The sequence below is a fragment of the Biomphalaria glabrata genome, chromosome 14 (genome assembly GCF_947242115.1).
Source record: "Biomphalaria glabrata chromosome 14, xgBioGlab47.1, whole genome shotgun sequence".
Lineage (NCBI taxonomy): Eukaryota > Metazoa > Mollusca > Gastropoda > Planorbidae > Biomphalaria > Biomphalaria glabrata.
This window is the reverse complement of record NC_074724.1, coordinates 16576002-16648090: the sequence shown is the minus strand read 5'-3', so window position 1 is coordinate 16648090 and position 72089 is coordinate 16576002. Positions and strand designations below refer to the sequence as shown.

General features: G+C 33.8%; 1 protein-coding gene across 5 annotated transcripts; it reads left to right on the top strand.

The window, feature by feature from the left end:
* The first annotated feature begins 24070 nt into the window (after positions 1–24070).
* On the top strand, positions 24071–68299 carry LOC129922767 (uncharacterized). Of its 5 annotated transcripts, none has more exons than XM_056009847.1 (8): positions 24082–24323; positions 27196–27413; positions 33073–33277; positions 40078–40184; positions 44375–44627; positions 55653–55793; positions 58305–58321; positions 68088–68299. In XM_056009847.1, exons 1-8 carry the CDS (start codon positions 24275–24277, stop codon positions 68094–68096), a joined length of 999 nt encoding a protein of 332 aa, XP_055865822.1. In that variant the 5' UTR covers positions 24082–24274; the 3' UTR covers positions 68097–68299. The 5 variants fall into 5 exon arrangements, with proteins under 5 accessions (XP_055865823.1, XP_055865824.1, XP_055865822.1 ...); XM_056009850.1 differs by having other exon boundaries at positions 24082–24327; XM_056009848.1 differs by lacking the exon at positions 55653–55793 and having other exon boundaries at positions 24071–24323.
* The last annotated feature ends 3790 nt before the right edge of the window (positions 68300–72089 follow it).

Sequence of the window (72089 nt, the reverse complement as noted above, 5' to 3'; positions counted from 1 at the left end):
GAAAACTTGAAAAATCCATTGCAACTGGAGAGCTCTCTGACAGTCACAGAGCAGAAAGGGAAGCACTAGCACTAGCTGCTACCATGCTAGCAAATCATCCACGTTCCCCACACAGTCAGTTTGTCTTTCTAACCGATGCGAAAACAACCCTCAAAACTCTGATTCCTCTTATATTAAAAACCTCAGAACAGCACTTACAAAGCTCAACATTAACAGCAAAAAAACTGTTATTTAATGGATACCAGCTCATATACAATTAGAAAGAAATGAGAAGGCTGACACACTCGCCAAGAGTGGGAGAACTAACTCACAAATAAACTCTGCAATCTATCCAGAAGAATTGAAGAAATTAAGTGTAAATAAAATAAATGAGAAATGGACGAGCTCTCATCCAAATCACAAGAAAGATGACGCTTACTATAAGCTATCCCGACAAGACCAACGTCTAATCTTTCGACTCAGGACAGGACACTATAGAATGCGACAACACATGTACCGGAAGCTCAAAATTGGAATCAGTGAAATCTGCCCGTGTGGAGTATCACCTGAGAATGCCGACCACGTCCTCCAAAACAGCTCTCTTTACCAGAAGGCCAGTATAAGACATTGCCCCGAAATCACCCCAATAGAAAGAAAACTATATGGAGAGCTTCTTGATTTGGAAACCACTGTGCAGTTCATCCCATGTATTAGTCTGGTCATCTGAACACTCCAACATAACAGTTAGAACGAAGAAGAATGAAAAAAAATGCGTACAATGTCAATTGTACACGTTTAAAAAAAATTCATATTTTCCATTGACTGAGGGACCTTGTTATATCGTCATACGACACCTATTGAGAATATGACCCACAGGTTGAGAAACCCTGCTTTAGAGTGCATTAATATGTAAGTAACAAAGAGAATACAGATATTAAATAAATATGACTTTACAATAGTGGTTGTATAAAGAAGGTTTCTGAAACGTATAAGCATACACAACTTTGCTTTAGTCCGGTTTTTAAATCAGTTGTCCTTGATGGGTAGTTGGCCTTCCTCAGCCGTAATGCCTATGTTTCATTTGTTAGAACAAGTCAGATAAAAGCCAGAACTTTGTTTATAGCCGGAACGTTGTCGCCCACACAGTAGTTCCACCCTCTCTACGCAGCTGATATTACCAAAGAATATACAGGTTCTGCCCGGATGTATCACTGTGTGCCATTATATGCCTAAGATTCACTGTTCAATATAAATATATAACAAGGTCTAATTAATCAATGTCATCAGTTCACTTTACCTAGTAGCGGGTATAGCTAAAAGTAGTCTACGAGTTGTATCGTCAACAACAGTCCCCTTAGCGACTTTATCGTTAATGACTAGTTTCCAAGTGACCTATAGCTAGATTTAGGTATTTTAGAACAACAGATCAGCGTTAAACGTGTGATGGAACGTTCGTACAGTGGCATATTGGCCCCTACTTGTATTTGCTAGGTTATTAAGTATAACCTCTAGGTATACAATTACAATAATGTATGCAACACAAGACTTAAAAGTCACAGGTAAACATATATACAAAGTTTATTTACATAAAGAGTAAAATAAATGTGTAACTAAATGGCCATCAACACACGGGCCTTCTCAACACAAAATAAGCAAAAGCTACACATTCAAAAATAGTATAGCAAACCGCCCAAGTGTAACTAAATATAACAACACTGGTCAACTGTCACCTTTCGCCAAAAATACAAAATGTTTATTATGAATTATAAGTTTCAAAGAAACCCTTTAGCCTACAAGCTTCATAGAATCCCACCTATAGACATCCGTTCGGTAAAGCCCTTCTGATGATTTAATACAGGTTGAATCACTCTGAGACAAAACAATAAAAACAAGGTTACAAAGACAGTTTGTGTAGAAACACAAACTCTAAATCGGCCCCCGAAGTGGTCCACCCAGGCAGGCTTCAATATTTTCAGAAAGAGCCTCCAAATGAAATTATGTCAAAGGCAAATGAGAGATAAGAATGTAGAAAGAAGGTTGACAGATCTTGTGTAGTGCCCCAACGGAGCAGCAGATCAAATGATAGGTGCAAGTGAATGCAAAGTTAGATGTGAACCTGGCCTAACTAGTTCCCCTATTCTTACACAGTATAGTTTGGTGTTAACTACACAGAGCAGCCTATTGGCATGGCAAAAGCATTTGAAACTTTTTTTTCTTACACACCTGTCTCTTAGCTTAACATTGTCTATCGTTAGAACAAAAAAATGTGTTTTAAAAAAAATGAAAATAACAACATGTGAAACAAGCAAAATATATTTTTAAAACCCTTTAAAAAAAACTTTATCTAATGGGAAAGAATAATATCCTTAAGACTATATATACCAATAATGTACACATTGTTTCCTTTGTTTAATATAAAATTAATATAACAATATTATATAATATTTTAATATAAAAAATAATTACGATAAAATAATTAATTAAAAATAATTAATTGACTAATTTAGTAGTTGTGTCTATTATTCATGCTTTGTTATGTACACTAAATTATTGTTTATAGTAGGATGGATAAATTGTTTTAACAATGATCAGAGGGGACGATGCCCAAAAAGTTAGCCATAGCTGTACATTCTAAAGTATTCGTTTCCTTTGTTGCTAATTTTGAAAAATGAATTACCAGTAATTAAATGACTAATTGGTTACTTTTAAAACTGGATTCATGACTTCTCTATATTTATGAATTGTGCGAAGTTTTAGTTTGTTCAGTTTGATCCAAGAATGAATGAGGGATAAATAAATAAATGCTGGTTTAATAATAGACTAAAGAAGCTTTGTAAACAGAAGGAAAACCTATATAGAAAATTTAAAGAAACTAATGCAGAAAGAGTTTACAAAAAGTATATAAAAATTAAACACTTAACCCAAAAAGTAAGCAGACAGCTGCAGAGTGAATACATAAACAATGTAATATCTAAAGATAACAACAAAAATCTATGGTCATACATTAAGTCTAAGAAAATGGAAACAACAGGCGTAGCGCCATTAAAAGATGAACATAACATAATACATAATGATAATGAAACTAAAGCAAACATTCTAAACAAATACTTCGCATCAGCATTCTCAGCCCCAGGAGACAAAGACATATTACTGAATTTGAACCAAGTAGACAACATAGAAGATATAGTAGTACAAGAAAATGGAATTCAAAAACTATTAGCCAACACTAAACCAAATAAAGCTTCTGGACCTGATGGTATTCCAGCTAGATTACTCAAAGAACTAAGTAATGAGCTAGCCCCAGTGTTCAAAATACTCTTTCAGGCTTCACTTAACCAGGGCAGAGTACCAAAGGACTGGAAAGAAGCTAATGTCACCCCCCTATTTAAAAAAGGAGAAAAATCTGACCCAGGAAACTACAGACCAGTATCACTTACCAGCATCACATGTAAAATCCTAGAACACATAATATGTAGCAACATCATAAACCACTTAGACAAACATAATGTCTTCACACCATACCAACATGGCTTTAGGAAATATAGATCATGTGAAACACAACTAATAGGACTAATTGATGATTTTTCAAAAGGTTTAGATAATAGTGAACAAATAGATGCTATCTTACTAGATTTTTCTAAGGCTTTTGACAAAGTTCACCACCATAGTTTGCTTAAAAAATTAAAATATTTCGGCATTAATGGTCCACTGCATCAGTGGATTAAAGACTTTCTGATAGGGAGAGAACAAACTGTAATAATAAATGGTTCTAAATCAACACCGATAACAGTAAACTCAGGTGTACCTCAAGGAACAGTCTTGGGTCCACTACTATTTTTAATTTACATAAATGATTTACCAAATTGCATTACTTCAGGAACAAAAGTCAGATTATTTGCAGACGATTGCATAATATATAGAACAATAAAAACAACACAAGACACAGATATTTTACAAAGAGAATTAGATGAATTACAGAAATGAGAATCAAATAGGAGCATGTCTTTCCATCCAGAAAAATGTCAGTTGTTAAGAGTAACAAAAAAACTAAAACAAATTAATTCCACTTATCTTATTCATGGCAAACCAGTAACACAGACTAAAAACGCAAAATACTTAGGTGTTATAATAAATGAAAAACTGTCATGGAATCCACATATTGATGAAACTACAAAAAAATCAAACAAAGCATTAGGATTTATTAAAAGAAATTTCTATAAATCAAATAAGAACATAAAACTAAAATGTTATTTAACCTTGGTTAGGCCAATAATAGAATATGCATCCTCTGTTTGGGACCCCTCAACTCAAGAAAACATTAAGAAACTAGAACAGACACAAAATAGAGCAGTGCGATTCATAACAAACGAATATTCACATTTGACTAGAGTAACACCTTTAGTAAAATCACTAAATTTAGAAAGCCTTCAGGACAGAAGGCTCAAAAGTAAAGTAGCAATAATACATAAAACACTGAACCATAATCTTCAAATACAAAAACAAAATTTAATAAAATACTCTGAAAGACACAAAGATAAAGGCACATTCCTCATCCCATATGATAGGACAAATTTGTACAAATACTCCTTCTTCCCTAGTGCTATTAGAGCATGGAAAGGGTTGCCTGAGCTAGCCAGGAAAACCAGTGACTTGGCAGAATTTAAGTCATTGGTTAATATGCATGACTAAATGCATGACGCGTAGGACGTAATCATCTTCTTTTTTGAAGTAACGTCTGTATTATATAAGATAAGATAAATAACATGCTCACAGTTTTCACCAGAAAGTCAGGCAGAGTGAGTTGATATAAGCTTATAAAAAGATAAAGAAATAGATAGGAGCATCTTTTGACACAAAGTTAAAAATATAAGTTTTAAAATAAACTTGAAAATATTTGCCTGTATTTCTGTAGTGTTGTATTTGATTCATTTCCGTACTTTAATTGTCCCCCAAAACAAAGTTTTTGTAATACTTAGTATTACTATTAATTATTAAGCTTATTTGCAGAGGTAAATACCGATGCATCGTGACCGTGGACTCAAATTAAGTAATTTTTATTTCGATAAATATCCAAGATTGCAAGGTTTCTTGGCTTCGGCAACACACCCACACTGAATGAATAAAGTCCTCGCTGTATTGAACACATTAAAAGAGATGAAAATATTAAAATAGGTTTAGAAGTACAGACACATAAAGAAGAAATTACAGATAATACAGAATAAATAGAAAAACGTCATAGATATGATATATTGAGTTCACCTGTTTAATTTTTACGCTGTAACCTTTATTTAAATAAAAAACAACAACAAAAAAAAGACTTGGTTACAAATCGAGTCCGTGTTAAAACACATACTCATGTGCGGCACCTGTAGGAGTCTGGAGATCCGCCTATTCGTAAATAATATTTATTTATTTTATTTTAGGGTCAAAGTAATAATGTTTCAAAGATTTATTTGCCGTTATAAAAAAAAATAATAATGTTTTTCTTTTCTGTTTTACATATTTTGGATGTTCCTTCTAAGTTAAAAAATGCACACTTCTTGCTGGAAGACGGAAAATGGTAGCGAGCAGGATATGAACCCGGGAAAATTGAGATAATCAGTTCCACACGCTGACCGCACGACCAGGCATTGCTCTTAAATTAATAAGAAACTGGTTACAAATTATAGCCTATTATTGATAAAGAGATATATTACACATTACGGCATGACATCTATCGGATATGTCCAATATGTCAGACGAGTGATTTTAGATAATCTTTTAGCATTGCTCGAGTGATTTTAGATAATCTTTTAGCATTGCTCGAGTGATTTTAGATAATCTTTTAGCATTGCTTTGTTTAAAAAAAAAAGAAGAAAAGAACATTTATATCGTGCATGAACTTTGATGTCTCAGCACATCTTGGGTGTTAATCTGGCTACAGTCACTCATTGTTAAATGTCTGCTATAGCTAAACTTGTGATTAAATAAATAGATAGCGCACTTTTTCTTTAGAGAGAACTCTATTCAAAATCTTTATTCCGGAATAGTTAGAAGAGACTATTATTGATGACCTGTTTGCTTTTACGCCTCTTGACATTTTAAAGTGCGATTTCATTCTCAAATTAAATTCATCCGCATGGGAGATAATCTTTGGTCTTTTGCCCTTCCCTTTCCGCCCATCTCTTCTGGATCTTTCTAAGCAACACCAAGTCTGAACAGACACACTATGTCATGTTCTCCATCTCGCTGACAGTCGAGTCTGGACTATATTATTCACTCTTACTTCTAGAGGAATATTTGGTGCCCCTCCCTTAGGTGTCTGCCAATTTAGCATTATCGATCACCATTGGTCAACCTATTTGACTATCTACTTGTCGACCTACTTGGCATTATCTGCCTCTTTGCCAGTCCACTTGTCAACCCATTTGACTACCTATTTGGCATTAATTGTCAGCCCACTTGGCGCTATCTGGCTTTGCGAGCCTTCTGGATATCATATACCTATTAGACGCTACGCTTCCTGAGACTTCATAACCTTGCTAGCTCAACCCAACTCACTCTGACCTATCCTGATAACAACGCTGCCCAGGGCAGATCAGCTCTGCCCACAGCACAGTTCGTGTCCACGGTAGTCGGCCCCCTACCCCTACTGTGCCCACAACCGACCACAAGACTTTAAATTGTGAATCCACAAGTACTTAGTCACTGGCAACACTCTACCGCTACATCCAGCTGCAAGACCTCCAGCACAGTCAGCTGCTACATCAATGGAACATTCAGATAAGTTCAGAGGCAAACATTCTTTTTATTCTTACATGTAAAATTTATGTAAATAAATATCCATTAATTCCTTTAAATGTTTGTATCTTTCTCCATTATTTGTTTAGTTGCATGCCTGCTTCCCAGATATCTCGACTGTCCCAGAGTGTTTCAAACTCAAAAATAATCACCCCCTAGACTATAGACACCCAACAAGCCACCAATACAATGTACGAGGGTCGCTAGAAACACAAACTCTGTAATCTTGTATTTTTGTTATAATTAAGTAAGTGCTTTTAAATCATTTTTTTTCATAATGCTTTAAATTGCTTTAAAATGTATAATGTAAGTTTTTTTTCAAATTAGTTTTTAATTTAAAGAAAAAAAGTGTGAACGACTTATTAACTCAACGTCTGCTGTAAAAACGAAAAAAAAAACAATTACTATTGGGCAGGTAAAGTTTCCAGACTTTGGGTCATAGGCGTTTCCAACGTTTGTGAGAAGTTTGTCAAAAATGATTCTCTCGCCAGTAGCAATCGGAAGCACCAGATTTAAAAGTGAAGAGAAGCCAACGGCCACTGTAGACAAGAGATAGATTTACTCATGTGTATTTAGTTCTTGTATTCGTGAACTTTCTTTTCAAACATGTGATATATTAGTATACCGGTAAGTAAAATGTATTTTTTGTTAGTCTTAGAAACAAACAAAAATCAATCAAACAAACAAAACAATATATTCTGTAAATGATTAGTAGTTTCTATTAGAGAACAGGTGAAACTAGGAAATATAGGTGTTTTTTTTTAAACTTATAATAACATTTTTGTTAGAAACATTTTAGAATAGTTTACGTTTACCTTATATATTCTGAATTCTATTATGTTTTTATTATTGCTGATGTGTAATTTACAAATGGTGTAGCCCTATACTTTTATTTAAAAAATGCGCTCTTATTTAATTTTGAAAATTTTGTTTTTCCAGAAAAAAAACCAGTAGCCATTGCATCAGTTGGGAATCGGCCTTGTAGGCGCCATTATCTAAATCGATCGCTGGAAATGCTTTTATCCAGGGAACATCCAAATTTCTGTCTCAAGGTTCCCAACCGTATCAACGAAATACCGAAAAGGGGATCGAACCGTCTACATGCACCCCGCGCCAACAATAGTGGTTCTGCATACTTTAAGCAGTCAAAGGCAACCATGGGTAATAAGCCTTTACAAGCGAACTCTGCAAGCTTCAAAATATTTTTTTTTCTCTTAACGTGACGGACATACCATACAAAATAAAAGCGGCCTTTAAGCTTTTGGATGATAATAAATGTTTAATAGACTATTTCCACCATTTTTACGCATAATGTATTTACTTTCTCAAACTGTCTACCTGATTGTGTGTTTCTAACACAAAGACATAATACCAACACTGTAGTGAAGAAATTCATTTTAAAATCTCTAATAAGTAATGCTCAGAATTGCTTTATCTCTTATTTCTATTATGCATATGTCAAAAACGTGTGTTTATATATAAATCTAAATATACATATATGTATGTCTCAATAAACAAGCAGCTGTGTCACAACTTTTCCAATTAAGATTTTAACAACACATTGGCGTAGAAACCTTGGCGAGGTGAGGTTCCGTACCCTGACCAGCGCGGGCATTTAAAAAAATTGTATTGTCTTTAGTTTGTTCGATAAGGAGTGGTGGTCTAAAAATCATGCACTTGACAATTTTAATGTGATTAATATGTTGGAATTACCTTCGAGGAATGGAATAATAAAGAACAGCAAACATGGTAAAACATAAACAAAAAGTGATACGTGGTTAACTTCACCAATGTGAGAGCAATCAAAGCTAGTCAACAATGTTAGAAAGCTCAGTAAAAAACAACAACATGTATACAAATCTTTCAAGTCAACTGGAGAATATCTAGAATAAAGTACATTGATAAAGTTTTAAATATTTTGAGGTTTGGATCTACACTCTAGTGTCTTCATTCAATACAAGAATTCACACAAATTAGAAACAACCATTCTTATCAATAAGGATTTCAAAATCTGTCTAAGCTGCTTCCTATTTCTTATTTACAAGTGTGACCTTGGTCAGCAAAAAGCAAAGTTGAGATTGATCAGCAAGTAAATGCAGCCTGCTTTGTATATTAAACTTCTTATGCATTTTTGCATCAAAAGCAGAAAAAAGTTTAGGAAACGAATTTTTTATGTGTGTGAAAAACGGAAGTTAGTTTATTGGGAGGTGCTATCCAGTGATATAATAGAAATGTAATTCCAAATGATAAAAATGTATAAACACCTAGCTATATTGTTTCAAAGTTCAAAAGTTAATTTACGAAAAAAAGTAAACTTTATTATCCACAAATAGATTTGTCTTCAAATCATTGCATAACACGAAACAAAACACTAGAACTCGAGACAACAACATGTACGTTGACACCAGATTTGATCAAAGATTGTGTGTGAAATGTTTCTATCAGAGTGTTTAAATTGTTGTTAGTGATTTAATTACCAGAAGAACAATATAAGTTTGTTTTTTTTTATTTTGTTTTAGCTATCGAAGTCTTATATTTCGTTTGCGATAGTAAACACGGAGGTTTTATTTATTTATTTTTGAAAATTAGTTTAGCTTTCCTATGAATATCTCAATCGAACAGAAAAAATCATTTGTTTGTTGTTGTTTTTTAAATATGAATAACAAGATATTCTTTTTACTTTTTGGAACTTGTATAAGCCATGTCGGAAGTAGTAGTGCATATAAGCACACCATTACTTATCGAATGCTTCCTAATGGCATGCGTCTTAATAAAGAAGTCTAAATACCAGTCCAACTCCTGGCCTTATGGCACATAATGAGTGCAGCGGAACTGTTTTTACTAACACCAGAAGGGGCAAAGGATAGTAACTGGAACCTAGACCAGTAAGCTTCAGACATGGACATGTGAAGTCTGAATTTAAACCTCTGCTGCCTTGCAGCTATACCCACTCATGGAAAGGCTTCGAGAGTCAACCTTTAAAAAAAAGGGTCCGGCGTCCCATAGGCAGTTTGCAGCTCTCAGTGCTGTATTCTCAAAGAGACTGCAACGCCGCTGACGTATCAGCACTTGCCTCTATTTGGAAACCATCAGCTGCGTGAAGAGGGGAAGAACTGTTGTGGATGTGTATAACTCAGCTGTTGGCTTTATGAGCGTGTAGTTTCTCAACCTTATATTGCATTCATAGACGCGGTCTTTCCACACTTTTTACTTGTTTTTTTTTTCTGTTAGCGCGATGAACTTAATATTTACTGTCAAGTATCAATTTAATAAAACAAGGGATACTTTCAAATAATCTATGCCAAGTACGGAATAACCCACTGCAGATGTCAGAATTTCCTTTGAAATAATCTGACACCTGTCATTCATGTAGCGCAGTGATTCCCAAAAGGGTCTATATAGACCTCCCGGGGTTATTTAGGACTTGAAATGGATCTATGGAATGGGAACAAATAAATTAGGGGTCTATGAAATGTAAATGGGATCTACGATAATAGTGGCTCTCATATAAGCACGTCTAAACTTTAAATTTCGTTTTCTGTTAACGATTTGTACCTCAGGTAATTCGTTGAATTTTAACACTGTTAGTTAATTATTATTATTTTTTTTTTTTTTTTTTTTTGCATTTTAAAATGTTAACATCTTATTTTAATAACCTTAATATTGTCTACATGAAAGTAAAATTTTACAAGGCCGAGTCTAAAAAAAAGTCAATACTGTCACATTTCTCACTTCTAGAAAACATCCTTTCAAATGACTATGAAAAGACCTGTACGTAGAAATAATAGCAAGCTTCTTATGTAAAGTACCACTTCTAATTCGACATTTTGTTTTCAGTTGTAGTAACGGGATGAACGAAGCTTCTCAGTGATGGCCCTGCAAATCAGAGCTCAAAGAGGATGCAAAAAGTATATTGTTATAACCATAGACTTATATATACTATATCTAGATTGGACAGAGATTTTTTAACACTACAAAAATGTGTAAATTTTTTTTAGAAAGTTGGATTAAGGCGTTGTTTTGTAAAGTAGTTAAAAGAAGTAAAATTATTTGTTTTTTTCAACCCTAACCTATGTAACATATAATTTAATTTTTAGATCTAGATCTAGTAATTGAACATCAAAAATAAGAGTACTCTCGTCTCATAATTATTATTTTGCTATATTTAGATACATAATCTAGAAAGATTTAGGTAATCAATCTATTTCAATGTACTTAAGATGATTTAAATCAACATGAATTATATCCATATATGATTTTTAAAACATTATTTCAATGGATGTGACAAGTCAAAAACTCGCTGTCAGAGTCACTCAAATTTATCACAGCATCAATTATTTTTTTTCAATATTTATTTATTTTATTTTAAATTATTTGTCCATCCTACCCCTAATCATTCACCCGCCACACCTTTTCCGCTCCAGGCTAGACTTAGTTGACCACCTTGGAGATAGCTAAGGCGCGTCCTTTCATTTATCTGCCCTTGATCGGGGAAAGGTAGACACACAATCTCTTTTGTCTTTCCGCCGGATGTCTGAAGGACGGTCGCAGTGGACACCACCTTGTGTGGGATGCAAGTCGCTCCCCCCCCTGTCCCACTTCTCTCTTTGATCTAGGAGACCACAAAGGACAAACACGCCCATTGACCTTCCAAATGTGCGACTCCCATCTCAAGTCTAATTCACCCACTTGTAAGATAATTCTTAGCCTAGGACATTTCCTGTGTCCGCCCACATTCTCCAGGCCTGTATATAAAGTAGATCCAAATCAAATCAGACCCTCTTATTTCTCGTTCTATCTGAGCAATCGAGTCTGGACTACTTCACACATTCTCCCTCCTAGAGGAATACCTGGTGGTAAGCCGAACTTAATCACAAGTTCCATCTTAATTACTCTGTGTATATTTCCATTGGATTTTATCATGTGTATTTTGCCTAGTTCATTTATACTTAATTAGTGCATTGTGTATTTCTCACTGGCCCTCCCTCAGGTGTCTGCCTATTGCATATTTATCTATTGGATCAATTGCCTATCTATTTATTGGATCAACGATCTATTTACCTGCCTATTTGTTTGATATCAAGAATCACCTACTATCTTTGCGCTTAGTGCTATTCAGCACTGCATTCGCCTACTGAGATCTACTCAACTCTACCACTTGGCGCTATCGGCATTGCCCGCCTATTCGACAGCCCACCTGTCAAGCTATTAGGTGCGACGTCCCTATAGATTCAGATCTGTGTGAGAAGTCATAGCTACGCCAACCCTCTGCAACTCACTGGACATATCCTGTCAACTACGCTGCCCACGGCAGATCAGCTCTGCCCGCAGTATCCTTGTGCCCACGGTAGCCGGCCACCCGCCCTACTGTGCCCACTACAGATATTAGACTTTGGGGATTGAGACTCCACAAGAACTATATCACCGGCGTCCCTCTATCCGCTAGAGCGCCACCTCCAGCTGCAGAACCTCAAGCCAGGACACAGCCAGCTGCGACATCCACAGGAATACCAGCTAAGTCAGAGGACAAAGTGACATACTCTCTTATTAAGTGCAAGAGTGATGATTAAAGCTAGTATTATTTAGAGATAGAAGCAAACCCTCCCCCTTTTTATTCTTATATGTATATTTATGTAAATAAATATTCTTCATTTTTAACTTTTATTTCTATCTTTCATTGCTTTGTCTCGTTGCGTGTCTGCTCCCGATTCATATGCTGATAGGTTGGTGTGTGATAGCCTTAAAAATAATCATCCCCTAGACATTAAACGCGCCAAACACACGTCACATTCCCCCACCTGTCACAATGGAAACAAACTGGAAATGGCTTTGTTTCATACATTTGCCTTAATATCGGAAAAATGAGTATGCATTATTTCTAAACTTTGAAAACTAAAGATTATTTCTTTTCTAAGACAGAAAAGATTGATTAAGTCGACTCCCCTTAGAGCCTGAAAAAAGAGTTTACGTACATAAAAATATATATATCTATAGGTCGGTGAATCGATCAATCGAGGATAAGAATTTATTTCCGGTTTCCAGTCTAGATATAATATATAAGTCTATGGTTATAACCCTGTCATGACCACGGTCATCCAAGTACTGCAAAAGGTGCGCACTGTTAGAGACTTGACTTAGAGTGAATGTTGACATTAAAGAAGATAAACGAAGTCCCGCCCATATCTAGAATAAACATCTGTTTAAAGATAAAATAAGAAAAGATAATTGTATTTATCCAATTAAATGGAAATTCAGTTTGACTACAATTGACAACCTCAGCGTAACTACTTTACAAAAAAACCTAATGTGCTATTCTTACTGACTTAGATCCTCCCGCGCCGTCTGGCGAATTTGTCGTCAAGCTGTTTCTACAAACATCTGTCACTGGTAATGTTTGAAGACTCTTCCCACTTGCTCTGAGTACCTCCATAAATATGTGATGCCAAGTTGTTGACAACACATCTCTTGTTATGCGTAATTCATTTTGTCGGAGATCATGTCCCGCAAACCTCATTCGGCGCTCTGTCACAGTCTTACTAAGGGTCGACTCCAGTTCGGCATAGGATTTCCTTGATTTAGACCCGATCTCTATAAATGACTCCTATAATCTGTCTTAGCCATCTTTGTTGAGCCACATTTAGTGTTTATCAATTTTGGCAAATGACTATTCACTGCACTCTATCAATGGAGCCACGCCACTGGTAGAAATGTGTAACCTCTCGTGAATACGCTCTTGCAATTAGCTGACTGTAGTTTGCTTTAGATTTTATATCGAAAATGGAAGTTTTATCGTCAAAATCATCTGTTAGGGGTTTTAGACTAAAAAATCTATGTTTTTTTTTTAAATTTAAAATTCGATTTAGCTACGGTCATAGAATTTGATAACTGTAGTTTGCTTTAGAATAATATTGAAGATATGTTTTCCACCTCAAAACGCTAAGCAGGGCGATTTTAAACTCTAAACCATCTAGTCCTTTTGACTACACTCATAGAATTTAGAGTGTAAAATTTGCTTTGTTTTTAATATTAAAGAGGTATTGTTAGCTTCAATTCATACCCCTCTAAAGGGGGGTTTAAACTCAAAACTGAGTCAAAACGCAATTAGCTACGCTCATAACATTTTGAGTGCATACTTTTTTTTTATATTCAAGATATTCAAAAGGTATTTTTAGCTTCAAACTTCGCTGAAAAGAAAAGGGGGGGGGGATTAAAACTCAAAACTGATTCGAAACACATTAAGCTACGCTCATAACATTTTGAGTGCGTAGTTTGCTTTTATAAATAATTTAGAGGTATTTTTTAACTTTAAATCCTACTGAAGGTTGGGGGGGGGGGGGGGGTAAACTAAAAACCCCTTTGACTACGCTCATAGAATTTTAATATAAAAGAAAGGGTTTATCGAAAATTTTGGACGGGCTTTAAAAAATCAAAATCTTCCTTAACTGTTCGTGGAATTTAGGGATTGTCGTTTGCATTTTTTTTTTTTTTTTGGTTTCGTTTAACTGCAAGAAAAAAACGATGATGTAGGGGGTTTTAAAATCAGAATTTCCAGGTAGGGGTTTTAAACTCAATACCCCTTGGTAGGGGGTTATAAACTCAAAACCCCCCAGATCCACGCACATGATCTACATAATAGCACCGCTGTAATATATATTGATGACGTAATTCGCATTTGTTTTATTTGTGTGTAATAGGTGATCTCCCCTTGACGCTTCGTCATAATTTTTTATGACGCCAATTTTCGTCTCAGATCGTTTGGTGCATTTCACGCCATGTTGCTAGACTGAAGCAGGCTTTATCTGGTTCAGATCTTGAATTTCCCCTTGTGTCCGATATTGGATAGTCTTATCGTTGGCCATGGTAGATATTCTTAGAGGTTTATCTTTACCTCTGCTTAGGGTGTGTTTTATTTCACATTATAAAGTTACTTTTAGTATGTATTCGATTGTATTCGTATGTTGCAATTAGATCTGTAGATTACAACAATCTGTTCTTTATCTTTCTATAGGGTCTCAGTTTTAGGTTACAAAACTGAGGTTTTCATCTAAGGTTTTCTGTCTGATTTTTCAAGTTTGATTTACGAGTCTGAGGCTTCAGATTCCTGATTGCTGATTGTTATATCCAGACCTGGTGGTGCTTTGTGAAGTTGTGAGCTTTGATGCTACTATGAACTTTTGATTATTGATCGTAGGTGAACAGTTTCTTGGCTAGAAGATATTTTGATTGTCATGAACATTTGTATAGTAATAATCCTGATGACAGAATTTTTATCTTGACGTGGAACATTGATAAGGTCAATATTTTCTTAAAAAATACTAATTAAGTATTGTATTGAGCCATATTATACTAGATCTATATGTACTTGTATTTGTTTTATCATCATCATTGGTCATATATTAGTTCATTGTATAAATATAATTAAATTAAATTCATAATTTTATTTAAATCATCATACACCTCGTTTATTAGTTTATGTACAACTGGGTGTGAATGGTGTGGCTGTCGGTCGGAACTTGGGCCTAAACACAAATTATGTTACAATTTTTTGTTAACATTTTTAATACCTAGAACATTAATATTCAGTAATTGAATAAAATCAAGTATTGACATAAAAGACTTTTTTTTTAAAATTTTGGCGTGGGTAGGGTCTAAAATATGAGATGAATGGAACTAGACCTACAATTTCTTTTTTAAAAACAACACATGATGAATAGTACACTTTTGATATATTCCAAAAATAACATTCATGTGACTTACAACACATTTTTCTAGAAAGATTTCTAACTAAAATAGTTGAAGCATTGAACGGCTTGCTATCAACTTAACAATGAAGTGACTACCTGGGGATAGCCTAATTTAACATCCTAGCTCTAGACTGCATATAGAACAACTGGTGATTAAATCTTGTAAAAATTCACTCTAAAAATTATAATTATTGTTTTTTAAGTCACTGAAAACGGAAATCTGAGAACTCATTTATGAGATGCGGTTAAAATCTTGGAGAAATTCGAGAGGGCACGTGGTGTCTGGCAGCATATGTGTCAAACCAAATCGAGACGCTCAGTGGTCAAACCTAGCAAGCATGGCGCAGTGTGACATGGTTCTACTGGGGCTTTCTTTGCCCGGTCAGACCTAGCAAGCATGGCGCAGTGTGACAGAGTTATATTGGGGCAAGCTTTGCCCGGTCAGACTTAGCAAGCATGGCGCAGTGTGACAGAGTTATATTGGGGCAAGCTTTGCCCGGTCAGACCTAGCAAGCATGGCGCAGTGTGACAGGGTTCTACTGGGGCAAGCTTTGCCCGGTCAGACTTAGCAAGCATGGCGCAGTGTGACAGAGTTATATTGGGGCAAGCTTTGCCCGGTCAGACTTAGCAAGCATGGCGCAGTGTGACAGGGTTCTACTGGGGCAAGCTTTGCCCAGTCAGACCTAGCAAGCATGGCGCAGTGTGACAGAGTTATATTGGGGCAAGCTTTGCCCAGTCAGACCTAGCAAGCATGGCGCAGTGTGACAGAGTTATATTGGGGCAAGCTTTGCCCAGTCAGACGTAGCAAGCATGGCGCAGTGTGACAGAGTTATATTGGGGCAAGCTTTGCCCAGTCAGACCTAGCAAGCATGGCGCAGTGTGACAGAGTTATATTGGGGCAAGCTTTGCCCAGTCAGACCTAGCAAGCATGGCGCAGTGTGACAGAGTTATATTGGGGCAAGCTTTGCCCGGTCAGACCTAGCAAGCATGGCGCAGTGTGACAGAGTTATATTGGGGCAAGCTTTGCCCAGTCAGACCTAGCAAGCATGGCGCAGTGTGACAGAGTTATATTGGGGCAAGCTTTGCCCGGTCAGACGTAGCAAGCATGGCGCAGTGTGACAGAGTTATATTGGGGCAGGCTTTGCCCGGTCATACTTAGCAAGCATGGCGCAGTGTGACAGAGTTACATTGGGGCAGGCTTTGCCCGGTTCTGCCCGAACTACGACTCCCCATGCCGTCACTGTGGAGAGAGTGTCGAAACAGTGTCGCATATGCTTGACGAGTTTTCCTGATTTCGAGAGTTAAACGGGGGACGTGTCTGGAAGGTCAGTCGATCTGTTTGGGAGCTATGAGGCCGGACAGCTCAAGTGCTAGAGCTACATTGCTCTGTTCCCTATAGGAATTCAAATGGAAGGTCTCAATATTCTTTTTTTGCATGAAATATTTTATAATATTTTAATTATTTTATTTTTTTTTTTGGAAATAACTGTAAGAATAAGTATAATAAAAAATAGAAAATTTGTTAACTCTCTTACTCATTCTAGTCTCAATCAAAACTGATATCGGATATTCTCTTTTTTCGGATGCGCTAAAAATATTTATTCCTTCTTACTTACCTTTAAAAAAATGAAATATGTTTTACGTGTGGTATTGACCTACATTTACAAAATTGTTTTACTTGAGACTTACAAATAAAGCCATATCTGTAATTACTACAGGATTAATTTCCTTAGAGGTTATCAAACAAGATAATTAATTACCAATAATGAATAGACTAGTTGGTTAAATTTATTATCGTGACCCTAATACATATTATTTTATCAGAATATTGATAACTTTTTTTTTCTATAGTTTTTTTAAGCCATGACCTACATCCTGTTTAACATTGTCTATTGTGATATCGCCTTTGATTGTTTTGGGCACAGATGTAAACCTTTGGATTGTACACATACAAAAGTAAGAACGTTGAATGCACACCATACTCAACGTGTACAAGTGATATAACATACCAAAACTAGTACAAAGAAATAAATAAACAAACAAAAAAGGCATGTTTTAAAAAAACAAAGCTTTTCGAAGGGGAAGAATTCCCCCTTTATAACTATATTTATCAACAATTTAAAAGTGTTTCCCCTGATTTACTGACAAAATTAATTGTCAATAATTAATTGACTAATTTTTTGAATCACCATTTTAGTTACAACAAATAATTACTTACATAATTTACTTGATAGGAAAATGCATACGCTGATACTTATATTAACAATTATCTAAGGGGAAGAAATCCTGCACATTTAGCTATATCTGTAATTACTAAAGGATTGATTTACCTTGTGGTTATCAGAGACAATAATTAGTTACCAATAATGAATTTTACTAATTAGTTAATATTATTTATTGATTCCTGTTTTGCCTACGCCAATGAATATTTGTGTGAAATCTCTACTTAAGATCGGAGAATGGGTGTGGGAGAAATAATGTGTAGAGTGAGTCAATAAAAAGATTTGTATGAAAAAGCTAAAACTGTTGTACTACTATTTTTTAATTCAGTATCCAAGTTTCGGTTATAAAGTATTAAATGCCTCTGATTATTTTGTTTTGTTTGAATTTCTTACTTTTCTTCAGAATTGAACATGTTTTTCTTGACATTTGAAGATAGATACTGCAGCAGTTACATTTACCAAAAAAAAATGATTTCGCGCCCGAGTCTGGAAACGGTCATTATTGGAGACAATAAAGTTATATGGACAAATAACAAAACGCTCGTTGGGAGGGGGGGAATGGTTAAGGACCGAGTCTTTGCTCTTGCGAGGATTGGAAAGTACCTCAACAATCGTGACACTATAAGCACTCCGTTCTTCAATAGGAAGTTGAATGGTAGACACCTGCAGGCTAATAGCGAACTTAAAATACCTAGTTGAAGGAAGCTTTCATGTGACCGGAAATCCAAGTATTCGACTCAACTCTTAGAATATGTAAAAACAACATGAATTTCAGGTCTTCTTCTCAACTCTTAGGATGTGTACAAACAAGGTGAATATCAAGTGTTCTAATCAACTCTTAGGATGTGTACAAACAAGGTGAATATCAAGTGTTCTAATCAACTCTTAGGATGTGTACAAACAAGGTGAATATCAAGTCTTCTAATCAACTCTTAGGATGTGTACAAACAAGGTGAATATCAAGTGTTCTAATCAACTCTTAGGATGTGTACAAACAAGGTGAATATCAAGTGTTCTAATCAACTCTTAGGATGTGTACAAACAAGGTGAATATCAAGTCTTCTAATCAACTCTTAGGATGTGTACAAACAAGGTGAATATCAAGTGTTCTAATCAACTCTTAGGATGTGTACAAACAAGGTGAATATCAAGTGTTCTAATCAACTCTTAGGATGTGTACAAACAAGGTGAATATCAAGTTTTCTAATAAACTCTTAGGATGTGTACAAACAAGGTGAATATCAAGTCTTCTAATCAACTCTTAGGATGTGTACAAACAAGGTGAATATCAAGTTTTCTAATAAACTCTTAGGATGTGTACAAACAAATGAAAATCACAATGAAAATGATATTAAGGAAATACCTGTAATAGAAACAAAAGAGAATCAAACTTGGCAAAAGATTAATCTTAATAATTTAACTAAGGAAAAGTCAAAAGATATAACTAAAATAATACAGAAATTTTTTCCTGCATACCAGGAAAAACAAATATTATTAAACATGACATTAAAGTAACAGACCCAAAACCTATCAAGCTTAAGCCATATAGAATACCTTTACATTTACAAGACAAAGTAAAAAAAGAAATAGACAATTTACTAGAATCAGGTATAATTGAACCATCAACATCTCCTTATGCTTCACCAATTGTGATAGCCAAAAAGAAAAATGGAGATATACGGTTATGTATTGATTATAGGAAACTTAACAACATCACAGAATTTGACCCATATCCAATGCCAAATATAGAGGATATTTTACATAAATTAAATGAAGCAAAATGTTTTACTAAATTGGATTCAACTAAAGGTTATTGGCAAATACCTTTAACAGAAAATGCAAAACCTTACACAGCATTTGTAACACCATATGGTATTTTTGAATGGAATTATATGAGTTTTGGATTAGTAAATGCACCTGCCACATTTAATAGAATGATGAACATGATAATTGGGAACAAAGAAAATGTTATTTGTTATTTGGATGACATGTATTTTTAATAATAGTTGGGAGGAACATTTGGTAGATGTAAAAGAAGTGTTCAAAATAATAAAAGAAAGTGGACTTACAATTCAAGCAGAAAAAGTAGAAATAGGATTGGAGGAAATAATTTTCTTAGGACATAAAGTAAATAACAACATGATTAGCCCTATTGAAGATAACATAAAGAAAGTACTTAATATTGAAATACCTACAACAAAAAGACAAATTAAAAGCATATTAGGAATAAGTAAATTATTACAGAAAGTTCTAAAAGAACTTAGCAGAAATAGTGAATCCATTAAATGATTTACTTAAAAAAGGAAAACCTCAAAAAGTAGTCTGTAATGAGGAATGTGTGAAAGCTATTGACAGAATTAAAGATATTTTTAGTCATGAATTAATATTAAGACTACCTGATAAAGACAAAATATTTTATGTCACAACTGATGCATCTGGTAGTGCTATTGGTGGTTGTCTAATGCAGACCTATGATAACTTACATCCTATATTATATGTAAGTAGAAAATTATCAGAGGCAGAGAAAAATATAGTGTCATTGAACGGGAAGCGTTAGCTGTAATATGGGTAATTACTAAGCTAGAGAGTTACCGAATAGGGAGAAAATTCATATTATTAACTGATCATAAACCTATTCAGTATATACAGCAAAAGAGCATGAAAAACAGTCGTGTATATAGATGGTTCTTAGCACTACAGGAATATAAATTTGAAGTGAAAGCTATTAGTGGATCTGTGAATATTGTAGCTGATCTACTATCTAGAATGACATTGAAATGAAATAATTTTGTAAATAAACTATGATTATATTGATTATGTAATATATATGTTAATATATTGGCACAATTTATATGTTATGGAAAAGGGAGATAAGTAAATTTGATGTTAAGCATTTAAAAGTAAGTATGGATATTTTTTTTTGTGAATCATTTCATATATCATTGACGAAAGTTAATTCGATGGAAAAGGGTGAGTATAAAAGAAACATGGACAAAAGCGTATAAAAGGGTGGTAAGGAAAAGCTTATTGAATGTGGAAATAAAGTGTATAATTGTTTATGAAATATTGTATTTTGTCACTTTACTGCCAGTGAAGAACATTTGTGAGAAGTGTATGCCCATGAGATGCCACATTGCTATGATGAACTGTTACTGTTTACTAATGAAGATGATTCTGGAATTTTGGAAGTAACGGTGTAATGTTATGAACATTGACATGAACATGATGAACTGTCAAGCCAAGATGATGTCAAGATTTTATGTTTGTTGTCTTCCCCTTAAATTGCAAATGCCCTTGTAAGACTTGACAGTAGTGGAAAAATATTGACATTTTTTTTTCAAGGGGGAGAGGAATCTGTTAGACACCTTATTTATAGTTTAATTATTTAACGACGCACCATAGAAGACGCATATTGAACGGGACTAGTGACGTTTGGGATATCGTGGGTTAGAGACGGGAAATTAGTTGGCGATAGAATCCTCTAGGGTAACGACGTGTTTAGTTGACAGAGACGTTTACTGTGGCCTTTTCTTAGAATAAATACATGTTACATTGTTTTTCAGCGTTGACTAGATCTCTTTACTAGTTAAAACAGATGTGTTTGTTATGTCTGGATTGTTGATCAACTACACGGAATACACCCGAACAATAACACCCAAACGCTTGCAGAGTAATTGGTTGAAATTCAACAGTCATCCATAGTTGACCTCAAGACAGCCTGAACAAGCAACATCACAGTATGCATGTATGTATGTATGAATGTATGTATGTATGTATGCTAGTAAGCATAATGATCAATGACTTAAATTCTGCCAAGTCACTGGTTTTCCTGGCTAGCTCAGGCAACCCATTCCATGCTCTAATAGCACTAGGGAAGAAGGAGTATTTGTACAAATTTGTCCTAGCATATGGGATGAGGAATGTGCCTTTATCTTTGTGTCTTTCAGAGAATTTTATTAAATTTTGTTTTAGTATTTGAAGATTATGGTTCAGTGTTTTATGTATTATTGCTACTTTACTATTGAGCCTTCTGTCCTGAAGGCTTTCTAAATTTAGTGATTTTACTAAAGGTGTTACTCAAGTCAAATGTGAATATTCGTTTGTTATTAATCTCACTGCTCTATTTTGTGTCTGTTCTAGTTTCTTAATGTTTTCTTGAGTTGAGGGGTCCCAAACAGAGGGTGCATATTCTATTATTGGCCTAACCAAGGTTAAATAACATTTTAGTTTTATGTTCTTATTTGATTTATAGAAATTTCTTTTAATAAATCCTAATGCTTTGTTTGATTTTTTTGTAGTTTCATCAATATGTGGATTCCATGACAGTTTTTCATTTATTATAACACCTAGTTATTTTGCGTTTTTAGTCTGTGTTACTGGTTTGCCATGAATAAGATAAGTGGAATTAATTTGTTTTAGTTTTTTTGTTACTCTTAACAACTGACATTTTTCTGGGTGGAAAGACATGCTCCAATTTGATTCCCATTTCTGTAATTCATCTAATTCTCTTTGTAAAATATCTGTGTCTTGTGTTGTTTTTATTGTTCTATATATTATGCAATTGTCTGCAAATAATCTGATTTTTGTTCATGAAGTAATGCAGTTTGGTAAATCATTTATGTAAATTAAAAATAGTAGTGGACCCAAGACTGTTCCTTGAGGTACACCTTAGTTTACTGTTATCGGTGTTGATTTAGAACCATATATTATTACAGTTTGTTCTCTCCCTATCAGAAAGTCTTTAATCCACTGATGCAGTGGACCATTAATGCCGAAATATTTTAATTTTTTAAGCAAACTATGGTGGTGAACTTTGTCAAAAGCCTTAGAGAAATCTAGTAAGATAGCATCTATTTGTTCACTATTATCTAAACCTTTTAAAAAATCATCAATTAGTCCTATTAGTTGTGTTTCACATGATCTATATTTCCTAAAGCCATGTTGGTATGGTGTGAGGACATTATGTTTGTCTAAGTGGTTTATGATGTTGCTACATATTATGTGTTCTAGGATTTTACATGTGATGCTGGTATGTGATACTGGTCTGTTGTTTCCTGTGTCAGATTTTTCTCCTTTTTTAAATAAGGGGGTGACATTAGCTTCTTTCCAGTCCTTTGGTACTCTGCCCTGGTTAAGTGAAGCCGGAAAGAGTATTTTGAACACTGGGGCTAGCTCATTACTTAGTTCTTTAAGTAATCTAGCTGGAATACCATCAGGTCCACAAGATTTATTTGGTTTGGTGTTGGCTAATAGTTTTTGAATTCCATTTTCTTGTACTACTATATCTTCTATGTTGTCTACTTGGTTCAAATTCAGTAATATGTCTTTGTCTCCTGGGGCTGAGAATTGTGATGCAAAGTATTTGTTTAGAATGTTTGCTTTAGTTTCATTATCATTATGTATTATGTTATGTTCATCTTTTAATCTTGATAAAACTTGGCAGCAATGTTCCTTAAAAAAAACTTAAGAGCCTAAAAAAATTAAGTTGTCTGACTCTATTAAAGCTATAGTATTTATGGATCTAGGTTTTGTTTACAATGTTGACACGAGAAATAATCGAAAGGATTTAGATCTAGATATAATTTTAAGAAATACACTTTTCGCAGATAGTTTTTTACTTTGACACATAAAAATACAAAAGAAGGTTTATTGATTTCATTATATAATTAAATTAACCTTCAAATTTGTGTTTCAAAACCATTTTTTACATAAATTAGTTCCTTATATCTACGACTACAGATTTCCTGACTAACATTCTTTCATTAGACAAAACCGTAATGTTTAATCTTTCCATTCATAGATCTTCGCACAGATAGTTTTATACTTTAACACATGAACATACTTTTTATAGTCCATTTATTCCATATTTTGATCAAATTAACATTGAAATTTGGTTTTCTAAAGCATTTTTTATACATTAGTTTACGAAAGCTGCAAATGCGTGTTGAGATAGGCCTACATTCATGAATCGCGTACTAAAAATTATTTCCTTTAATTGTTGACTTTATAATCCCATTCATTTAACAAATCGGGTTGACGCGTTTTAATTGTAGATCTACTATTAATCTATCGCTATTTTCGTTTTTAATAGATATTTATTATCGGCTTCGGGTAAACCCATTTTCGCAAAACTATTTTTTTTCGTAGCGAAATATAAAAAGCTTGAAAGTATAATTAGCTCAGTTTAACATACATCTAAATCCAATCCACAAGATTAGTAAACACAAACTTAGACCCGCAGGCCGCAGGTAATGTAAGACTAGTATAGGATATAAGGTGCAGCTCTTTTATTTTAGCGGAGTTCTACAATAATAACTGATAAAGAAGTTACTCTTAAATGCAAAAATAGGCCCATGAATACACTCGTTTTTAAATATATCTTCAGACGGAAGAGCACAATACGCCATGTCACTTTTTATTTAGATCTAGACATAGACATAGACATATATTTTGAGTATGGCTCTAGGTCTATGTACATTTGATTTTTCTGGTCTGGAAAAGAAAGTGTTATAAAATACCTAATAACTTCAAATTTGAAAATCACTCAAAATGTTTTCAATCCTCGTATTCTTAAAATATTTGATTGTTCATTCTGCAGGTAGGTAAGATAGATTATTAAGATATATAGATCTAGTCATAGATCTAGTGACAATCTAGTCTAGATTCTACACCAGGTCTAGAGGTCGTACTGGACCTAATACAAGATAATTACTTTCTAATTTGTTATCATTTCTTATAAAATATCATATGATCAGTATAGATCTATATTATATAGATCTATATCATATAGATCTACATTATATAGATCTACAGTTGGCTACTTCAGATGTAACGATTGTTGTTCAGTTTATTCATCTAGTAAATTATTTTTTTCATGTGACTATCGACAGTATGAAAATCTAATTAAGAGATACAATCCCGTCCATAAATACGGCGTGTTAAGCTGACTTTAGCTTTGGTTGTCTCTTCCTCCAGAGCTGAGGCCCAAATTTTTTACGCTGTTCATAGGTCACTATCTCGGTCACCATCGAATCAGAAGTTCCATTAGTAACGAAGAATACTGAGAATTACTCCCTTAGAGCACGGAAGAGAAAGCAGGCAGTGAGATTTATGGTCGCCTTGTCCCCGTACAAGGACAGACCTAATGCCGCGCATGGACCAGTTCTCTCTCTCTCATTTCCTTGTCCAAATCGTCATAAAGAATAAAGAATGTGATTTACTGTTTCGTCGTCCTCGACGCCATGGCGGCACCGTGTGCCGTAGTTCTCCTTCCACCGTCTAAAGTACGCACCTATTGGATAGTGTCCGACTCGAAACTGGGCTTGGACTGTTCCGCACGGCAGAAATCCCATAACGCGTCATTTTGGTCTGGTCTACTCAACTGCCAGTGTTGCTCTCGGCCCTTTTCGGAAGCGTCTCAACTGTCCAACCAATGTGCCGACAAACGGGTGTCTGCTAGGGATCGTACACTCGCGAGAGTACACGGTTCATTATCTATGGTGCACGCTGCTGCCGCGGACTTCGCTAAAAAGTCAGCCTTCTGATAACTGACCAGATCACAATGGTATGGAACGCACAGTATAAGACTATCTCCACTTAGTGCGTTCTAGGGTTTGTATTTCTCATCGGTTAGTATCATTGATCACTGATTTGAGGTTCCTTTTGATTACGTTTGATAACGGAAATGAGGCGTACCAGTTTTTCTTGAGCAATGTGATTGTCATTTAACCGACAAACACGACCAAGCCAGTGCAGGCGGCGTAGCCGGGAAGACCCGATTGGACAAGGATCTCAGTATATGGGTGAAGGGGGAGGGAAGAACATCCTAGCCTATGTTATCAGCAACAAAACCCATTGGCGTATTATTGGCGAAGTAGTAAGTCTTAGAAGTGCTGCCTCTTAAATGTGTGCGTTTAATATAGAGTTACTGCAGAGTTAATAATATAGAGTTACTGCAGATTTAATATAGAGTTACTGCAGAGTTAATATAGAGTAACTGCAGAGTTAATATAGAAATACTGCAGAGTTAATATAGAGTTACTGCAGAGTTAATATAGAATTACTGCAGAGTTAATATAGAGTTATTGCAGAGCTAATGTAGATTTACTGCAGAGTTATTATATATTTACTGCAGAGTTAATATAGAGTTACTGCAGATTTAATAGAGAGTTACTGCAGAGTTAATATTGAGTTACTGCAAAAATAATATAGAGTTAATATAGAGTTACTGCAGAGTTAATAATATAGAGTTACTTCAGAGTTAATATATATTTACTGTAGAGTTAATATAGAGTTACTGCAGAGTTAATATAGAGTTACTGCAGAGTTAATAATATAGAGTTACTTCAGAGTTAATATATATTTACTGCAGAGTTAATATAGAGTTACTGCAGATTTAATATAGAGTTACTGCAGAGTTAATAATATGGCGTTACTGCAGACTTAATATAGATTTACTGTAGAGGTAATATAGAGTTACTGCACAGTTAATATAAAGCTACTGCAGAGTTAATATAGAGTTACTGCAGAGTTAATCAAGAGTTACTCTAGGACTAGTTCCCAAAACCTTCCTCGTGTTTGTGTATACCTGTAAGGCAGAATAAGATTGGATTCAGAGTTTCACGTATCCTAGGTGGCTAGCCAGCCAATGCTTATGAACTGCTCGTGATTGAAGCTTACTGATTTAGACAAAATATTACTCGCCATCGCCCCTCATCCTGTCAGTAAAAATGATTCCGCCGCACCCAATATCAAAGCCACAGCTGTTGAACTGATTGTCAGAGGCTGTTGAACATGCATGCAATTTAAAGCATTGGATATGTTGTGGGGTGCTCGTTTACGTTTCCACTACTGGCACAAGCAACTTGATGAAACCTAATAGTTAAGTCATGCAGAGTAGCACAAGCAACTTTATGAAACCTAATAATTAAGTCATGCCGAGTAGCATAAGCAACTTTATGAAACCTAATATTTAAGTCATGCAGAGTAGCACAAGCAACTTTATGAAACCTAATATTTAAGTCATGCAGAGTAGCACAAGCAACTTTATGAAACCTAATATTTAAGTCATGCAGAGTAGCACAAGTAACTTTATGAAACCTAATATTTAAGTCATGCACAGTAGCACAAGCAACTTTATGAAACCTAATATTTAAGACATGCAGAGTAGCACAAGCAACTTTATGAAACCTAATATTAAAGTCATGCAGAGTAGCACAAGTAACTTTATGAAACCTAATATTAAAGTCATGCAGAGTAGCATAAGCAACTTTATGAAACCTAATTTGTAAGTCATGCACAGTAGCACAAGCAACTTTTTGAAACCTAATATTTAAATCACGCACATTAGCACAAGCAACTTTATGAAACCTAATTTGTAAATCATGCACAGTAGCACAAGCAAATCTCTTAGAGTTTATACTTTTAATAAATAATATTTTCGGGTTATTTTATTTTTTCTTCCGTTTTAGCTCAACAGCCGATTGTGAACTCAACACAGCACGATATTGGTGACACATTTAATATAACGTGTGATGTGAAAAGGTTTGCTAACTTAAAAGAGATAACTAGTCCTGACCACGTGTACAATATGTCACTACATAGAAAATCATTTTTGACATTAACATCTATACCTCTCGTTGTTTACGTACCTTCTGCTGATTTTCTTTATATCGACAATGAAATCAAAGTAAGTAAATACATTTAGATATAACCTTATTGAATGGATAACATTTTTAGTTCACCTATTTTACATAACTGTGTTAAACTGCCCTTCTACATATATACGCTAATTGTTCAATATAAAAAAACACGATCAAGATCCATGGTTTTGACACAAATATTAAAATTGTAAACATCGCGGATCTTCGCTCTTTGGAGCTGCACACTTTTTCTTAAAAATATCTAAAAAAGAATGTAATATAAAAACAAGGTTACAAAGATAGCTACAAACTCAAAATCGGCCCCCAAAGTGGTTCACCTAGAATCTTCACCAGGATTAAAAAAAAAAACGGGTCTTCCGGTTGTAAGTGCTTTACCCCTCAGCCATAGCAACTCCATATATGCATTTAGCATACACTTCTATTTTTTTTAAAATAATATTTATTAACCTTATCCATACGATCAAAAGTAATAAAATGTTACATTGTAATAAAGAGAAACTAGAAAGACAAAGTAGAAAACTCCAAACTGTGGGAGATAGGTGAGCAGAAAAATATAGAGGTGCAGATCTTAGGAAGTGGAGATGAATTGGTCACACCCTTAGAAAAGATACCAACAACAGAGCTAGGCAGGTCTAAGAGGAACAAGACGTAGAGGAAGACTAAAAAGAATATGGCGACGCAGTTTACTAGAGAAAGCCGAGAGGACCGGGAAGAGCTGGGAAACCATAAAAACTAGCACAGACCGTGGAGAGTGGCGTGTTTTTGTAGAGGTTCTATATTCCATAAGGAACCCAAAAGAATGATGATGATGATAAAAGATTTTTTTTTTCTTACAAAATTAAATAAATTGGCAACACGAAAAAAAAATATTGATCTACTTTAAACTGCAGTTGTGTACAAATGACTTATCAAGACTTTTCCCTCGCATACAAAAACTTAATTTCTCCATTGTCATTTGTCATACAAACTAGACATAGATCTACCTAGTTTAAGATAGTATCGAAATTCTTTTTTAAAATAACATTTGAATCAGTACTATTCTATAACTTAATGAATAAATGGAAAATATATTTTATAATGTTCATTGACACTTTAACTATTGTTACCTCAGATGCAATTTTTTTGTGTTATTGCGCGAATCTATGAATGAAGTTTAAAATTATTAATGAAGAAGTCCATGACCTTTTTTTTTAAAAAAAAAAATACTTTCCTTGAATTTTTTATTGAAAAGTGGTGTAATTTTTTTAAAAAAATCTGCTCGCATATATAATTTTCAAAATTAGAAAAAAAAAAGAAACATTTTTTTTCTTTTTAAATTTCAATTATAAACATTAGTTGGTTCACTTTCAGAAAATAAAAAAGTAGCTGTTCCATCAGAACTTTGAATGATCTAAAATATCATGATGTCCGATTTTCATTTTCTCTTATATCTTATCTTATATAATACAGACGTTACTTCAAAAAAAGAAGATGAATACGTCCTACGCGTCATGCATTTAGTCATGCATATTAACCAATGACTTAAATTCTGCCAAGTCACTGGTTTTCCTGGCTAGCTCAGGCAACCCATTCCATGCTCTAATAGCACTAGGGAAGAAGGAGTATTTGTACAAATTTGTCCTAGCATATGGGACGAGGAATGTGCCTTTATCTTTGTGTCTTTCAGAGTATTTTATTAAATTTTGTTTTTGTATTTGAAGATTATGGTTCAGTGTTTTATGTATTATTGCTACTTTACTTTTGAGCCTTCTGTCCTATAGGCTTTCTAAATTTAGTGATTTTACTAAAGGTGTTACTCTAGTCAAATGTGAATATTCGTTTGTTATGAATCGCACTGCTCTATTTTGTGTCTGTTCTAGTTTCTTAATGTAATTCATCTAATTCTCTTTGTAAAATATCTGTGTCTTGTGTTGTTTTTATTGTTCTATATATTATGCAATCGTCTGCAAATAATCTGACTTTTGTTCCTGAAGTAATCCAATTTGGTAAATCATTTATGTAAATTAAAAATAGTAGTGGACCCAAGACTGTTCGTTGAGGTACACCTGAGTTTACTGTTATCGGTGTTGATTTAGAGCCATTTATTATTACAGTTTGTTCTCTCCCTATCAGAAAGTCTTTAATCCACTGATGCAGTGGACCATTAATGCCGAAATATTTTAATTTTTTAAGCAAACTATGGTGGTGAACTTTGTCAAAAGCCTTAGAAAAATCTAGTAAGATAGCATCTATTTGTTCACTATTATCTAAACCTTTTGAAAAATCATCAATTAGTCCTATTAGTTGTGTTTCACATGATCTATATTTCCTAAAGCCATGTTGGTATGGTGTGAGGACATTATGTTTGTCTAAGTGGTTTATGATGTTGCTACATATTATGTGTTCTAGGATTTTACATGTGATGCTGGTAAGTGATACTGGTCTGTAGTTTCCTGGCTCAGATTTTTCTCCTTTTTTAAATAGGGGGGTGACATTAGCTTCTTTCCAGTCGTTTGGTACTCTGCCGTGGTAAAGTGAAGTCTGAAAGAGTATTTTGAACACTGGGGCTAGCTCATTACTTAGTTCTTTGAGTAATCTAGCTGGAATACCATCAGGTCCAGAAGCTTTATTTGGTTTGGTGTTGGCTAATAGTTTTTGAATTCCATTTTCTTGTACTACTATATCTTCTATGTTGTCTACTTGGTTCAAATTCAGTAATATGTCTTTGTCTCCTGGGGCTGAGAATGCTGATGCAAAGTATTTGTTTAGAATGTTTGCTTTAGTTTCATTATCATTATGTATTATGTTAAGTTCATCTTTTAATGGCGCTACGCCTGTTGTTTCCATTTTCTTAGACTTAATATATGACCATAGGTTTTTGTTGTGTTGTCTTTAGATATTACATTGTTTATGTATTCACTCTGCAGCTGTCTGCTTACTTTTTGGGTTAAGTGTTTAATTTTTATATACTTTTTGTAAACTCTTTCTGCATTAGTTTCTTTAAATTTTCTATATATGTTTTCCTTCTGTTTACAAAGCTTCTTTAGTCTATTATTAAACCAGCATTTATTTATTTTGTTTGATGTGTATTTAGTTGGTATTTGATTTTCTATAATGCTTTTAAGATGGTTTTTAATGAAATTCCAGAGGTCATCGACTGGTTGGTTAATGTCTTTTTCTAATAAGAATGTTTGTTGAAAGTTTAATGCAGCTTGGTGTAGTTGTGTTAGGTTACATTTATTCCAGAGTAAGATTTTTCTTTTGGGTTTTGTATTGGCTACTGCTTTTATCTGACTGTGTATTTTTATGATCTCATGGTCTGATAGACCAGGGATAATATCATAATCAACTACTAATCCAGGTCTGTTGGCTAAGAAGAGATCTAATGTGTTGTTTAATCTAGTTGGCTTTTTAATGATTTGATCTAAACTTAGGTTGTGTAAAGTTTCTATTAAAAGCTCATTTATGTTCTTAAGGTTTTGGTGTTTATCTATGGTTAGTGTTTTCCAATTTATATCAGGTAGGTTAAAATCACCCATAATCCAAAAAACTGCATTTTTATTTGTCTCTTTAAGTGTCGTAATCTGATTACATAGTTCCTGCATGTATTCTAAACTAGAATTTGGTGGTCTGTAAATGCTGCCTATTATTAGGGATGTTAAGGTGGTATTAATTTTACAAAATGTTGATTCTATATTTTTTGAGTTAGGTAAGGTAATTTCTTCTGCTATAAGAGTGTTTTTTATTGCTAAAAGAACTCCTCCTTGATTATCAGCCCTATCTTTTCTAAAAATTTCATAATTACTATTGAAAATTTCTGCATTATAAATTTCAGGATGTAGCCAAGTTTCTGTGCCTGCAATTATGTCTGGTTTCTCACATTCTAATAAAATGTCTAAGTCTGCTGTTTTGTTCCTAATGCTTTGAAAATTTATTACTAAGGTTTTAAGGTATTTTGGTGTTACTTCTTTAGTAGGTTTTTTTAGTGAAGCTGTTGTATTAATTTTAGTAGATTTAGGTTTAACAGGAGTGGATCTGGCTAGTGGTTGGTGAGTTTGGTTTGGGATGGTGTTTAGGATGTTGTATGGGTTAGAAGTGTCTGCATCAAAGGAATCAAACAGTCCTGATGTAAACTGAGGTAACCCACACGGTACACAGTGCCATGATGCATATTTGTTGCCTAAGGCATAATACACAGGTGTATTCATATGGAAACATGATGCATGGTACCATTCATCGCAGGTGTCACATTGAATGGCTTTCTGTTTCATGGTGCATACTTTTTTGCAGATGTTGCATCTATCTTTAGATCTGGCCCTGGATTTGACTCTACATCTCCTGCTATTAATATTAACAGTGCTAGGTATTTATTTTTGCTGTGTCTGATTGAGAACTTCCATTTGTGATGGGTAATCTTCTTTAGTGTTATGGATGTGTATGTTAGGTTATTTTTTAAGTTGCTTTGATCTAAAGTGTGATGATTGATTATGACTGTTGTTTCTTTTTTAAGTTTAGTGTTGACTAAGGTAGATCTGGTTCTGTGTTCAGCTAGTATGTATTTAGTAATTATTAGGATAAATAGCCAGAGCAATTTCATGATGACTGTTGTTGATTTTAGTTTTTAAAGGGGTCTAGTCTAAATCTAGTTTAAGGTTTACAATGCCTAATTTATGTCTAAATCTAAATTGTAAGCTAATTTACAATGACAATTAAATCAAATGAAATGGTTTATCAAATTCAAAATATGGACCTAGACTAGATATAGATCTAATTCTAGATCAATATATTTACGTGTATAATTAACTATATAGAATATTACTATTAGTTATTATTAGTAGTATTAGTAGATGATTAGTAGATCTAAAGCCTTAATTAAAGTCTAAGTCTAACACTAAAACTAGACTAGAATGACTTGACTAGGACTAGATCTAGGTCTAGATCTAGTCCTAAGGGCTAAGCTAAGAGTTGTTAATTTCAATTAATTAGTGGAAAAAAATGCTGAATTAAGTTAAATATATAATTTAAAGATATTAGTTTATTAGTTAAATAGCTTTTTTAATGAATTTGGTTTGATTTTAATACAACAAAACGAAAAAATTAACTCATCTCTTATAACAGTAAACATGGAGCAGCCATCTTGCCAAGAGCGCGTAACTCTTATAGTTTCTGAGATCTAAATGGGACGAACGGACTGATAGACAGACAGACAGGCCACATAAACTAATAGAGTCTTTTCCCCTTTCGAGGGCCGCTAAAAATCATAGACAATGTATTTTGTAATAGAATGACATTTTTTCAAATATGATTAACACTCAATAAAAGTGGGTAATCATATCACTGTATTAGTTCAATGAAAATAACTAACTAACAATAATGTTTATTGGAATATATTTGAAGAAAGTTGATGGAGGCGTGCGACACCTTGAGCTTATTGCACCAGGTAACACCGTCAAGACTTACGCCAATATCTGAGTGTTTTTTAAAGCTGTTCATATGTGATTAGTTAAAGCAGATCAACTGTTAAGGAACTCTATTTCAAATCATTATTTCAGAATATTTATGAGAGTCTTATCATTTTAAAATCCTGTTTTATTTTTTAGTGGAATATAGATTCACTTCATTCGTTTATGTAACATTTTTTTTATTGAGAAAACAAATTATCAGCCTACTGGAATTTGTAAAAAAAAATTGTTCTTTTTTTTTTAGTCGAATATACTTGTAAAACACAACCCTCGAAATCAGTGGTTATTTCACCGCACTGGCGGTATAGGTTTCGCAAACAGAAGAAATATTCAATTCATTGTGACAGCAGTCAACTTTCAGTGTAGTGATGCAGGCGAATACTATTGTATAATAGTTTTACCCAGTGGTAAATTCGTTTCTACTAGTCCTGTGAACATAACAGTCAAAGGTAAAGTATGTGTGTATGTAATTAAAATATTAATTGTGAAAAAAATTTAGTTTTACCGTCGGTCTAGGGGTTTCACAATAAACCAGCTCACACTACAAGTTGAAAACCGAACACACAGGCCACATACAATAATAAAAATGATTGCTCTAGTTGAAAATATAAAACATTTACTGTAATAAAAGGGGGAAAAGATAACAATGGTTGTGAGAAAAATGATAAGTTCTAAAATAATCTATTAGGAATAAAGATAAGTGATGCAATTAAAAGATAAATGATACAAATAAACATCTTGTTGACTGCTGGTGGTACAAATATCAACGTCTATTTGTATGTAAGTCTTAGCTCTAATGTTTTTGACAACTTTCTGGACACATACCCAGGCATTCATCTCTATTTACATGACATCACTCATAATGGCTTCGCTACTAAAGAGGCTATTATGTTTCTGCTGTTGTATTCTCAGATGTTTATCCCTCTGCCTAGAAGCTGTATACTGATCTATTCGGTTAGCGTTAGTATCGGCATTGGGTGGTATTAGATTTAGCTGAAAACTTTAAATTAGGATTAGAATGGCCCAATCGTTGTGGTATGACCTCGAAGTGTAAAGGAGACACCGGCTGGGGGTGCAGTTGCGGAGTATATGTGTATTTTTTTATTATAAAGGTGGGAAGAAATTAGAGATTGTTAGTGAATGATGAAACTTAAATCGTGGACCAACTGGTTTTCAGTTATGGAGGATGAGCTGGAGTATTCCATTGGTTAGAATATTTACTAAAAACAACTCAGAAATCCAAAAACTGATTGCAAAATGCCAGTATAGGGCGCTTTAACACTTGTTAGCTAGGGATAGCAGTTTATCTAGGTGAGAAAACTCAAAAAATAAACACCTGCTGCCTTGCAGATGATCTTGGATGGCTATGTGAGCACACCCAGAAAGAAAAGCAAGCTGAAGCGATAGTCAATGGTTCTCCTGGCGGATAACATATTGACACGCAACCTCAACTCAAACACACAGTTAAACACTACATTCCATCAAGAAAAAATAAATGAGAAATGGACAAACTCCCATCAGAATTACAAGAAAGGTGATGCCTATTATAAACGTTTCCGAAAAGATCAACGTCCAATCTTTCGATTTAGAACCGGACAAAACAGAATTAGACAACATATGTACCGGAAGCTCAAAATTGGAACCAGTGAAATCTGTCCGTGTGGAGTGTCACCAGACAATGCTTACAATGTTTACATCAGGACTGTTTGATTCCTTTGATGCAGACACTTCTAACCCATACGACATCCTAAACACCATCCCAAACCAAACTCACCAACCACTAGCAAGATCCACTCCTGATAAACCTAAATCTACTAAAATAAATACAATAGCCTCACTAAACAAACCTACTAAAGAAGTAATACCAAAGTACCTTAAACCTTAGTAATAAATTTTCAAAGCATTAGGAACAAAACAGCAGACTTAGAAATTTTATTAGAATGTGAGAAACCAGACATAATTGCAGGAACTGAAATTTGGCTTCATCCTGAAATTTATAATGCAGAAATTTTCAATAGTAATTATGAAATTTTTAGAAAAGATAGAGCTGATAATCATGGAGAAGTTCTTTTAGCAATAAAAAACACTCTTATAGCATAAGAAATTACTTTACCAAACTCAAAGTATATAGAATAAACATTTTGTAAAATTAATACCACCTCAGCATCCATAATAATAGGCAGCATTTACAGACCACCTAATTCTAGTTTAGAATGCATGCAGGAACTATGTAATCAGATTACTACACTTACAGAGACAGATAAAAATGCAGTTTTTAGGATTATGGGTGATTTCAACCTACCTGATATAAATTGGAAAACAATAACTATAGATAAACACCAAAACCTTAAGGACATAAATGAGCTTTTTATAGAAACTTTACACAACCTGAGTTTAGATCAAATCATTAAAAAGCCAACTAGATTAAACAACACATTAGATCTCTTCTTAACCAACAGACCTGGATTAGTAGTTAATTATGATATTATCCCTGATCTATCATACCATGAGATCATAAAAATACACAGTCAGATAAAAGCAGTAGCCAATACAAAACCCAAAAGGAAAATCTTACTCTGGAATAAATGTAAACTAACACAACTACACCAAGCTGCATTAAACTTTCAACAAACATTCTTATTAGAAAAAGACATTAACCAACCAGTCGATGACCTCTGGAATTTCATTAAAAACCATCTTAAAAGTATTAAAGAAAATCATATACTAACTAAATACATACGAAACAAAATAAATAAATGCTGGTTTAATAATAGACTAAAGAAGCTTTGTAAACAGAAGGAAAACATATATAGAAAATTTAAAGAAACTAATGCAAAAAGTATATAAAAATTAAACACTTAACCCAAAAAGTAATCAGACAGCTGAAGAGTGAATACTTTAGCAATGTAATATCTAAAGATAACAACAAAAACATGTGGTCATACATTAAGTGTAAGAAAATGGAAACAACAGGCATAACGCCATTAAAAGATGAAGATAACATAATACATAATGAAAATGAAACTAAAGCAAAACATCCTAAACAAATACTTTGCATCAGCATTCGAAGCCCCATGAGACAAAGACATATTACTGAATTTGAACCAAGCAGACAACATAGAAGATAAAGTAGTACAAGAAAATGGAATTCAAAAAATATCCATCACCAAACCAAATAAAGCGTCTGGACCTGATGGTATTCCAGCTAGATTACTTAAAGAACTAAGCAATGAGCAAGCCTCAGAGTTCAAAATACTCTTTCCGGCTTCACTTAACCAGGGCAGAGTACCAAAGGACTGGAAAGAAGCTAATGTCACCCCCCTATTTAAAAAAAGAAGAAAAATCTGACCCAGGAAACTACAGACCAGTATCACTTACCAGCATCACATGTAAAAACCTAGAACACATAATATGTAGCAACATCATAAACCACTTAGACAAACATAATGTCCTCACACCATACCAACAAGGCTTTAGGAAATATAGATCATGTGAAACACAACTAATAGGACTAATTGATGATTTTTTAAAAGTTTGAGATAATAGTGATTAAATAGATGCTATCTTACTAGATTTTTCTAAGGCTTTTGACAAAGTTCACCACCATAGTTTGCTTAAAAAATTAAAATATATCGGCATTAATGGTCCACTGCATCAGTGGTTTAAGATTTTATGATAGGGAGAGAACAAAATGTAATAATAAATGGCTCTAAATCAACACCGATAACAGTAAACTCAGTTGTATCTCAAGGATCAGTCTTGGGTCCACTACTATTTTTAATTTACATAAATGATTTACCAAATTGCATTACTTCAGGAACAAAAAGCAGATTATTTGCAGACGATTGTATAATATATAGAACAATAAAAACAACACAAGACACAGATATTTTACAAAAAGAATTAGATGAATTACAGAAATGGAAATCAAATTGGAGCATGTCTTTCCACCCAGAAAAATGTCAGTTGTTAAGAGTAACAAAAAAACTAAAACAAATTAATTCCACTTATCTTATTCTTGGCAAACCAGTAACACAGACTAAAAACACAAAATACCTAGGTGTTATAATAAATGAAAAACTGTCATGGAATCCGCATATTGATGAAACTACACAAAAAAATCAAACAAAGCATTAGGATTTATTAAAAGAAATTTCTATAAATCAAATAAGAACAAAAAAATGTTATTTAACCTTTGTTAGGCTAATAATAGAATATGCATCCTCCGTTTGGAATCCCTCAATTCAAGAAAACATTAAGAAACTGGAACAGACACAAAATAGAGCAGTGAGATTCATAACAAACGAATATTTACATTTGACTAGAGTAACACCTTTAGTAAAATCACTAAATTTAGAAAGCCTTCAGAACAGAAGGCTCAAAAGTAGAGTTGCAATCATACATAAAAAAACCGAAGCATAATCTTCATATACAAAAACAAAATTGGTTAATATGCATGACTAAATGCATGACGCGTAGGACGTAATCATCTTCTTTTTTGAAGTAACGTCTGTATTATATAAGATAATGCTGATCATGTCCTGTAGGACTGTATTTCTTACCTAGAAAAATGAACAAGACAGTGGCCACACCCATATAGAGAAAAAGAAAAGAAAAATAAGAAAGAAAAATATAAGAAGATTTCCCTGTTTTGGAAACTACTGCGCAGTTGATCTCATATGGATGTAGTAATCGTAACTCTCTAACATAAAAATAAGAACGAGGAAGAAGAAGAAGATAGTGTCAAATAGTCGGAAAGACTCTAACAACATATGGTGTCAGAGTGAAGGAAGACAACATACTTTTATCAGAAGTATTAATCAAATATTTGAACATTGTCACAGCTTTCCTCTTATATTTATAATAATAACTCTATAGAATCTACCTTAGGTCTTGATACGTCTAGGTGTCCCTGGTTCAGATGTAGTTAACGATACTTCACATTCATGTTACCATCTGATTACGTTGGGTGCTCCCTTTCTGTTCAGGTTTGTGAGTGGCTCTGTATCTCTGCAAAAACCGCTATAAACCTTTGATAGAAGTTGCAGAGTCCTAATAAACTGCGGAACTATCTCTTGGTTGTTGGCTGAAGAAGATTCATAATCCGTTGTCGCAGTTTAGGTTGTGGTTTCAGTAAGTGTCCTCCAATTACATATCCTACAAAGGAAATGTTCTTGCAACCTATCTCAACTTTAGATGGTCTCACGTTTAAACAATTTCTCCTCAATGTATCTTGAATCATTTCTAAATGTTGTAGGTGATCTGACCAAGTAATGTAATGAATGCAGATGTCGTCTAGGTAGCACAGTACATGGAGTACAACAGACAACACCTTTCTCATCATTCTGCTGAACGTTGCTGGTGCGTTGACATGCCCGAAACTCATGACATTAAATTGAAACAACCCAAAATGACTACTAAACGCTGTAAGTGGTTTAGTTTTATCTACCATGTGGCTGGCGTCAGCGACAATGAAAGACAACATTGTCTCAAGAACAGACTAGTCAGCTGGAGAAAGGGGCATCTGAGGAGAACTGTGCATATGGTATCGTGGGGAACACGCTTCATGCCTCATGTGGCTTCCATAGATCGAGCTATCAAATCTAAACTGTTATGAACTTGTCTGTTTTCTGGACGAAAAGCGCTAAGGAGTTAACGGTATTCCCTAACTTGCACACAGCCATCCAAGGAAGAGCATAAGGAGCGAACTGTTAGATACTCGAGTAAGAAAGATGTTTACATGTGGATGACAATAACGGAGTTTTGCTCAAGTCTAGAACTTGTGAGGCTAGTGCAGAACGTACACACTGTTAGAGACTTGACTGAGAAGAAAGTAGATCCGCCTAAGTCTGAAAATTCTGAAGAAGCTGACATTGTTATTGTGTGTTTGTGATGTGCTGGGAATAAACATGAATGACGTGGAGGTGCTTCCCTTAAGTTATAAAAATAATTAAATAAAAATGGCATTATTGCTATCTCAGCCCTTACACTCTTGTAAACCGATTTTTTTCTAACTTTTTAAAACTATTACAACATTTAGGTACATAAATTTTGTAAGCGATTGTTAAAAAAATACACCACTTTAAAATATTACATAAATGTAAGGGAGATTATGTTTACACTATATTAACAATGACATAAAATTGTTGGAGTATTTTCAGTCTCCTAAAAAATTTAAATAAGTAGATTGTATTTTTTTTTTATTATTTGCCCCCAAAAATCAAACAGTTGCCACATATTGCAGCTCTAATATTTAAATAGTATTTGTCGAGTGAATATCTCTTACCTTACAAAGCTTTTTCTTATTAATTCTCCGTGTTGAAGTTTGCTAACCATGATTTTAACTACCCGAAACAAATTGTAACAAAAAAAAGTTTCAAAAGAATTGGAAAATTTAATGCAAAACGGGAACAACAACAACAGAGAACAGCATATGGAGTAGTTTATTTTTTTTATTTCTTCTTTGATTTATAGATGTATTTTTACACCGTTACATGAGATAAATTGTAAACTTTTTGTAAAATGTTTTATGTATTTCGTATGTCCCTTCAGAATTGAGGGATGACAGCGGGCAGTATGTGAACCCGAAACTACCAGGCATTTATCCAATATAGTAGCTAAAATGAAAATCAGTATCTTGATTTTTTTAATTTATAGTTTATGTTTTGAAGAAACCAAAAATATTTGTTAATAAATTTTAACCTGGTTAAATTTTAAATACAATGACATATACTACAAACTGTTGCTGTACCTTTAGCAACAAAGTTTGCAAAAATGTTTCTGCATCTTTTAATATCTCATTGAGACTAATTAGAAGAGACAAAAATGAATATTAAAATGTAGAATACTATATAAACAAAAATATTCCTTGCTTTAAGGAATAAATAGTCTTAGCATAAAGACATACATTTTTGTGTGATTTTATGATTATGAAATAATAGTTTTGCTTTCATTATTTATATTTTAATATATAAATATTTTTTTTCAAAATAAGACATTTTCTAAAATGCTTGACCTACTCATTCAATAGAATGTTTAAGTTTTTAAAAAAATTATAGGCAATATTGGAAATAGTGAGGTTATTTTCTTCTTAGCCTGAAAACGCCGGGTATTCTACAGAAACTATTTCTCAACAAGAAAATACATTTACTTTTTGTTTTAAACCTGTGTGATTTGAAATCCATTTATATTAGCGTTTAATAAAATATTATAAACATATTTTAAAAAAAATTATATTATATTTTATTAGCTCCGATTTCTGATCATAAAATCAAGATTAATCGACACAATAGAAATGATAGCTACTCATCAACTAATTATGTAGGAGAAAATATAACTTTGACCTGCACAGTCACAGTAAGCAATTCTTAAATCTTTCTGAATTAGTATTATTGTTATTTGTTTAAAAATTAACTTTCTAAAATTCTTTTAAAGTTGATTTCTCTTACTTTAAAAGAGAGAACTTTAATTTCGTTTTCTTTATTATTGCTTTGTTAATACATAGTTATAACAAATCTCACTATCCATACTCTGTTGCAAACTGCACCACACGACGCCACACACCACCAACTTGAAGAACTTTGACAACTCAAGGCTTCAAAATAACGTAACACTTTAATGTTTGGTAAATCACAGTTAATAGTGTACAATCGGCAACAACGTAACAGAGACTGTACAAAAACTCTGTAATTCTGTTTCAACTCTTTGCCTCTTCCTAGACTTGCACTTGATTCTCTGTTCTGGACTGACTTTTTCTAGACTGGTTCTTGACTCCGACTTCGACTTGTACTTACTCAATTAAAAAAAACAACAACACTTTTATCTGGATATCATTAGTGAGACAAGCAACGAAACGACTGCTTTTATTGCCATTCTGAGCCTATTATACTTTAGACTGTTTAATTAAAATGTAATCTCTAAAACTGTTACCACATGTTAAGATGTTCTTAATTGTTTCATTATTCCAGCTAGATAATCTTGGAATCCATTTGTGGGTCGGTCACACACACCAGTTGTTTCAGCAGAAATATAGAAATGAATGAAGCAAATTATTTTTTTTAAGATAAAAAAAAGACAATTATTAAATCAAAATGGTAATTAAATATTTTAAAGTTCTTGAAATTTGTATCAAATGTAAATAAAAATTACAGTCACAAAACATTAATGATATGGTTTTGGTTAATTTCTGACATGTAATATTGCAAATAATATATTCATTAAGGCTCTGAGACATGGACACTTTACAGAAAACAACTAAAACTTCTTGAGTGCTTTCACCAAAGATGCTTGCGCTCCATCATGGACATACAGTGGCAGGACCGCACTATAAACAGCGATGTCCTTGCCAACGCCGGTATGGACAGTATAGAGGGATTTCTTATGGTCCGACAGTTGCACTATGTAGGGCATGTATCCTTTATGGGAGACGATCGTATGCCAAAGGCAGTCTTTTTATGTGAGCTAAAAGATGGTCGACGTAATAGAGGCGCCCCACGGAAACGCTTCAAAGACCAGCTTAGGCGTCAACTTTTCTTGGATACCTTAGAAGAGAGCACCTGGTTGAACGAGAAAGCTGGAGGTCATTCACGAAGGCTGCGGGATACTCATTTGAGACTAAACAAAAAATCTGCTGCCGAGGACAAAAGCAGACGGCGAAAAGAAAATCTAAATCGACTACCTGCCGACAAAGGTTATGCCTGCCCCGGATGTGGCAAAATATGTATGTAACAGCCGGGGCTGCGCAGCCACGGGAAATAATGCATTTCTCACTAATCTTCGGACTCGAAGACAAACTTTATTATTAAGGCTTTAGTAAGAATCATCAAGTGATACTAAATCTCTACGTTATAGTGAAAACGTGCACCTTGTAACAAAGTAAAATTGCGCATTTTTTCCTAAGAGACTTAAAAACATTGCGTTAGTATTCTAAAAAAGCGTTTTTGTGAGACATCTCTGTTACTCCGACAACTTTTCTTCTTACTGAAAAAAAAAGATTGCCAAAAATATGGTCGCCCTCTATACGTAAGAAGTGCCCTTCAAAGCGTAACTTTCGGATTATAAGAAGTTCATACCATTTTGCAATAATATCGCTGTTTGTATTGCGGTCTTTGGTCAAGTCGTTCAAGAAGTCTTAGTTGCTTTTTATAAAGTACTCATGTCTCAGATCCACATAGAGGGGTTGAGAGAATGTCTGGTTGACACTAATATTTGTAGACAGGCGGAGCGATTTATTTCGCCACACTCTCGCTTGGAGGCGTCCAAAAGCATGACTATATCTGATCACATATCAACCTCTCTTTAAAGCAATGTGTCATTAGATACTATGCTGCCCAGATAATGCGAAGTTATCTACCACTTGTAGGGATGTGTATACGCAGTGATCTCTGGGCTGAGTAGGTTTTATTGGGTGACTTCTGAAACATGACTTCTTATTTACCGAGATTTATAGGTTATCCAAAAAAAAAAGCAGCAGCGTGATGAAAATTCGTCGACAGCGATCTGGGCCAGTCTTAGGCCTATGTTGCTGGAGTGGACTCCGAAAGTTCAAAAGCCCCGCACTAGTTCTAGGTGTAAATTATTAAATTAAACCATTATAATTTATAATATTGTTCCCGTGGTTTCCTTGTTTTCAGGGAGCTCCTGGAAATCTCCTAAAAACTCATGTTCTTAAAATAGACAAAATTGTCATTTTTGGGTGTCTATCAATATGGTAAACGCTAGTCCTACGCATGATATAAAAAACGGCAGCTTTTATTTTTAAAAAATGTAATGCAAGTACGAATTTATTTTCTAATACAAAATCTTTATTTTCACCTATTATCCTTATTCCTACCCTTACTGGTCCGCGCGCAATCCATTTCACATAGGGCCCCGCAAATGTCAGGGCCGGCCCTGGTTGTGCAAGTAAGGCATAGATAAGCTGTGTAATAAACATTTCCTATGTTTTGGTATGTGGACAGTAGATTTCGAAGCTTAAACACATTGCAACAATTCACCAGTAAAATAATAAAAAAGTAAAAGCTACCTACGGGTGTACGCAATTAAAATGTAAACAAATTATAAAGCCTTTAAAACTTAATAACTAATCGTACATAAAGATATTTAATTTCATTTTTTTCCCATAGTTTCATAATGGATCAATGTGCAATAAGATGGTGCGCTAATGTTTAATTAGGCCAATTAATCATTAAAACTTGTTTTTGTTTGCGAAGAAATGTCTTAGTGTACTGCTGTGAGCCTAGTGACGTAAGCGGTGTCAAGTTTTTTTCCCATTGATGTCATATAGAAAATTTCATTCATTAAACATTCTAGCCAAATTTAATTTTTATTTTTCAATAATTAGCCATTTTTAAACCGATATAACGTTCGACCTCGAGTTTTCCCGATGTGGTCAATGAGTTGAGAATTTTTTTCTCACTATTATACACATACCTTGAAATTTTAAAGAAAATCGTTAAAGGCGTTTTCGAAATTATATATATATATATATATATATATATATATATATATATATATATATATATATATATATATATATATATATATATATATATATATACATATATATATTTACATATATATATATAAGATTTGCTCGCTTAAGAGTACATTATTTAAATACTAATATTGTGCAGATATTTAAACACCTTGTGTTCTGTAGAGCAGATAATGTAAAAGTCATTTGTTTCTGTGACCAACGGTTAACGAGGATATCATGTGGCCAGCACTACAACCAACCGTCTTTACTTTTCCCCAACTAATGTCAGATACCCATTAGAGCTTGAAGGACTCAGAGGCTATCTAGAAATTAATATTTTTAAATATTTGTATGTTCACAATTTACACATTTTATAATCTATCATAAATGACTTTATAACTTTTTCTTTTCCAAACACTAATTGTAATGAGTACATTCTTTAAAATATCTTAATACTACTGGGTAAAAATAATATACACAATATTCCAAAAGTCACAAGTATCAATGATTCATGAATATATATTGAAATAATAGAGTAACAACAAGTTGACTGCTCTAACGTCCTACTCGTTACTTATGCTCTCCCTTTTTAAAATTAAAAGAAGTCACTATCAAAATCATGAGTTAGGTGAATTAAACTCAAATATCAAAATACACTGTTCTACCAACTTTAAGGTGTTGGCATCTACCTCCTTGTTCATTATTTTGTGAGTTAATGTAGAATCCTAAATGCAATTCTTTTGTCTTTAAATTTCCTAAAAAATGTTTTCTTTACATTTTATAATCTAGCCCGAATGCATATCGACTATTTGCAATTTATTATAATATATCAATGTAGGTAATGATTTAGGTGAATTGGACGAAGACTACATAATCTATATCTAACCCTAGCATCATAATTAAACAAATATTTATTTAAATTGTATTAGGAAAATGTTTTAATCATGATATGTTTAATACAATATATTAGTGACTAATAATTTAATACGAATTTTTAATAATTATTTTAAGTCATTTTCATCTTTGGAATTTTTTATTATTTATTTTTGTGGCTATTTTGCTCATGTAGGGTCCTCCTAGTCTTTTAATAACTTGGAACCAGACAGCAAAAGGCTCAACAAAAGAAAATCCAGCAACTGGTGAAATCAGTTCTAACAGCACATCAGAATCTGTTGTTTCTGCTGGATGTAAACTTCATCATTATTCTTCAAAACTAGTCTTTGAGCTCCAAGAAACTTATGATGGGAACACTTACTACTGTATAGTTTCAAACGATACGGGTGAACAGAGCAGAGAAAACTTCACTCTTCGTATTATCCCATGTAGGTCTTCTATTTCTTTAGTTTGTTTCACTAAATCCTAATATTTAAGTAAACCTTTGTTGTTGATTGTGTAAACTTGTATGCAATAGATTTTATAGCTTTTGCTGAAAGAAACAAAAAAATAGATGATATGCAATTAGTTGAAACCGAAAGAAATAATAGCTCATTACATTTTTATAACAAAAAAATAAAACATTTCTTCGTATTACAAAGCTTTTATTCACTCTCTCTTTCATTCTATCCATTTATTCTTTCTAGGACAGGGGTCGGCCACGTTTTGAGTCAGAAGAGCCAAAAATTACAATTTATCAAATTTCAAAGTTTGTAAAGAGCCAGAAAGTTTTTTCTTGCCAACTATAAATAGATCTCACACACTAAATTTTTTTAATGAAAAAACAAATTCATATATAATTAGTGTCTTTTGTACAGCTAATTAGATTATAGGGCATATATAAATAAATATATATATATATATATATATATATATATATATATATATATATATCTATATTATAAAGTAGAATGTGAGGGGTATGTATGTATGTATGTATGTATGTATGTATGTATGTTACTTATAGACATCAAAACCGCTTGACCAATCTTGATAAAACTAGGCAGGAATGTTCTTTGGGTACCAACTTAGACCGTAGTGTATGTATTGTAGCCCTAAAACAAACTTAAGACCCTCAAAAAAAATAAAGTTGTCCGACTCTATTACAGCTATAGTATTTTATGGATCTAGGCCATGTCTACAATGTTGACATGAGAAAAGATAGAAAGGATTTAGACCTAGATCTAATTTTAAGAAATACACTTTGCGCAGATAGTTTTTTACTTTGACACATGAAAAGACAAAAGAAGATCCATTGATTTCATTATATAATAAAATTAACCTTCAATTTTGTGTTTCAAAAGCATTTTTTACATTAATTAGTTCCTTATATCTGTGATTACAGATTTCCTGACGAACATTCTTTCATTAGACAATTCAGTAATGAATCGCGTACTACATATTAATTCGTTTAATTGTTTACTTTATAATCCCATCCCTAGATCTAAAACTCTAATTCAACTCTAAGATGATAAAACTTCTCTTCGCACAGATAGTTTTATACTTTAACACATAAACATATTAATTAAAGTCCATTCATTTCATATTTTGATCAAATAAACATTCAAATTTGGTTTTCTAAAGCTACATTCGTTTACGACAGCTGCGAAGCCCAGTTGAGATAGGCCTAGATCTATATTCATTCATGACTCGCGTACTAAAAATTATTTCGTTTTATTGTTACTTTATAATCCCATCCCTAGATCTAAAACTCTAATTCAACACTAAGATGATAAAACTTCTCTTCGCACAGATAGTCTTATACTTTAACACATAAACATATTAATTAAAGTCCATTCATTTCATATTTTGATCAAATAAACATTCAAATTTGGTTTTCTAAAGCTACATTCGTTTACGAGAGCTGCGAAGCCGAGTTGAGATAGGCCTAGATCTATATTCATTCATGACTCGCGTACTAAAAATTATTTCGTTTAATTGTTCACTTTATAATCCCATTTATTTAACAAAGCTATCGCTTTTTTCGTTTTTAATAGATAAGAATGTATCGACTTCGGGTAAACCATTTTCGCAAAACTAATTTTATTTTCGTAGCGAAAGAGAAATAACGTGAAAGGATCATTAGCTACGTTTAACATACATCTAAATCCAATCCACTAGATTATTCAAAAGCAAATGTTTTAATTTTAAAAAAAATGGATTTAAGCCTATTAGCTATTTTTACATTGACACATTCGCTTTACTTATTACATTATTATTTCGTTTAATTGTTTACAAAACACTCTCAGTGACTATATCGACAGTAATGCGCAAATAAAGACCCGCGGGTCGCGGGTAACATATGTCTAGTATATATATATTATAAAGTAGAATGTGAGGAGTATGTATGTATGGATGTATGTATGGATGTATGTTACTTATAGACATCAAAACCGCTTGACCAATCTTGATAACACTAGGCTGGATTGTTCCTTGGGTACCAACTTAGACCGTAGTGTATGTATTGTAGCCCTAAAACAAAGTTAAGATCCTCAAAAAAAATAAACTTGTCCGACTCTATTACAGCTATAGTATTTTTTGGATCTAGGCCATGTCTACAATGTTGACATAAGAAAAGATAGAAAGGATTTAGACCTAGATCTAATTTTAAGAAATTCACTTTGCGAAGATAGTTTTTTACTTTGACACATGAAAATACAAAAGAAGATCCATTGATTTCATTATATAATAAAATTAACCTTCAATTTTGTGTTTCAAAAGCATTTTTTACATAAATTAGTTCCTGATATCTGTGACTACAGATTTCCTGACGAACATTCTTTCATTAGACAATACCGTAATGAATCGTTTACTAAAAATTAATTCGTTTAATTGTTTACTTTATAATCCCATCCCTAGATCTAAAACTCTAATTCAACTCTAAGATGATGAAACTTCTCTTCGCACAGATAGTTTTATACTTTAACACATAAACATATTAATTAAAGTCCATTCATTTCATATTTTGATCAAATAAACATTCAAATTTGGTTTTCTAAAGCTACATTCGCTTACGAAAGCTGCGAAGCCGAGTTGAGATAGGCCTAGATCTATATTCATTCATGAATTGCGTACTTAAAATTATTTCGTTTAATTGTTCACTTTATAATCCCATTTATTTAACAAAGCTATCGCTCTTTTCGTTTTTAATAGATAAGAATGTATCGACCTCGGGTAAACCATTTTCGCAAAACTAATTTTATTTTCGTAGCGAAAGAGAAATAACGTGAAAGGATCATAAGCTACGTTTAACATACATCTAAATCCAATCCACTAGATTATTCAAAAGCAAATGTTTTAATTTTAAAAAATGGATTTAAGCATATTAGCTATTTTGATTTGATAGCTTCATTCACGCCTTTTTTTACATTGACACATTCGCTTTACTTATTACATTATTATTTCGTTTAATTGTTTACAAAACACTCTCAGTGACTATATCGACAGTAATGCGCAAATAAAGACCCGCGGGTCGCGGGTAACATATGTCTTGTATATATATATATGTATGGCATTATTAGATAATTAATTTTTTATTTCGGTAACAACTAAAGAAGGTTAACATTTACATACAACAATAATATGTACCTCAATAACAAACAATCGAGCAAACAAATTCAATGGGAGAGATGGCTTTGTATGGTTTTAGAAAGTTTGGATACATTTGGCACATAACTTGTTCTTTTTAGCTTCAAACACGACTCTAAATTTTCATTAATTAATTGGCTTCTTAAGTTACTTTGAATTATAATCATGAACAGAATACTCGCTCGCACAAATATGTCGATCCAAACATAGTCAGCATTACAAATGCCAACTTCTTCACCTCACTGTAGCAATCTGGAAGATTATTCCATGCGCGGCATTCCTTTTAAAGCTGTCCACTTTTGTTGTGCTACGTACATATATTTCTAAACCTCCAAAACTTCAACCTAGCTTTTCAACTCTGTAAATTTCCACTCCACAAAGTTTTACTTTTTAAATCGATCAATTGCATTTCTAGAGATCCAGTATCAATTCCAGATAGATTAATTGTGATTTCGTTACTATTTGTGTTGAGAAGGTGTACTAGGAATGCTAGAATAGTTTTGTTGGTTTTAAAATGCTCAAATCTGTCGAAAAATTCATCTTTGATTTATTTTGTAACTGTGCTGAAGTAATTCGTGTCAAACGTTGCATTGGTTTTATCACGTTACTGCTTTAGACATTCTAAATGAAGTAAAAAAGAATTAATTTTTCTTCAAAACAAACCACTTCCTCTACCAAAACAAAGGATGGGTTTTCATTTCCTTGCAGTTTAAGATTCAGCTCATTGAATTATTCTGTTATATCCACCATAAAGTAAAATGTTTGCAACTATTTGTCGTTCTCTTATTCAGTGTGATAAATGCTTTTTTCATTTAGAAATGTATTTATTTCATTCAAGCACAAAGCAAAACGTTTCATCACCTTACTTTTAGAAAGTCATAGCACTTTTTGGGGGAAGAAGGATGTCGGAATACTGAGTCTCTATTTCTTTTAAGTGGTAGTGCTTTTGGAAGATGCTGTTAATAATCTTGATTACCAAAATCATGACCTCATCTATTTCGGTCGGAATCGTTTCGGGCACAAAGCGCTTCTTAGTGAAACGTAAGAATTTCTCGGTTTATTTTGCTCCGAGGAATCGTTGTTGCCCCTTTATTTTTTCCTGTCATACTTCTGGCTCTATCAGTTGCTATTTTAATGATTTTATTTAAATCGATCTTATTGGCATCAATGTATTTTAGCATGGCATTCGCTCTATCTTCTCCTCTAGTTTGTCACGAGAGCGGTAGCAATCCTAGAAGTTCTTCTTTTGGACCTTGGGAAGACATATACCTGACAAAATAGGCATCTTGTGCCGTGTCTTTTATGTTGCAAGACTCATCTATATCATAGCAAGTGATAAGGCAGAATAAAGTGGAATATCTTCCACCTGCAAATATGTTACATTTGAAGACATTTTAGCTAAACTTTCTTTTACTGTTTTAGCGGATAGTGGCAAAACTGATTTTTTTCAAAATTTCTGGATTATTTTTTGATATCAGAAATCAGTCTTTGACATACTCATCATCTGTAAATGGTTTGCCTTTATGTGCCATTTTTTGTGGTACGCAAAGCTTGCGGATTGCTTCTAACTTTGAAAAGATAATCGCTTCCAACTCATTTACTTGAAACAACAAACTATAAGTCACAGTGGTTAAGATGTCAATACATCTTACGTCAAAGCGAATTAAAACCTACATAGAAGCATCCGACGACGGCGTCTTTCGAGAGCTTTCGACAGACTGACAACTTTGACGACGCGTGTAATGGGGTAAGTGTGTGGTGAAAAGCGAGCACAAGTGAGAGACCGAATCGGCGCCTAATATTCGTTAAACGATTCAGAACTATTTAAAAAATTGTTTGATATAAAAAAAAATAGTTGCGTATGGAACTAAAGAGCCGCAGGTTGCCGACCCCGGTTCTAGGATCTAGTTTTACTAGATATCAGATTTAGAACCATATTTAAACTACTTAGAAGCTTCAGTTTCTGCCACCTTATAAAGTATATTATAGTTTCCGATGTCCATTTCATTCTATGTATATATTCTTTTTTCCAAAATAAAAAAGAATGTGTAGATTTCAATATTTTGCAAAATTGTCTATTTAAATATAATATAATTATAATATAATATATATAATATAATATAATATATTATAATTAATATATTCACTAGTGATTAAGTAATGTTCCGTTATTTATAAAAATCTAAATTCAGAGATTAACACCGGGGACATTCAATGCTTACTGTGCTTGCCAAAACAGAAATAAAAACAGAAGGAAGGTCAAGGTTTCTTCCCCTTCTTTTTCAACACATCTGTTTATATATTTTCTAAAACAACTTCTAAACATCAGAATTCAGATACAAAAGTTTTATCTTACAACTGAATAGAACATATCCTTTATTAAGAGCAAGTTTAATGATTTATTAAGATTTTGTATCTGAAAAAAATCAACTAAATTTGTCTGACTACCACAACTTTCATTGCTGAGTCTGAAAAGAATGGTCAGAAATAAGACAAACAAATCTGAATTCTTTCACTGTGATAAAACATTTTCCAGTATCACCCCAACTTGTAAAAAATGTTATTCACCAGCAAAGCTGAGGACCTTGAGATAAAAAGCAGATGAATAAAGCTTGTCAGGACCGAGTTCTTTGGAACATAGGCGCTGTGTCTCTATGCTCCTCTAGTGGTGACAATGAATAGATCAACTAAGTCAGCATGTAGATAACAAGTGGAGTAAACATTCTGCTCTGGAAAAAATGTCTACAGACACATTGTGTGTGTGTGTGTATTCAAAACGAAATCGTAGAAAATGTTGACTTGAAATTCATAAAAGAAAACTTTTTGTTTTATTAGTTATTGTACGCATTTAAATGACAAGTTATAAAACTTTCTGCTAGGAGAAAAGATCATTCTATTCAATAAGGCTTTTATTTTTGGTTAAGTCTCTGCCGTTAAGCTAATTTCTGACTAGCAATGTTTTGTTGTAAAGCATTTTGGTTACTTTGATACATTTCTAGACTTGTTTAGAGTTTTGCGATGGTCTCAATCGTTTTTGATTGCAAGGAATAGTTTCGCCTTGTTAATTAAATTCATGCATCAACATCTCAGATATATCTGTGAGATCTCCAATAGAAGTAATAGAAAAATACAATTTTTAAGACTATGGTTATAAATACTCATATTTCTTAATTACTTCTTATAAATTTTAGAAAACTAGCACACGATTCGCAATTGGAAATCATAAAAAGCAAAAGAGAAAATACGCCAGTTGTTTCTAAAATGGCTCCATAAGATGCTCTACGCGATTTATTGACCCCCACTACAATGTATTTTTTTCTTTTTGTTGAATACTTAAAAATTTGACATAAACGAAGATAAATTATTGACTGGAGTGAAAAGTATGAAGAAAGTCCAAATGTAGGAAATTATGATACCTATATTAAATATTCACCAGGCATTGTAAAATAGAAAAAAACTCCTACTTAGAAAAAAAAATTAAAAATTCATTACTATGATTGATATAATGAAGTCAAAAAGGAAGGAACTTAAGCACAGATTGCTTGATATTATCGTGTTTCTTGCATAGCAAACTTTGACATTGCGTGATGATACGGGAATTAGGGGCTCGTTAGCCATGGCTGGCTACCCACCTAGGAGAAAGAAAACTCTGAATTCAAACAACTGTTGCCATGCAGCTATATTCAATCATAGGATAGGCTTCGTTAGTCAAGCCTGAGGAAAAATCAGGAGTTTGCGACCCTAAAGTAATTTTCAGCACCCAGTGCTACACCCTGACAGAACCTGCGACGCCGATGACCCCAAACTGTATAGGCACTGCCGTTCCTTTGGATACATCAGCTTCGTGGAGATGGGGGGAACTGATGTGTGGACGACATCGTACCTGCCACAAGAATAACCAGGCCTTCATCCCATTTCCATAAGATGATCCATAGTCGCTTTGAGACTGAAAGAGGCCATAGATGATACAAAGGACGAGTCCTTATTAAATAATAGGGAGTGCCTTGAGATAGTAAAACTTTATCTACATAAGCCCAAGCACTAATTGAGCATCAGTATGCTGATTTATACAACCTCAGCAAGAGTTTATTATGTTTTAGTAAGAAATTTGTATCATATTTCGCTTTTCTGTAAGTTACTTTCGTATATTGCTTGAAAGTCACACATCTATTAAATGTTTTAAATGTATAAAAAAAAAGTTGATGTGTTCTATCTTAAAAAGTGTGGAACTTGATGAGTTCAACTTTATTGTGTGTCTACCTAAGTGATTTAACATAAAAGCTACAACGTCAATGAGTACCGTTGATTTTAAAAACAGACATTTTTTAATGAATAAATGTTTAGATATATGATACATCTCTTACTCTGTTTTAACATTTTGGGAAAAGAAAAGGCTTCTAGAGAAACATTTATGTACCTTTTAAACAACCTAAAAACTCTAAACTAAATATTAAATAACACAATAAAAAATTTAAGTATCAGTGAAGTGATCGACTGTAATAATTTATGAGATAGCATATTTATTAGATGCAATACAACCAGAAAGTATAATTTAAGCAACAGAAAAAGAATTTCAAAATTAGTAGTATTAGGGGTCTATGTTATTTTAAAAACATTTTAATATAGTACAGTTATTACAATTAATCCATATTCTAAAATCAATGATTGATAACATAACCAATACAGTCATTTGGATTAGAAAAAAGCTAAAAAATCCAGTTTCATGAGTAAAAATGTGCAAGCAATCTTTATGTAACTAGAATCTGTTCACATTGTTCTCTATATGAAAATGCTTCTTGTACTTGTGACAATTTGCTTAGTCCATAGTGTCAATGTTTACAGAGGAAATTATGCAGAGGTTTTATTAAGGCAGTCTTGAAACAGATATGGGTTGACCTTGTCCATGACTTTATTAAGCTATTTTTTACTGGTCTCTTCTCCCTCTCATGAATGGTGTTCAGTTCTTTGATAGTGTTGAAAGCTAGGGAAGAGACAAAGTTTGTTGTTTTATACAGCTCAGAATGTGTTCGAATCATCTAGCCATCTGTGTTGATGATATTATTGTATGGCCAATTTGAGAGGAGAAGTTTTGTTTAGGGTCCAAGTCTATTTTTAATGTCATCATGCATGTCTCTCATGTTATGTTTGGTTTGCAAGTGTGAATATCTTCACTGAACTCAATATTTATCAGCAAGATGTCTTTGTACTAGTCCCAGCTTTCTTCAGAAAGCAGAAATTGCATGGAGTGGGCCGTACTTTGTATGCAGTGTTATGACATGACTAGGAATTAGTTATTTGTTTCGGGAATAAGGGGAAAGTTTTAATTAGCGACAAGTGACGTGACAGATCTTTAAAAAATAAGAACGCTCTAAGTGACGCTAAAAGGAAGACGCTTCTTGTAGAGTAGAAGACTTCAGTACAATAGAATAGATACAGATTTACGGACATAGCTGACAGCAGACGATTCCCTTCTTGATAATTAAATATCGTTATAGAACAACATCAGCGTCGACTACATATTTGATTGTTTTGGCCTTTCGCCGGTGTTACTGAATTAATTGAGTTCAGCGCTACTTCCAGTTAGATCTACACTAGACATATTGCCAAGCATCAACACCGCGCGAAAGCCTTAACAGCCGGAAGTAAATTTCTCATTGTTTAATGATAACTTATCTTCTCAATAGTATCAATGGAAACTTTCTGTATCGTAAACTTGCTCCAAAATTTTTAGCTGCATTTTTTATTGTGATGTTTGAATGACTCTAATAACTAAATCTGAAGATATATCATGTTTATCATGCTCACATTAAAGTGAAAAGCTCTCTTTTGCTTTTTATAATGCCTCTTTTTGGAAAGTAAAAAAAAAGAAGAGTACAACGGAATGGTCTGTTTTGCAGTGCGCGCTCTGGTGGGATTGTGTAATTTTGAAAAAGTTCATACACATGTCTATGATTAGCTCCAACTGGTCAACGTTTTCAGAATAGGTGTTGCCACGATACATGAAGTTGTGGTTTGGTCTTAAAAAAAGGCTACAGGAGTGACTAAAAATTACAGATCATGAAAGAAGCAGGAATTATCTCTAACGTGGGTGAATTTGACTCGAGATGGGAGTCGCACCTTTGAGTGTCGAGGTGCGTGTTGACCCGAGTAATCTCTTTGATCAAAGAGAGACGTGAAAGATAGGGGAGGGGAAGAAAGATTGACTTGCATTCCATTCAAGGTGGCGTCAACTGCGGCCGTCAGACATCCGGAGGGTAAGACCAAAGAGACTGTGTGTTTATCTTTCCCAGATCAAGAGGAAATAAGTGAAATGGCCGCGGCCTAGCTATCTTCAAGGTTGTAGACTAAGTTTAGCCTGAAGAGGAAAATGTGGTGACGGGTGAAGAAATTGGGGATAGAACGGGGAAATAATTAAAATAAAATAAATAAATAATAAATAATAATAATTATTGCTGTGATAAAATTAAGTGACTCTTGCAAGCTTTTGACTTGTGACATATTGTTAGTCAGCAATATGTTATCCCACACTCTTTTCTGCAACCATGACATGGTGCCCATTGCTTTGGCTATCCTGTTGTTAATGTCTTTATCCAGTAGAGTATTGTTGGATAAGATGGAGCCAAGATAGCAAAAATGATCAAATATTCTAGTGGTTGGCCATTAATATTTACTTGAGGTGCAGTACTTGCGTTCTGACTTAGTATCTTAGTCTTTGCTTTGGCTAATATTTATGCCGAAATTCTGGCAAGCAGCAGATAGTTTGTCAACCAGGGACTTAAGCTGAAAATGAGAATCAGCCACAAAAGCTGCATCATTAGCTTACAGGAGTTCTCCGATAAGTATCTTCCTAACCTTGGATTTTGCCCGTAGCTTTGATACATTAAATAGTTTTTCACAGGATCTGATATGGAGAAAAAAAAACTTTCATTAATGTCGTTTTACGCATAGTGCAAGAGACAGGAGAAAAATATACCAAATAGAGTAGGAGCGAGCAACATCCTCTCTGCTTGACACCCCTGCTAACCTCCAAAGGTGCTGATTAGGCTCCATTAAAATGGACAGTACATTTTTTTCCTTAGAAAAGCATTTATGTAGTTTAAAAGGGCAAAGTATTTTCCATGGGAGTTTGAAAAGGCCACAAAAACAATGAAGGCGGTTCTGTGTATCCAACTTTACAACTTTGAAACATGGACCAAAACAAAACAAGAGTGTAAATTAATCTTGTTTTATTTGATGCTGTCATCACTTTGTCTTGAAAAACACTTGGTAAGATAGAATAAGCAATGATTGAGATTCTTGCAGCTAGACATCTTAAGACTTGGAGATTGTCGTGATATTAATTGTTTTGTTTCAAGTGCTGACTATTTTTTTAAGACTTTTTAGTTTTTTAAGAATTAACCTTTTTTTAATGAAAAATGTGAATTTAAGGTATTTTAGGGGATTCTAGTCAATAAGTTGCAATTAGCCCGCTATGTTTTAATATTTCTTTTTTACTTTTATATTTAATATAGGTTTGTCAACTTGTTGCTTTTAATATATAGATTTGTAAAGATACAGCATTAGTGTCTATTGTGTAGTACTTAATACAAAGAAAATGTATCATATATATTTTTGATAGTATTACATTCATAAGCTCTACTATATTATGAATATATGAATTTCATTAATATTCTACACTTCTAGAAGAAAAGTTTGATATTTAGTGAAGAGCAAGTAACAAACAATGTTTTTGACACAAACCTGCAAGAATGAAATTAAAAGCTTTCAACATTTTTATTTCTTATTAGTAAATATATTATTTTATATATTTATTTATTTATTTTTAGTTATTAAATCAACAAGTCAACCAGAATCCCAATCAGCTAGTACTGGCGTTGGTACCTATTTTGTTGGTGTGTTACTTTTTTTTGCCAGTGCTACTGTTCTAATCTATTTTGGCATTAGAAAGAAACATAGGAGTTCTCGAGGTAATTTTTTTTTATTTCTTAATTTTATAGCATGCAATTCTGCAGCCTAATATGAAGGCTCATCAATTTCAATTGCATTTGTTTTATTTATGAGGTTAAATTTTTTTTCAACGTCAGACAACTTTTTTTTCCAGATAAAATTGAAAGTAAATTATTCCTTTCAGACCTTGATATATATGAGGTAGATATTTTTGCAGATGTTTTTATGTTTTTATTTACTTAGTAGCCTTCAGTACTTATGTTCTCGGTATAGCTTCTTTCATCAGTGTTTCTTCACATCTAACATTTTAGTAATTGTTTATCAGCTTGAGAGGCCGAAGGTTTTTCAATATGGTACAGCAGAATTTATAATTATTACCATAATTATTTTGTTGGACTAATATTATGCGCTATTTATCTTCTTCTCTGGTCTCTTTCAGTTGCAATGTTGCAAATGTTTCAATTCAGAGTTTTTCTTCGTTTAGGTGGGAAGACAGACAAGGCTAACAATTCCATAACTTACTGGTTTTGATGCCTTAAGCTCGCCTTTGCATTTTCTACTGTCAATGTTAACATTTTTGCTGGACCCAAAATTTGAGCTCTAATAAAATCCGAGGAGATGACTTGGTCCTATTGGGTGCTATCTGAGACACATACCTTCAAATCATTTTTTGCAAGTGTAATGCTTTTATCCTTTATGTCGATACTTCTGCCAATAGCAACCTTACATAACGTTTTCCATCTGTCTTAATACTTCTTAGCATGTCAAGTCTTTGAGTTTAAATATATTAAGGAAGCTGTAGACCTCTACATGGCTGATTGAAACACTCTGATATACTTTATTTTCCATGTATATTACAAATACCTTAATCTTTAGGAATTTAATGTTTTGTTGTCTACAGATTACTTCAGACTAGTAGTTTAAATCTTTCTTTTTGTAGAATTTTTCCATTTTCTAAAGTAATTAATTATTTTCTCCATTTCTATTTCACAATTCTAATATGATAAAACTTCAATAAAACTTTAATAACTTGTGTTGATTTCATGAATTGTTTATAGTACATAATCAAATGAAAATCTTATATAATACAGACTTACTTCAAAAAAGAAGATGATTACGTCCTGCGTGACCTCCGTACATAAAACAAATAAATGCTTAAGAAAGCAAAATTTTATATAATTTTATATAATTTAGATTACGGAAAAAAATGAAATTTTTTCCGACTTTAAGTAAGTCCGCAAAGTAAAATAAAAGTATTGTTTATCATATTTTTAATTTTTTTTTTATAAAACATAATATGTTACAACATAAAACAGATAAACTCATGTCTAGAGCTAAATGGAAAATTAAAGAGAGACTATTTAGTCTTTATTCTTGAAAAAAAAAGGTTTTGATAAGACACTTGAAAACTAAAATTTAGAAAGCACAGATAATTTAACGCGAAAAAAAATCACTTAGGAAAAAAGAAAATAAAAAAAAAAAATTACTCTATATGCATCGAAATTGAAGTAGTGAATTTTGACTGAAAGTATGGTTTAAATTAACGCTGGTATCGTCTGTTTTGAGAGAAGCTGTTAAGTCTTTTTAAATGTTATTTACCTGTGGTCTTTGCAAAATAATTCTTAAAGTATTAATTTTCTTTATTTAAACACCTTCAATGAATTTTTACACAAGTAAAAATCGACAAATAACATTGGCATTTCATGGCTATTCCTTTATAACTTTATGTCCTTTTTGATTAGGACAAAATGTAGAGGGGCGATATATCTTTTTTTATTTCTTACAATCACTAACAGTGTATACAAATTCATTAAATTAAATTATTCTTGTCCATTTTTTTTTATTGCTACACAATAAGTTAAAGCAGATTAGTAAATATAAGAATAAATTAAAATAAACCTCAGATATTTTTTGTATATTTAAATATACCAATATGTATACCATTAAGTTTATTTTCATAAATAGCCTTAATTTAAAATCATTTAAAATAATTAATAAAGGAAGTTGATTTTTTAAGATGAATACAATCATATATATATATATATATATATATATATATATATATATATATATATATATATATATATATATATATATATATATATATATATATATATATATATATATATATATATGTGTGTGTGTGTGTGTGTATGTGTGTTAAGGTACAACACAAAGATCTAGGGTCCCAGTACTTAGCTCCTGTCTATTACGTGAACGAACAAATTGTGAAATATATACCTTTAATAACACTAAAAACAATTTGTGCAGGAAAATGAGACCATTGTCCCTCATTCTTAATGTTTAAAAAAGTACACATTTGATCAAATAAACTAAAGGTGGTATATAAACGTTTGAATGAAAGGTTGTTAATACACAGAGGTTGGACTATCAAAGATTGACGTATTTCATATTCTTTTTTCCTAGTGAGTAAATTGAAATATTGAAGCACTTAAAAATTGTGTCTAAATGTTTTATTTTGATAGCTTTCTAAACAAATGTTTCAATTTGCTTTCATTTTTATTTGACAGATGATAAACACGAAAGTGTAAGTATTTTGTAAAAGCAGCGTACTATAGTGTTGTGTTCAATGTAAAAGGATGATTAAGGCACAGAAATAGTATAACATTTTAATTTTACTAAGACAAATCATATACTTACTAACCTAATATTCTTTTCTTAAAAATGGCATTTTATCTTTATCTAATAGATATTAATAGAGAATTATAAGTTAGTTGGACATATCCTTTGAAAGAATAATGAAGAGCTCTTTATTGAGTTGTAGAAGAGAAGAACAACGTATTGACATTAAATACAGCTACACTTATACCTTACAATATAATAAAATTGATCAATGTAAAATGTGTGCTTAAATATAGTTTATAATATCATATGTAATGTTTTTATATTAAACTTTTAAAATATTATTCTTTTCTTTAAAATGTTTTAATAACCTTAAAAGTGAAATTAATGATAATGATGCGTTTGTGTCCACCTCCTTCTAAACACGCCCTCAAAAGATAACAACAGAGTCCATGGGCGTAGCCAGGGGGGGTGGGGATGAACCCCCCCCCCCCGAAATGAAATCCCCCCCTTGCATGGGGGGGGGGACTGAATTAAGTGACTGATTTTTACTTTCATTTTGTTTATTTTAGGTGAGATTTTAATACTAAATCATCACTTACCACAGTACAGCCAATGGGGTTTTGAGTTAAAAACCCTCTACCAGGGGATTTCGAGATTTAAAAAACTCTATCAGTGGTTTTTAAGATACAAATCTCTCTACCAGGGGGTTTTGAGTTTAAAACCCCCTACCAGGGGTTTTGAGTTCAAAATCCCCTACAAGGTGTTTTGAGTTTTAAACCCCCAACCAGAGGTTTTTGCAGTTAAATTCCCCTCTTTTATAAAACAAAAAAAAATGTAAATATTAATCCCCATATTCCAACACCACAGTTAAGGAAGATTTTAATTTTGAAACCCCCTCCAAAATTTACAATAAATCCCTCTTAAATATAAAAAAATCAAATTACACACTCTAAAATCTGAGCGTAGCGAAAGGGATTTGAGTTTAAATCCCCTTCCTCCAGATGGCTTTTTCTTTAAAGTTTAAAACCCCTCCAGATGGTTTTGAGTTTAAAATTCCCCTACAGAGTGTTTAGAGTTGAAAACCTTTCTCTTTAATATTATTTTAAAGCAAACTACAGTCAGTCACCAAATTCTATGATCGTAGCTAAATGGGGTTTTTAACTTTAAAAAATACAAAAAAAACTCCAGAGATTTTTTAACCCCTCAACAGATGATTTGATGAAAAAACTTTCCTTTTCGATATAAAAGCTAAGGCGAAATACAGGCATGTAATTCCAAGAGCGTAGTCAAATAAGTTTACAAATTTCTAACAGTGGCTTGGGCTCTATTAATAAAGTGTGAATAGGCTTCTGTTGAAATTGAAAAACACTAAATGTGGCTCAACAAAGATGGCTAAGACATATTTTAGGAGTCAGTTATAGAGATCGGGTCTAAATCAAAGAAATCATATGCCGAACTGAAAGTCGAACCCTTAGTAAGGTTGTGACAGAGCGTTGCATGTGGTTGTGTGGGACATGTTCTCCGACAAAATGAATTACGCAAAATAAGAGTTGCGGAAACAGCTTGCCGGAAAATGCGCCGAACGGTGTGAGACGGTCTAAGTCAGTAAGAATATCACATAAGGTTTTTGAAATAAAACTTTTCAATAGCAAGATAATACACTGTAGAAACCTCAGAATATGCGTTTTGTGGGCTTTTTATACCAGAAATAGTGTTCGGCGGAGGGGCTTCGCCCCGCGCTGGGGTAACGCTGCAAGCTTCCCCAGGCCCCTTTGCTAGTAAGGGCAGGGAATCTACAAGTTTTCCACTAATTCCAGGAAAAATCTATTCTAGGGCACAATAAACGTCTTACGAAGGGTCCAGAATGTAATAAAGATTTTTTACGTACACGCATATATATATATATATATATATATATATATATATATATATATATATATATATATATATATATATATATATATATATTGTTACGAATCTCACTATCTAGGCTCACTGCAAACTGCACCATACACCACCAACTTAAAGAACTTGACAAGTCAGGGCTCCAAAATAACTTAAAGGTTTAATGTCCATAAATAACAGCCAATACTGTACAATTGGCAGCACGTAGAACAGTACAAATAGCTCTGCGATAACAAATATCTCTCCGATAACACCGTTCCGCCGTATCAAGTCTTGCACTGGCCTCTCCGTCTCGTTCCGGGCTTGCACTGGGTTCAACAGTTCGGGACTGACTTCACACACTTGGGCTCGTTGTGTCGGACTCGATCACAGACCAAGATCAAGACGCCGTTCGTCTCAACTGTACTTGACAGTACTCCGCACTGAACCGTCGTAATGCTCCGTACAGAACCACACCGTTGAACTGTGCTGTAGTCGACCGTGTTCTGAACTCCTGTCGTGAACCCGCTTTCTGAACCGTCTTGACTGCGTCACCTCCGCTCTTATATAGGGTCCCTACTGGCCTTCTCGAACCGGACAGAACGCCGCTCGACGTTTCTAGGTGGTCAGATGACTACAACTCTCGTGACGCCCCTGAGCTCTGTTCACGTCGGCGATCCTTCCCGAACTCTCTTGTTGACACTCGTCTCGGCCGATCGTCGTAACTCGTCACGGTTGACCGCTCGTCTAGCGCTGGCCTGGGGCGATTTGCGTCGGCTGACTACACACACACCACTACCCCCATCTGTGCCACCACCAGGTTTATAACACTGCCCCCTCCTTAGATCTGTCCGTCCCGGACAGAATCAACATCATGGCATTGGCTGTGAAGTTTCATCGCTGTAGGTGGGGGTCGATCGGTGGCAGTTATCTTGCCTCTTGAGCTTGACGGAGTCATCCATGTTGCAGTCAGCAATGGTCGCTTCCTTCTTCTTCGCCAGTTTGCCTTGACCTGGTTGCCCCGCCGTCGTGCTTTCATTGCCATCCACGTGGAATTCAGAAGACGTTTTCTTCTCCTCCAGTTAGCCTTCATCTGGGTGTATCGATGTCGTGATCGCATCGTCATCCATGTTGCACTCAGGAAAAGTCGCCTTCTTCTTCTTCTCCGCCAGTTGGTCTTCATGTGGCTGCAGTTATTTCTTGGTTGAATCACCATGCACATTGGACTACGCAAACGCCGCCTTCTTCTTTTCCTCCAGTTGATCGTCCTCTTGTTGCAGTGACGTTTTGGTTGCATCGCTCTCTTGTCTGTCGGTACTGAGGACAGCCACTTGACACATGGAGAGGTATAGGATGTAAGGGCAGGGATTAACAAGATTGTTGACCAAAGAGGTGGCTTCATAAGGCTTTGCGAAGAAGGACTGGGATGGGCTTCAAATCCACAGGACAGGGAATTGTGGGACAGGTCATCATCTTCAGCCTTGTCTGGAGGGCATGCTTGTGGGGCAGGTTGGTAACACTTCACTTCATCTTCGGCCTCAGGCTCCATTCGGCTTTCTTCACCCTCATCAGGACCTCTCTCTCTCGTCTCAGTATCGGGCCAATCGCTTGTTGGTTTCAGACCTTGTCGATGACTTTCGTCTTGCAAATGTCCATCAACGTCAGGCTGCCTTGGATTCTCTTGACCACCATCAGCACTTTCCTCTCCAGTCTTAGCAGCTGGACCAACGTCAGGCTTCCTTGGGTTCTCTTGACAGCCATCAAGACTTTCATCTCCAGTCTTGGTAACTAGACCAACGTCTGTTGGGTACGGACCTGGCTGGTATCTCTCAGCTTGTAGATGTCCCTCAACAGCTTCGTCAGATTTCATTGGGTTCCTATGGTCACCATCAGGGCTTCTCTCGCTGGTCTTAGAATCTGGGCAGGCGTCAGTAGGGTCCAACCTTCGTAGGCCACTTTCAACTTGCAAACGTTTCTCAGCAACATGCTTGGACGCGGAGCAAACATTCACTTGATCTGGCTTGCTGTTTGAGGTGATCACTTCTTGCATAGCTGCCATCTGTCCCTGCATAGCTGTTATCTGTTCTTGCATGATACTGGTACTGGTGGTCAGTTGCTGCATGCTACTGGCGAGCTGTTCCAGCAAATTAGGTTCGACTTCAAAAAGATATGTGTCCGGATCTTCTTTTTCTTCCAACATGTCTTCTCGGAGGCGTGCTTGTAAAGTTTCCTTGTTTCCATATACCTTCAGTCTTCGTCCACGGAGTTCTTGCTTCAGTTCTCTAAAATCAAGTTCGTACAGCAGTTTCAGACAAGCCATACTAGATCCGATCCAATCCGATTCCGATCCGATCCCACTTCTGACACCAGTGTTACGAATCTCACTATCTAGGCTCACTGCAAACTGCACCATACACCACCAACTTAAAGAACTTGACAAGTCAGGGCTCCAAAATAACGTAAAGGTTTAATGTCCATAAATAACAGCCAATACTGTACAATTGGCAGCACGTAGAACAGTACAAATAGCTCTGCGATAACAAATATCTCTCCGATAACACCGTTCCGCCGTATCAAGTCTTGCACTGGCCTCTCCGTCTCGTTCCGGGCTTGCACTGGGTTCAACAGTTCGGGACTGACTTCACACACTTGGGCTCGTTGTGTCGGACTCGATCACAGACCAAGATCAAGACGCCGTTCGTCTCAACTGTACTTGACAGTACTCCGCACTGAACCGTCGTAATGCTCCGTACAGAACCACACCATTAAACTGTGCTGTAGTCGACCGTGTTCTGAACTCCTGTCGTGAACCCGCTTTCTGAACCGTCTTGACTGCGTCACCTCCGCTCTTATATAGGGTCCCTACTGGCCTTCTCGAACCGGACAGAACGCCGCTCGACGTTTCTAGGTGGTCAGATGACTACAACTCTCGTGACGCCCCTGAGCTCTGTTCACGTCGGCGATCCTTCCCGAACTCTCTTGTTGACACTCGTCTCAGCCGATCGTCGTAACTCGTCACGGTTGACCGCTCGTCTAGCGCTGGCCTGGGGCGATTTGCGTCGGCCGACTACATACACACCACTACCCCCATCTGTGCCACCACCAGGTTTATAACAATATATATATATATATATATATATATATATATATATATATATATATATATATATATATATATATATATATATATATATATTGATATAGATATAGATAAAGATATAGATAGATAGATAGATATAGATATAGGTATATATATATATATATATATATATATATATATATATATATATATATATATATATATATATATATATATAGGATCAATACAACTGCTGCCTACTTACCGTACGAAACTTAAAGAAGGAGGAATCATTCATAAAACGTACAAGAATGGACTCAAGTTAATATTCTCAAACTACAGGGATGTCTAGACTGCACTGACTGGAATTTGTTTAAAGAGACCACTTCAGATCTTGAAGAATGTGTCGACGCAGTGACAAATTACATTAAATTCTGTGAGAAAACGTGTGTCAGTACTAAGAGCATCAAGATATACCCCAACAATTAACCATGGGTCACAGCAAAAATAAAACGGGAAATAATCAAAAAGAAAAGAGCATTTATGAGTGGCGATGGACAGACAAGGAAAATAGCTCAACGAAATCTCAACGTCGTTCTTGAGGGAGGGAGGAGAAACGATTGCACCAAGCTGGAAGACTCAATTAAGACAAGTGACATGAGATAGGCGTGGGGCATCATGAACAAAATGTCAGGAGCACAAGTCAAAATTAAAAATAATCTTGCTACAAGAGACGAAAAACATTAGCCAACGAGTTAAATGATTTCTATTGTCGCTTCGACACGAAAGATTTTAATTATCTAAGACTCAAAGCTCTTAAGGATGTCAATGTTAACAACTGTTCAGAATTAGCGATTACTAAAGAGCAAGTTTGTAACATTTTCAAAAACGTCAACCCAATGAAAGCTGGTGGGCCTGATGGAATAAAAGGGCGAATCTTAAACGAACGTGCTGAACAACTAGCTGAAATTTTCCTAGAAATTTTTCTACTTCATTACTAAACCATGAGATACCACCTGAGTGGAGGTCATCTATAATTGTACCTGTGCCAAAGATTTCCAAACCGAAGGAAATGAATGACTATAGAACTGTTTCAATTACTTCCATTGTGTCTAAATGTTTAGAAAAATTGGTTAAAATGTTTCTTCTGAATGATCTTTGTAATAAGTTAGACCCTTTACAATTTCCTTACCAAAAGAGTAAAGTTGTAGAAGATGCCATCCTAAATATTTTAAATTGTGTCTACAAACATCTGGACTTACCTAACATGTATGTAAGATTGTTCTTCATTGACTTCTCATCAGCTTTTAACACTATACAACTTCATTATTCATTGAAAAGATGAAAGCGTTGCAGATTAGTCCATATATAATACTATGGGCTCAGAGAGTTAGGGTAAACAATGTTATATCTAATGAACGCATAGTTAACACAGAGGCGCCCCAGGGGAGGCTGTCACATCGCCATTGTGGTTCATTTTGTACACCAATGATTTTCAATCCGATAGTTCTTGTTTCTCCTTCACAAAATTAGCTGAGATGTGACTATTCTTGCCCTGCTGTCAGAGAGCTCAGATGTAAATGAGTATTTCAAAGAAATAGAACACATTGAAAAATACTGCAAAGATAATTTTTTATTATTAAATGTAAAAAAACTCCAAACAAATGATAATCGATTTTCGTAGGGACAAGAAGGAAAATGAAATTCTTTATAAAGCTGGAGAGACTTTTGAAATTGTGCAAACCTTTAAATACCATGGTACTATCCTAGACAATGAACTAAATTTTACTGCAAATACTGATTATATCAGCAAAAAAAGGGCAGCATAGATTACGATCACTAAGAAACCTGTCCTCGTTTAATGTTAACGAAAAGGACTTGGCTATGTTTTATCACGCTCACATCTGCAATATTTTAAGTTTCAATATTACTGCCTGGTATGGCAATCTGAGCATTAAAAATAAAAATAAACTTTATAGAATCCTAAATGCTGCTGGTAAAATCATTGGCAAAAAAAACAAACCCCATTTGAGCAGTTGTTTGAGACAAACATCTATAAAAAAGCTAACAAGATACTCGAAATAAAGAATCACCCTTTGTGTCAGGATTTTGTGATTTTACCATAAGAAAAGAGAAAGAAGACACCGATAGCAAAGACAAACAGACACAAACACTCTTTTGTTCCTCTGGCAATCAAATCATTAAATAGGAACAATCTGGTATAAGACATGTCACATGTAAATGTGAATGTACACTTTGGTTTCTTATAGTTATAATGTTTTTTTTGTTTGGTGTAATGCACAATTTGAAAGACAAATTTCCATACGGATAAAAAAGATTATTACTATTATTATGTTAGAAATGAACGAGTAGTCATTCTCTGGCGCTGCCAGGGTCGAGTTTCGCTAAAGAGAAACAAAATTCATCGTAGTCCCTTTAACAGTTTCCACTGAAGAATTTTCTGGTGATGTGTCAGGTCTGCAGCAGTACCGCCCTCTGACAGGCGATTATTATTATTATTATTATTATTATTATTATATATATATATATATATATATATATATATATATATATATATATATATATATATATATATATATATATATATATATATATATATATATATATATATATATATATATATATATATATATTGTAATGCACTAGTTTAGAGAGTAGGTTAGTTTTGTTAGTTAAATATATTGTGTATAGTTTTAGCGACGGTAAAAGTAATGACGTAGTAAGACAGACTAATGACGTACAACAAGAGACCAACATGGCGTTATGTTAGAAGTAGGCTGTGTTTTGAATAGAAGTTGAATAGTAGTTAGATATAGCGACGTTTTAGAAAGACTGGAAGGATTTCCCAGTGGTTTATAAAGTCTCATTTTATAGAACTGAATGTTGTTATCAAGTATATCTATTTTGTAATGTTCTGTGGCTAATGTTAAGTAATTATTAATACATAATCGAAGTCAGATTAGATTAGCCCACAACATTATATATATATATATATATATATATATATATATATATATATATATATATATATATATATATATATATATATATATATATATATATATATATATATATATATATATATATATATATATATATATATTTTTTTTTTTTTTTTTCCGCAGGGGGGGGGGACGAGATCAATCCCATCCAACCCCCCCCCCTCCCGAAAAAAAACTCTAGCTACGCCCATGACAGAGTCAGTAAGTGATTATTTATTATCTTTAAATATCTCACCGAGAGTAAATCATTTGATAGGAATTAACTATGTGTCATATAGCAGAGGAAATGGTGAGCATAACGAGCGCCTAAAAATTAGGTTATTCCACCTTTTCCATGAACATCACACAGAACTAGAATCTTATCAATAAAACGTATTTAAAAATAAGATGAACAAAGACTATAAAGTAATTCAACAAATAAAATTAAGAACTGATTAATGCTATTTCTCATAATGTAGATACTGCTTTAACCAATAGAATATTAAAATCAAGGAGACCTTTTATCGGGACTAATTAAAATACACGCTAAAGATGTATCTTTAAATTTAAACAAAAATAATGGACCATTTGATTCAGAAGTTATTTATGAGTGCAATGTCTCACAGAGAAACCCATACCCAGTTGCGACCTACATATTTTTTCACATCTTATGCAGACAAAGCCTTTGTCTACCAGGAGTATATTTAAGTTCACTTTTCATCTTCTGAGTCTGTCCACTACAAGGGCCTTAAATGTGTGCCGTGTAGCCTTTTTGAAAGCTCGCTTTCTCTTTCAGAGACTGTCTACTTACAGCTACGTTCCTTTAAGCCAGTGAGGGGAAAATGGCGCCTTAGTTTATCTTTATAGCTATTTATAGCTATTCCGGGGGTGTCTCTGTTACTCCTAAAGAGTGGTTTTAGTCTGCACAATCAAATTTTACTAACTCAGATTTCTAACATTACTTTACAAAATCTAGATAATTTCATTTCATAGTTCATTAATAAACTGTAGACCACACTAGAATGTTGATACTACCCTGATGTCAGATCATACTAGAATGTTGATACTGCCCTGATGTCACATCATACTAGAATTTTGATACTGCCCTAATATCAGATCACACTAGAATGTTGACACTGCCCTGATGTCACACTACATACCTGGTGTTCGAAAACGAACTAAGAAAAAAAGCCTAAGTTTTAATAATTAATTAATGTTCATATGTGATATGTACATAAAAAAAAATAAATCTTACTTTTTTATTTTTATTTTAATAATATACGTCACTTTTTCTCATATTCAATAATGTTTCTCAACACGCTCCTATCCTTCCTTAGCAAACCCAAAAGCCCGGAAGAGTCTCACTATAACCATTTTTTATTTATCAACCATGTCTGTTTCTCAGATTAAAAGATTGTACACCTTATTTCTCCAACACCCAAACTCGAATCAAGTATAAATTCTGCACAATTATTTCTTGTACCTGACAAAACAAGCATTACTTTAAAGAATATAAACAAGGAAATATAAGAAATAACTAATTAAATAATTAACAATCGTTATATTTATTTAGTTTTGTCTCTAAGAAATAAAAGAATTTGAAATTCACAGACTTGAAGACTTAAGCTAAATCAGTCACCCTGTATAGTATGTTATCAGAAGTAGGTCGCTGCTTAAATAATTAAAGCTAATAATACATATCTATAAAACATTTCATTTTCATAATCACTTCACTAGCACATTGGCTAATTTTCTTATTTCAGGAGGCTTGATTCCTCGAAATCAAATTTACGTCGTACAATTGGTACAACTATTTCTAATCACACAGTTAGTCTATATCAGTGATGTGTAAACCACAGCTCCCGAAAAGGCATAGTTCAACATGCAACATGTTTTGTAATAATGATTAAACATAACAAGTTTTTATTATCATTCCAATTATATTGAAAATGTCTATTTCTATGATTCGCTAAAATTTGTTGTTTATTAGTTTTATGAGTAGCCTTAACTAAATGTTGATGTCTAATGTCCACCGGTGCTGGTACACGAACCCTTGTCAACCGTGTGCCACAGAAACAGGGAACCTTAATATCATCTATCAAATATATCGCAAAATTACGTGTTTTTTTTATTGATTTCAAACATGTTAATTGTAACTATTAAATGCCTAATGAAATAAAATACAGTGAAAAAAAAAACAAACAAAACAACAACAACAAAAAACTGAGAGATGATTCTTTTTTTGTTTCTTAAGATGAATGTATGTGGAAGTACTTGTCAATTAATTTAAATCTAATTTACAATAAATTCGAATTCTGGTCGTTCTTCCCTCTCCCACTCTTTTGTTTCAGTAAATGCTTAAAAACCAATTCCAGTAACATACTCCAAGATAAGCCTTTTTTCTTCTCCCCCCACCACCATATTCCTAACTGGTCTAGATAAGTGATAGGATCATAGCGTACTGAGAAACATTAAACCATGAAAGAAAGCTAGGCAAAACCAATTAGTAAAAATATTGTTAAAGAGTTTTAATGAAGAAAGTCTAAGTATAATAATATATAATTACAAAGATGATCCAAACTAATCGATACAATTATACTTCGTATAAGCTTTGTTGTTTTTTTAACGTTTTTTTTTAAGTTTTTTTAGCGGTCCACGAAAAAAGGACAAGCTGCTATTAATGTTGTGCGGAATATCTGTCCGTCCATCAATTGTCCCGTTTACATCTCTTAAACTAGAAAAAGTTACTACAAATCGAACAGCATGATATTTTAGTCCTTTCAAAGTTAAGTTGCAATAGCTGCCTTTTTTTCTTTTCTGAAAGCGAAAAAGAAATAAAATATGCAAGCAGTTAAATTTCTTCACATCAAAATATACCATTTTACAATTTTTCACTACCAATAGCAAAAGGAGATCATTTAGTAAAGGAGATGACTATTTACCATATTTTCACCCGTTATGCTAAATGTATTAGATACTTAGCAAAATAGTAATTAAAAAAGGACTGCTAAATTAAGTCATTTTTGTCATATTAACTACTAAATTAACAAAAAAAAACTTAAAAAAAATATATATTTTTACTAGGCATTTAAAGTGAATATAAATCATAACCACAATCAATAAGTATTGCTACATATTATACAATGGGTGTATTTGGCTGAATAAATAGACAGATGGCTTTCAAACCTTGCTACTACAACCAACTTGTCAACATGGTTTTATGTTACAACAGACGCTGATTGACTGACGTTACAGTACTGCCAACATCGGCAATTATAGAATTAGACCTCAACTGATCCCCATCTGGCACCAACTGTTGTTTAACGGCCACTGACTTTCAATGCCATCATTAATAGCCAATCTGACAATGAAACTCAAGACTGTAATTGATACTTCTGAGAAGATAAGGGACACCAACTTTAGCAAAGAATCGTGTTCAATACATACAACTCCAACACTGTACCCTTCTACTCTAAAGCTAGTTTTAGTGATAACTTCATACAACATATAATAAGAAATATCATAAAAGAAGTAACTCACCCTAAACAGGAGTCCAAAAATCATAGTAAATAATAAGTACAAGGAAATAGTACTTGTTTAAACAGACTAATCTTTTACGGACCAACACACCGTCCGTTTCAACAAACTTTATAGGGTGAACTGCCTCATGACAAAAAATGACCAATAAATGTCACCGGACTTTGTGACGTAGCAAACAGTTAAAAAAAAAGGGGCTCTCGACACCTACAAGGTTAATAAAAAGAGAAAAAAAGAATTTAACAGAGTTGGGAAGAAGCAAAAGACAATTGCCCAAACTAATCGTGACATGGGGCACCACACACGATCTTTCAACCATTATTTTCCATGTCTCTCTGTACTTTGCTTTTGATATAATTTTATTTACTGACTGGCCTGTCCATTTTTCAATATTGTCTTTCCATCTCCTTCACTTTTTTCCTCTTCATCTTCTTACTGGTAGTGTTCCCTGAAGGAAGGTCTTTGCGAGCCCTGAGGACCTTATTGTGTGGTTAAGTTTTATTGACAGTGGTTAGCAAGTCATCGTGGATCCCGAGTGCTCTATTCATCCTGCTTCTATTCTCTTCATTCTTCAACCCTTAACTCCAAGTTCAGAAGTCAATCGCTCAGCCACTACGCCTTGAAAAAGAACAGCGGTGCTCACTATTATTTGCTATTATTAAAATGGGGAAATATCGCTACAAAATGGATATTTTAGTATCAATTTTCTTCTCTCAGGCTGCATAGAAAAGGATGAAGAGTTCCATTAACAGAAAGGAGTCTGTTGAAAGTTTTTGAGACACCAGTAGCACAGCTTGTTTTCATTCTCAAGTCAATTTTTTTAAACAGATTTTTGCCAGTTTTTTATATAAAAACACACGATTAGGCCAGGAATTGGCTTAATGATTTTTTGTAGTTACAAAAAGTCACAAAATAGTCTAGAAAGACATCTAAAAAGGACAAAACCAATGTTTCTCTTTCTTTGTAAGTAGATTTAAGAGAGGGTTGAATAAGGAATAATTTATTCATTTTTTATTATTTTTTTTTATTTTTAGAGGCCCACAAAAAAGGGAAATAACTGCTATTAGTTTTCAGTGGTTTGTTTGTCCTCGGTTCCGATAAGATCTCGTAGACAAGAAAAAAGAATAATGAAATGCGAGATCATATTTTATCTCTTTCAATGTGATGATGCAGCGGGTACTTTTTTTAGTTTCTGAAAGCACAAAAAAAAAAAAAAATTAAAAAATAAACTATGCAATCAGTATTTACAGAAATTTACACCACTTTTACATGAACAAATTCAGGGGATGTATGTTAGTTTTTGTTTCTCTAGCGGGCATTTGAGGATGAAAAGACGCTATTAGTTTTGTGTCTGTCCGTCTGTCCGTCCGTCACGTTTAGATCTCGTAAACTAGAAAAGATATTAAAAATCCGACATCACAATATTTTAGACCATTCAATGTTCTGATGCAACGGCTACTTTTTTTTTCCTTAAAGCGAAAAATCTAATTTTTTAAATCAGTTATACAAAGAGTTTTTTAAAGAGAAAAAGCTAATTAGTATGCATTATAAGTTAGACCTAATTTAAAACGAAGAGTAATCTTATAAATTTCATTTTCTTGAACATTTTTTATTATGTTTAGATTTTGAGAATTCGTATAAAAGATTAATCCTTTCCAAAACAATTACATTATGTTAAGACCAGGAGAGGTTCGTTAAAGCGCTTAGCTTCCGAACCGAGGGTCCCGGGTTCGAATCCTGGTGAAGACTAGGATTTTAAACTTCGGAATCCTTGAGAGCCTGTGAGTCTACCCAGCTCTTATGGGTACCTGACATTAGTTGGGGAAAAGTATAGGCGGTTGGTCGTTTTGCTGGCTACATGACACCCTCGTTAACCGTAGGCCACAAAACAGATGAACTTTACATCATCTGCCATATAGACCACAAGGTCTGGAAGGGGAACTAATTAGGCCAGGTTCACATCTAAGTTTGCATTCACTTGCACCTATCCTTTGATCTGCAGCACCATAGGGGCACTACACAAGATCTGTCAACCTTCTTTCTCCATTCTTATCTCTCATTTGTCTTTGATATAATTTCATTTGGATGTTCTTTCTAAAAAATATTGAATCCTGTCTGGGTGGACCACCTCGGGGGCCGATTTTAAGTTTGTGTTTTCACACAAAATGTCTTTGTAACATTAAATAATGGAGGGATACAGACTTTTTTAAAAATATATTCATACAAAC

Coding starts and splice junctions, on each gene's coding strand:
- LOC129922767 (XM_056009847.1), top strand. CDS start 24,275: ATGTTTTCAATCCTCGTATTCTTAAAATATTTGATTGTTCATTCTGCA. Junction 24,324..27,195: donor TTTGATTGTTCATTCTGCAG/GTAGGTAAGATA, acceptor CTTCCGTTTTAG/CTCAACAGCCGATTGTGAAC. Junction 44,628..55,652: donor CACTCTTCGTATTATCCCAT/GTAGGTCTTCTA, acceptor ATTTATTTTTAG/TTATTAAATCAACAAGTCAA.